Source organism: Sapajus apella, unplaced genomic scaffold (assembly GCF_009761245.1).
Source record: "Sapajus apella isolate SASKATOON/1434 unplaced genomic scaffold, GSC_monkey_1.0 scaffold43, whole genome shotgun sequence".
Classification (NCBI taxonomy): Eukaryota; Metazoa; Chordata; class Mammalia; order Primates; family Cebidae; genus Sapajus; species Sapajus apella.
Genome location: NW_022436983.1, coordinates 15,126,707 through 15,192,746, shown reverse-complemented (window position 1 = coordinate 15,192,746; position 66,040 = coordinate 15,126,707). Strand labels below are relative to the sequence as shown.

Sequence of the window (66,040 nt, the reverse complement as noted above, 5' to 3'; positions counted from 1 at the left end):
TATGGCCCCAAGCACTGTTTTCCTTTTTTAAAAATAAGCTTCTGAGGGTGGGCGCAGTGGCTCATGCCTGTAATCCCAGCACTTTGGGAGGCTGAGGCAGGTGGATCACAAGGTCAGGAGTTTGAGACCAGCCTGGCCAACACAGTGAAACCATGTCTCTACTAAAAAATACAAAAATTAGCCGGGTGTGGTGGTGCACGCCCAGGTGTGAAACCTGTAAAACTCTGTCTAAGAAAAAATAAAATAAGTTTCTTAGGTAACATTACACAAAACCCTTTTTGAAAATTTCAAAAAGGTTCTGTCACCAAGGTGTACACTGGTCCCTAAAATAGCTAATCAAAGTTCTATCTGGGGATCTTTTAGAAATTAGATTGATTCTCAGGTTCCATTGCATACCTACAGATTCAGAATATCAGAAGAATTTTTCTCTTTAGCCTTCCCATCTAATTGTTGACCAACCAGGAACCTGAACTGCATTTGACACCTCAACAATAACTAGGTATGCAATTATTTTACAGATGAAGAGGCCAGGAAAGCAGAAGCTACCTGTCAAAGGGCACATATTCATCACAACAAAAAGATGCTTGTTCAAAATGCAGCACCCTAGTCTCCACCCCTCAAGATTTGGAGTAAATCCTATAGGGTCCAAGAATTCTGATAACAAAGACAAGTGGTCTGCAGTTCACACCGAGAAACGCACTGCTCTGTGGGATGCCTCAGAGGAAACAGAACAGTCATGATCTTGTACTCTATCATATAAGAAAATGCTATACTTACCTTTGTCTTAAAATCTGTCACTTCTCCTTCAGAAAAGGAATGCATGGTGAACCCCAAATCCAACGAGCATTTCTTTGCTTTTGGGGAAATCACCTATGAGACTACGACATTGTATTAAAATCAGGGCTTTCCTCCCATCTTGACCCACTAATCAGCAGTGTGATTTTAAACCTCCCACTGTACTCCTTTATTAGACATACTTCGTTTTTCCACAACGTAGGGCTTTAATGACTCACTGGATATGCCTCGAAGAGGCAAGTGCCTAACTTCACAAAAGTTTAACCATTCGGTCACAAACCAGTTCTTTTTTTTTTTTTTGAGACGGAATTTCACTCTTGTTACCCAGGCTGGAGTGCAATGGCACGATCTCGGCTCACTGCAACCTCCTCCTCCTGGGTTCAGGCAATTCTCCTGCCTCAACCTCCTCAGTAGCTGGGATTACAGGCACGCGCCACCATGCCCAGCTAATGTTTTTGTATTTTTAGTAGAGACGGGGTTTCACCGTGTTGACCAGGATGGTCTCGATCTCTTGACCTCGTGATCCACCCGCCTCGGCCTCCCAAAGTGCTGGGATTACAGGCTTGAGCCACCGTGCCCGGCCACAAACCAGTTCTAATGCACAAATTACCTGAGGGCAGCAAAACAAGTACAGAGAGATTCTAGGAAAAACTTAAGTAGAGCTGCAAGAAGGCAGTACTCGGCTTTGAGAAGGGACTTAAGAACATGGATTTCAGGCCGGGCGTGGTGCCTCATGCCTGTAATCCCAGCACTTTGGGAGGCCAAGGTGGGCGGATCACCTGAGGTCAGGAGTTCGAGACCAGCCTGGCCAACATGGTACAACTCCCCCACTACTAAAAATATAAAAATTAGCTATGTGTGGTGGCTCACATCTGTAGTCCCAGCTACTCGGGAGGTCGAGGCACGAGAATTGTCTGAAACCAGGAGGCAGAGGCTGCAGTAAGGGGAGATCATGCCACTGCACTCCAGCCTGGGTGACAGAGTAAGACCCGGTCTCAATAATAAATAATAATATATATATATATATATATTTAAGAGGTAAAACTGGACCTAACACAGCACTGTAAGCACCACAAAAGGAGAAGACAGGAATGCAGGTTTCACACCCAGCTCTGCTACCATACAGCTGTGTGGTTGACAGGAAAGTCATCTAAATGTCCTCAACTCTCCTTACCATTTGCAAGATGTAGAGATTTAAACTAGCTAGTCTCAATTCTGTGACTGTGGTATGTGAACAAAAAAGGATTACAATATTGTTCCCCACCCAGTTCTCCATCTTAGCCTATTTTTAATCCCACTATCTAAATAAATACAAGGTAGAATAACAATTATCTCAATACCACATTGCATATGAACTGTCCAAGCTGTGCACTGAACAAGTGCAACACATCTAAGGCAGCACTATTTGCCTCACAAAGTAGATCTGTGTATTTCCTGTAAGTTCTAGCAGGTAGCAACCAAATGCCTTGTTCTCTAGAAAACAAAATCACTAAATTATTACAAGTCGTTCATAAAGTATCTTTGGAAGGGCCTTTTTAATCTGCACAAAGGCTGTGTGTGGCCTGGGCAGTGGCTCAGATAACCATCAGGGGTTCCAACTGACCACCCGCATAGCAGCACATGCACACAGAATACAGTGGACAGAGCACCCTATGCACCACTCAGACCAAAGTCCTTTCCCCTGCCTGCTTACATCTGCACTGCTTGAGACTATCATTCTCCAATGTCTTTAGTGCCAGGTTAGGGAACAGGTTTTTGATGAATAATGACAAATGAATGTGTGTCATGAATATGCACACACAGATAAAACCTTTACTCTCTTGAGAGCAATGCAAAGTGGAAAGAGATGACAGGGTTAGTCAAGAGGAAGCAGCTAGCAAAATTTTAAGGGAAAGAAAATTCCAGGTGGAAGTCAGAAGACATCTATTTTACTCTCTGTATATACTCAGTGCCTTAATTGCTTTAAAAATTCTATTTGTTGAATTTTCTAATTGACTCTAAGAATGAATGAACAGCCAGACGTGACTCACACCTGTAACTCCAGCACTTTGGGAGGCCAAGTTAGAGACCAGTCTGGCCAACATGGCGAAACCCCATCTCTACTAAAAATACAAAAAATTAGCCAGGCGTGGTGGCGCATGTCTGTAATCCCAGCTACTCAGGAGTCTGAGGCAGGAGATCACTTGAACCTGGGAGGGAGAGGTTGCAGTGAGCCAAGATTGCACCAATGCACTCCAGGCTGGGCAACAGGGGCAAAACTCCGTCTCAAAAAGAATACAAAAATTAGCCAGGCGTGGTGATGAGCACGTGTAATCCTAGCTCTAGCTACTCTGGAGGCTGAGGCAGGAGAATTGCTTGAACCCGAGACGGGGAGGTTGTGCTGAGCCAAGATCTCGCCATTGCACTCAGCCTGGGCGACAAGAACAAGACTCTGTCTCAAAACAAAAAGGAAAGAATGAATAGCACTGACTTGGGATCGGCTATATGGCATCTCTGGGCTATGGAATACGAGAGAATATAAATGCACTTTCCCTTGCCCCTCTTTGGCCTACCATGAGAAAGTCCACACTCAGACAGCCACTGCTCTCTGGAACTAGGCTCCAGAATGAGAAACATAGAGCCCACCTGAGCCCAATCTGAAGGCTAGAGACCAGTTCAGCTGATCCATGAGTGAGAAAAATGAATGCTTGTTTTAATAAGCTATATTGGCATGGTTTAATGCACCATTATTCTGGCAAGTGAATAAAATGCGAATTTTTTTAAGGTGAAGGCACTTTGAAAAAAGACTTGAAGTAGTATTTAAAAGTATTCAAGCAGCCGGGAAAGAAAATGTGATTGGGCCATATAATTAAATCACCATGATCTTTAGTTGGGTGGATACAAAGTAAGACTTACAGAAAACGAATGTGCCATAAAGCCACTTCCCTCCAATAATCATTCAGAGATGCCCTAACCATCAGCCCTTCCTGAGAGAGAATGGAGTTGCTGCTTCCTGGGGAAATGTTTTCCCTTCCCCCACAGTTATATAACCAATTTCTAAATTTGTACGCAGAATAGACTAAGTTTCAATCCTTCTCAAGCAGGGCCCTTGTATTCCAAGTTTCTTAGCACCCAGCACCAAAATAACCACTAATTAACCTCAAAAATGGAAGAAGAAAAGGAAAATAGTCCAAACCTAACAATGAAATAAAAGAAGTACCACTATTTTCTCCATTCTATGAAGGTAACAATTATGACAGCACAAATTTTTTGACAACTTGCAGTTCAAAAGGAAGAAAAAGTACTTTTACATTAAATGTACGTAAAAGTTAAGAGGTATCCTGATTGTAATATTAAAATGTGAGGAAAATACACCTCAGACTGAAGGAAATATTACAATTGTTCTTTCAAACCACAATCCTTTTCTTCCCCCTTAAAATATGCTCCCCTTCTAGCATGAAGTCCAGCTTGAAGAACATAACTTTAACAAACTATAAAAACCTATTTCTAAGATGTTCAGTAAAACACTATAAATCCCAATGATACATTAACACTGTATTAAATACTGTAAATTCTGACACAAACTAACCGTGTAAAGACTATTTTCAATAACCCTTTCCAACCTCTAAACCATACTCCCTGGAGAATATTACTCACCTACTAAGCCATGACTATAAACACGCTTGTTAAGTCAAATAGAAAACAATATTTAAATGGAAAACGTTAGCTGCATCCATTTGCTAACCAAGTTTTTCTGACATGCAGAAATCAATTTGAAAACATTTTTAAAAAACATTAGCTTCCATCAATCCCGTTGCCATCCTTGTTCTTCTGATACATAGATAATTCACTGACACAACCATATCACCTGCTTTATTTCACTTATTCATAAAATAATATACCCATCAAATGACTATTTCTAGAGCCATCTCATATGTCAAACATTGCTTTAGGACAAAGACATAGCAATAGTCAAGGACCCATATGCCCCTGACTACACTAAGGATACATATGTCTCTGCTTTCCAGGACATCACATGATCCAGGTTATCTCTCCCTAATATGGCCAAAAAGGAATAAATAAGATGCATTTCTTGGTTAGAACTGTTAAAGCTTACATCTGCCTCTTCCTAACCCCTTCTCAACCAACCCAGCTTAATTCTAGCACAGTATGCAAATCATGCCAGACATGACTCCATGCAGAGAACTATCAAAATGAGGCCACAGTGTATCAACCTTAACTGATTTTAAGGGTTCTTAGTTTCTAAGATTCTCATACAGATCAGTAAAATGTCCTAAAGGTAAATAAACATTTCTAGCCAGCTAAAGGAAACGTACCCCACATTCAGATTCACAGCATGGTATCTGTATTCTGATAGAAGTAATTTGAGATAACCACCTATGTGCAGTGGTTCCCAAACTTGGCTACATTTTAGAAATACCTGGAAGACGTAAAAATCACACTGTTCACGTGCACTCCAGTTAGCAGCCAAGTCTGAGAACCACTAATGCAGAAAACTTGGGGGGAAACTAGCTGCTTTCCAATGATCTACGGATTAAAGGTACACTGACATTTCCTTCCTGCACAAGAAGTGAGCTTCCTGAACATTGCTTCACTAAGAATTATTATGGACCTACTTGGTATTTAAGGGAAGGAGTTCCTGCCCTGCCTACCAAACTTAGGGGAGAAAGCACAAACCTGAATATACAGAGGGCCAAATATTATCTCAAACTGAATGCCAGAAAATAAAAATAACAAAGCTTTAAAATTTTATCCCAATATTTGTTAAAAATTGATGTTATCAAGAGTCAAGTTCCCACTCCTCAATATCTGAAAAGTAAGAGACGGAGGGAAAATAACAACCCTCAGGCTGGCTTGTGAAGGGTTTTTGTTTGTTTAATACATCTGAAAAGAATGCATATACAAAGAATTGAGACATGAGAAAGCATTGGTTCAACACTAATGAATCTACAAGAATAAGGATTGGGAAGGTGGGAAAGATTACCTCAACATTTTTAAAAACTGAAAACTGCAACCAAAATAAGCTGATAAAATCCCTATTAACACTTATGAAGAGTCTTCATAAGACTCTTTCCATGATTTTATTAAGCTAGAGAGCCTTACTTGGCTGCTCTAGGGTTCCTCATATGTAAAACAGAAATAAGGGGATTCCCCTGACTGGTCCCCATGTTGTTAAGTGTTCTCCCCACCCCCACCCTACCCCCAGCTTCTTAATGAAGCAGGCCTCCATCCTCCAAACTTGAGAGGATGTGAATCATTCCACAGATGTCTGTCTTCTAGCACCACCCCTCGTATTTCCTCTACATACCAGGTCTTCAGCTGCATTCTAGGAACACCATATACTACTGAGTTGCAAATCTATGCTAAGCATATAAGACAATGACTGACAGGGAAAAAAATTTTTTTAATTACAAACTCAATTCATTTGGTGTATTTCAAAGGTGCAATACTTTTCTTCATTTATCAGTGAAAGAAGTTAGAAACTAACTTCCCCAAAAAATCAGCAAATGGCAAACAAATGTCCTTGAAAGTCACAGTCACATATAGTGCATCCTAGAAAAGAGGAGGGGCAAGACAGGCTCCACCCACTTTCATGAGTTTCATCAAATACTGGATCTACTCAAGGGTGGAGAGAAAAGGCAACTTTCAAAAAGGAGTATGTTATTAAATGAGGCATTTACTACACTCCTTCCTAAGAGCACCAGATGGGGAACATGTTTTCTAAACTAGATCTAGGAAGTGGAATGTGGAATCAATCTGTCCTCCTCCCCTTAAGGGCTAACCACTGGTTAATGAATTAAAAAAACAAGACTAAAAAACAAACCCCACACACACTCCCCCCAAAAAAAGAGGAGGGAAAAAAAAAAAAAAAAACACTAAGATGTCCCAGATTACTCTCCAGAGTGGAACCAGGGAGCAGCTTCAACAATTCCAATTAGTCTGTTACAGAGTCATCCACAAGCATGCCTTGCTTTAAAAAAAATTTTTTTAAAACAACGAAACAAAAACTAGTACTAATCACTTTTCTGACAATATACAATTACTCAAAATTAACTAGTACTGGGAGGGGAAGGGGGGTCCATACCTATGGGCCTTGTCTCACACGAGTGCATGTGGGTAGGTGCAGGGCATTTGTCATTATTGCAAAAACGAATTTTAATTTTTAATCTTTAGTTTGATTTAAACATTGCTTTTAGTATGATGCTGACACCAGCTGTGCAGAAAGGGCTCTGAAGAGATGTTCATAGCAGCACACACCTGCGGCTCTTCTTCGGTTCTGGAGGCTCCAGGGCAGCCAATATTGCTTCGTCAAATACATTCTTTAGGCCTTTCTGAAAAGGGGTAGAAAGAAAAAATGGGCGGTCTGATTTTCAGTATAATAGAGTTCAAATTTAAAACATTCAAACCCCCAAGAGGTGGCAAAGAAATAAACATTAAAAACAACCCTGAATCTCAACACAATAATCTCACTTCACCAAGATTTGTCCAGGGCACTGGAAGGATTCAGCAATTCAGGATCAGAGGAGCAGATATTCACGAAAGAGACAGTGGTCCTTTGAGAAAGCTTTGTGCAGACCAATGTATGTCACAAGAAGCAAACAAGCACATGGGTCATTTGCTCATTCAATATGAGTTTTGTAATGCGCTGCTAAAACATTTTACATAAAAACAAGGGAAGCAGCTCTGCATTCAAATGAAACAGCTGGATGTGAAACAGGACTGAGAGGATGGGCACGGGAAGGTGGCATCCTTTTTCTACGGAAGGCACAGGCAAAGAGAGAGAGGGTGATTATGGTAGCTGCAAAGATAGTCACTTTGAACTCCCTTTATCCCACCAATTAGACAGAGCCAAGGAGATTCAAGGGAGCAGAAATGTGGATACTTGATACAGATGTAACATTAGAGCCAGTCAGTGCAACAGGAATAAAGCTTCATCAGGCATTTATACAAACAGTTGTATATTTTAATTTCAAAATTTGAAGGTAACCACAATTGTATATTTCCCTCACAACAAAATCAGAAGCAGGAAAATATAAAGGTGGCAGCTTTACATCTCAACATTAACAAACTGTAAGTCAACTGTTTAAATGGATGCTATTCTTAAAAGATAACGCAACAAATGAACTTATAAAGCAGTAGCAGATACATCAATATCTTCCCCACCCCAGACTGACAAAAACTCCACTACAGCACAGACAGCCAAAGCAACAGCAACACAAAGTTTCACTGCACAAAGAAAAACTAGAAAAGAATCCTCCCTTCCCCATTACACTCAACTAGGTCACCCCTTTCCCATAGTTTGTCATGCAATTACAATTAACAATTGATCATAAGAGTCAAATGGTGTTTGTGTTACTTTCTCCACCTAGAACTAAGATCTAGAAGTGTTAAAACTCTTGTTATTTTCTCCAAGAGGACATTCTTAATACCAGACCAAGTTTCCTTTTTCAATAGTAATCCAAACCAAAAAGCTCTGAGCATCAGGCAACTCAAGCAGCAGAAAGTTAAAAAAGTCCAACTTGACTACTGATCACAAAAAATTTCTATAAGATATTGCATTCTTGATCGAAACTAATACAGAGATTGCTCTAAGGTGGTGAGTAAAAAGACGCAGAGGCTTTCAAACAGGATGGTTTTATTCCTTTGTTTTTAAACGATCTTTCTACAGTGGTGGGACAGGAAGCAGCAGCAAAGAAGGGAAGGAGAAAACAGTTTAGAATATACAGCACTTCCTTTTGGGTTGAGTTTCCGGAGGCTCGAGGGCAGCTAGGATAGCCTCATCAAACACATTCTTCAGACCTCTCTACAAGACAGAGGGGAGGAGAGAGAATAGCAGCCAGGTTAGAGGATTAGAAAGACTAGCAGGTACAACAGCAGTCCGGATTAAATGAGCTGAATTCACAGAAGCAGTGTGCCTTAAGAAAAATGCCAGAATGCAAGATCTTAAGCCCATAATTGGGAGAGTAGGTAATTGACCAAAAACTTCACCTCAAGCAAGGTTAACTGAGCAGGAAAGCACTTTTTATTAAAATGCAGTACGCTGACTTCTAACACATTTTGGAGATAAATCTATTACAATTTCAGGCTTATGTGAATTCAGCCCCTGAATAACTGAAGGACACAAATAGCAGACTAACAGGCATGCTATGTGTTTCTAGGTTCAATGACATATCTGAGTGCGATTAATCAGGATTTCATAGTAAACTGGTTTCTCAGAACAAAAAGCTTTGGACGTTTAAAAAGAGTGTTAATTGTGCAATAGTACGAACTAGAAGGAGTTTAAAGAACGGACTCTAGAAACAGCATACACTTCAGTTATTCAGCAATGTTATTAGAGCAAGTAACCACCACCCAAGTCATAAGAAAACAAAGAATGGGGTCCTAGAATGAGTTTTAGCAAGCAATCCAGTGCTTTAAGATGTCTGCATGGGTATCAGAGCATAAAGCATGGAGTGAAAACAAAGAATATTCTCAGATCTTAAGTGGATTAAGTTACAGAAATACACTTACACCTCAGCCAGAAACTCCAACATGACAGTGTGACTCAGCAGTGGTGGTACTTAGGACCCAGGTCTATAGACTCACCTAAACTCACCTAAATCTGAAGCCACAAGTTTACCACTCAAGGTTGTTTCACATGTTCTTTAGTTTGATCAGTTTGATCCCAAGTAAATATGTCCTAAAAGTCCCAGAACACAGCTCTAATTTTAAGTGCCAACCCCAGACTACCCCAAGTGTTCCCACCTCTACCCTGCCCCCATTCATGACATTCCACAGGACTGGTACCCATACATCACATTAGATACAAAATAAATGAGAAACAGCAATAAATCCTTTAAAAGAAACAAAGAGGTTAAAAAGCTTTCTTCTTTCTACATCATTTACAAAGTAGAAACGCTACATAAAAGTTAAAATTCCTCTGCAATCCTTTCTACACATCTAGGAACAAGTCTCATTCCTAGTCAAATATAAAAGGAAGGAGGGAGTACAGAAAGGAAAACATACTTTATAAGTAAAAAAAAGAGGAGGAGAACCACTAGAAACTGGAGTGTATCCCTTAACAAGAAGGAATTCCTTTCTCTATAATCTTTGCTTGACCATTATCTGTTTACATTAAGACTTTAGTTTTAGAGGAATCAACAAACAGAATCTGTAATCCTAAAAGTTCTAGCTCCCAAACACGACAGACCCCATTTTATAACTTCTCCTCTTTTGACTTTTCCATACTTCAAACTCTCCTAAGAAAAATATACTTGCTGAGACCTTTTAAACTTCATATTCGCTACGAAGTGACTTACTACATACATCTGTTGACACTAAAAATCTTACATTAAAAGCATCCAATTATCTAAAGCTTTACTAGTGACCTAAAAGTGGATCCACAGGGCCTATGTCTTTCCCTCAAAGGAACCCCCATCTAGAGAACAGAAGTATGCATCAGAAGCACACAGAATTAATGTTTAACACGGACACAAGTGTTTCACACATGACATTCTGTACCTCTATATACACACACAAGCATACTCTTCTAGGAATGTTATTAAAACAAAGAAAGCAGCACCAGGCATTTTTTTAAACTCTCAAAATAGTACTGTGTGTGAGAAGATGTAAAATCTTCTCAACTTTTAAATAGCTGCTTTTATAACAGCACTAAACTGCCCCAAAAACTAGGATTAGAAGATTATGTTTAAAGCATCTGGCATTAGGCCCTTGACGTTATCCTGAGGGATATCCCAGTTAAGCAACCAAGTTTTACTGTAAATATCCAACCAAGTACTAAATTGAAGCTTATTAAATTATACTAGGCCCTATAAACTAAATACCTAGTGTATATGTAATAAGTAACCATACATGTATGCCATTTACCCTAGTATACATGGAGTTAAGAATCCAATAATGTTTTTAAAAAAAAACAATAAAAATGAACAATTACCTGAAAAAGGAAGCATAATGTAATGAGTTTAATACAGAAACCTCCACCCTTCAATCTTGTCCTATTTTAATTAGGCATGTTTGCTCACTGTTCCAACTTCAAAGCACCATTACCGGTACTGAACGTAAGAATTTTGTGCTTATTATTTCCATAATTTTTTCCTTTGTCCCCAGAACAGTACTCAAAGGATAGAACCGACGATATCATGAAGGTGAAAAAGTTTAAACCATACACATCAGTTACAAGTCCCATTCTAAACACCCTAACACTGCTCCCTATCCTCAAAATCTGAGTTTCCCATCAAACTACTAAAAGAGTTCCAATTAAATCACTCAAAAAAGGCCAGAATGAAAGAGAGGTCCACATGAGGAAGGAATACTTCCAAAAACATAGGAATAGAGACACTATTATAAAGCACGTTTGAGAACTGTGGCAGAAATAGCCATGGCTGCCTTCTTTGACATGAAAGTCTCAATCATTATGACTAATTCCCTAACCTGATTGAATTACCCAAGAAACAGTATAATATCAATTGTCAGAATTGGCAAGAAAAGATGAGACATATTTAGAGGAAAATTTAAGTGCCTAGGAAAAAAAAATCATTCACATCCTCTCTTGCAAATTTGTGCTTATCTGAACCTTTCCCGTAAGGTTTTCGACGAATCATTCAGTACAACATGAGAGCTTACCAACACAAGCAGTTTAGAAACTATATAATTATTCTCCAAAATACTCAGAGGCCTCTAACAAAAGAGTATACAATATGACACTGCTCATATTCTTGCTGGGCATCTTTGGGCACTGCTGATCACTGTTAGAAACAACTCCTGTATCCTAATGCTCTAATAAATGACAAGACTGTAAATACGCATGGGGTTTCATGCCATCCTTACCTGTGTGAGTGCAGAACACTCCACATACTTGACAGCCTTCAGGTCACGGGCCAGCTTTTCAGCAGTCTCTGGAGTGATAGGCTTCTGTTTGTTCTTGGCAAGTTTCTCAATAGTAGAGGGGTCATCTCTGAGATCAATTTGGGTCCCAACAAGCAAGAAAGGAGTCTTTGGACAGTGGTGAGTTATCTCAGGCACCCACTAAAAAAAGGTATTTTAAAATACACCTTTGTTAATCCACAAACCTCTAATGCTATTTATTACAGGTCAGTAGAAATTCTGGGATGACCTTCTTAGGCCAAGAATATCTGATCAGCTCACCTTTTCTTTCACATTTTCAAATGAAGATGGAGAAACCACTGAAAAACAGACTAGAAATACATCTGTTTGTGGATAACTCAGCGGTCGTAATCTGTCATAATCCTCTTGCCCTAGAAAAATGAAAAATATTGGACTGAATTCAGCAACTGAATCTTGATGTCCTCAAAGCATTAAAAGCATCCTGTCATTACTCAAAAAGCAGCTTACTTATCTAATAAAATACATAGCTCTGTAATACAATATGTGGGCAATATTCTCAACAAGCTAATTCTACATACTCTAAGCACTCAGAACAGCAACGAATTTACTATTGTTATTTGCTTTTATTACTAGTTTGAGGTGTTCAATCTTTGTGTCCATTAGAAACCCAATAATAAATGTAATAATAAACTCTTGCTACAGAAATGGTTAAAAATCAATCCTTGTAATCCCCGCACTTTGGGAGGCCAAGGAAAGTAGATCACCTGAGGTCAGGAGTTTGAGACCCGCCTGGCCAACATGGTGAAACCTACTAAAAATACAAAAATTAGCCAGGCATGGTGGCACACCTCTATAATCCCACCAACTTGGGAGGCTGAGGCAGGAGAATTGCGTGAACCCAGAAGGCAGAGTTTGCAGTGAGCCAAGATCATGTCACTGTACTCCAGCCGAGACAGAGCAAAACTCCATCTCAAAAAAAATCCTTGCCAGATATGGTAAAGAAACAATCACAGTGAAATCATCTAAGGAAAGAAAAACCTCAGTGAAACCCAGATGACAAAATCCACTGCCCATCATGACTACAAACACAGGTTCACATATTTAGTTAATGTATGCATGTAAGACCAGTATCTGAAACTGATAAAGCCTCAGAAAAACTTTTGGCAAGAATTAACGTATACTCAAAATAATAAAAATACTTAGAATTAACTTAATCAGAGGCAAAAGACTTGGACAAAAAAAATTTCAAAACTGCTGAAATAAATTAAAGAAGACATAAATAAATGGAAACATATCCCACGTTCATGAATTGGAAGGCTTAATACTGTTGACATGTCAATATTATCCAAAGCAACCTACAGATTCAATGCAATCCCCACCAAAATCCCAAGGGATCCTAAACAGCCAAAATAATCATGAGAAAGAAGAAAAAGCTGAAGGACTCCCACTTCCTGATTTCAAGACTTACTACAAGACTATGATAGTCAAAACACTGTGGTATTGGCATAGACACACATATAAGACAATAGAATAGACTAGAGAACCCAGAAATAAACCCCTACATATATGGTCAAATAATATTTTTTTTTTTGAAGACAGAGTCTTATTCTATCACCTTGGCTGGAGTGCAATGGCACAATCTCGGCTCACTGCAACCTGTCTTCCAAGTTCAAAAGATTCTGTTGCCTCAGCCTCCCGAGTAGCTGGGACTGCAGGCACATACCACCACGCCAGGCTAGTTTTCGTATTTTTAGTAGAGATGGGGTTTCACCATGTTGGCCAGGCTGGTCTTGAACTTCTGACCTCAGGTGATCTGCCCACCACATCCTTCCAAAGTGCTAGGATTTCAGATGTGAGCTACCACACCCAGCCTAGGTCAAATACTTTTTGATAAGAGTGCCAAGATCATTTAGTGGTAAAAGGATTCTTCAATAAATGGTGATGAGAAAATGAGATATCCACATGCAAAAGACAATGTTGGAACCTTACCTAATACCATATACAAAAATTAACTCAAAATAGATAAAAGGCTTAAATGTTAGACATAAAACTTTAAAACTCCCAAAAAACATAGGGCAAAAGACTCACAGTTGGACTTGGCAATTAATGTCTTCGGATATCACACCAGCCAAAAAATAAACTTCATGAAATTTTTTAAATTTTCTACATCAAAGATAGTCATCAACAGAATAAAACGGCAACCCACAAAACAGGAAAAAATATTTGCAAATCATGTATGTGGTAAGAAATTAATACCCAGAATCTACAGAGGACTCCTAAAACCAAAAAAAAAACACCCAATTTAAAAATGAGCAAAGAACTTGACTGAATAGACCTTTCTCCAAAGAATATAAACAAATGTCCATAAATGCTCAACATCACTAATCATTTAAGGCAATGCAAATGAAAACCACAATTAGATACCACCTCACACTAATTAGGATGGCTACAACTAAAAAACAAAACAAAACAAAAAAACACAAAATTAGTGTTAAAGAGAATGTGACTACATCAAGCCTCAGCATACTATTGGTGGGACTATAAAATGGGACAGCCACTGTGGAAAACATTATGGAGGTTCCTAAAAAAAAATTGAAAACAGAATTACCACATGATCCAACAATTTCACTTATGGGTATAGACCCCAAAAGAACTGAAAGCAGAGCCTCAACAAGATATTTTTATACTCATGTTGATATTCAATATTATTCAAAATAGCTAAAACGTGGAAGCAATTCATAGCACCAGTATTAAAACTAGAACAAACATCCATCAACTTGTTAATGGATAAACAAAATTGTGATATAGTCACAGAACAGAATACCACTCAGCAATCAAAAGAAACATCTACCAATACAAACAACACGGACGAGTACATTACACTAAGTAAAAAGTGGCAAACACAAATGACTACATATTGTTTGGTTCCACTTATATGAAACCCTAGAAAAGCAAAACGGTAGAAACAAAAAAAGCAGATCTGTGGTTGCCTGGAACCAGGTCAAGGGACAGGGCTGACTGCAAAAGGAAACCCAGAAATAAACCGTTACATATATCGCCAAATAATTTTTGATAAGGGTCCCAAGACCATTCAGTGGTAAAAGGGCTCACCACAAAAAATTTGAGGGGTAATAAAAATGTTGTGCATTTTATTATGGTGGAGGATCAGCAAAATGCATCACACTGAACACTTAAAAAAATTTTTTTGAAGACAAAGTCTTGCTCTGTCACTCAGGCGAGAGAGCAGCGGCAGGATCTCGGCTCACTGCAATCTCCCGGCAATTCTCCTGTCTCAGCAGCCCGAGTAGCTGGGACGTACAGGTACACACCACCACACTCAGCTAATTTTTGTATTTCAGTAGAGATGGGGTTTCACCATATTGGCCAGGCTGGTCTCAAACTCCTGACCTCAGGTAATCTGCCCATCTCAGCCTCCCAAAGTGCTGCAATCACATGCATGAGCCACCATGCCCAGCCTTAAAATGATTTTTATTGTACTACACATCAATAAAGCTTTAAAAAGTACTCACCAGAAAATGTAAAGGCTTACCAAAAATAAACTGAAATCTGAAAATACTAATTTTCAACCACAAGTAGCCATAAATTATCTTTTCTCTGTGCCCTTGGACATAAATGAACACAGAAAAAAATCCCTTATTTACCATGAGATCATGGGTCACTGCTTTTTCTATTTTCCAAGTTTACTATACCATTACTTTCCTAATTTTTAATGTATTAAAATTTTCTCTAAACTTTATCGTCTCTCCATTTCATATTCTCAATCAAATCCAAATAGTTCCTCATGGTACACAGTATAACACATTCCATGAGAGCAGCATGTTAGCTTGTAGACAGTAACAGAATAACTCAAAGCAGAAAGTTTAGAATTCCTACATTTTAAAGATATTCTAAAGGATACCTTTCTGAGATTTTCCTCTGGCTAGCCGAGTTGATAATAAGACGGCACATAGAGAAAAGTCAGAAATTAAGATGTGCAGCCACTCTTAGAAACAAGAAATTAGGTTCATTTAAGGAAGAAAGTAATTTGTTCTTACGATTTGGATAGTTGACAAATGTCAATACTGTGAGGTAGATACTGGTTCACTCTCAAAATATTTTCAGATACAGTATAAAATAAATAAGCTATCTATCATAAGAAACTAAACATGCTATTAGACACATGAATAGGCCTTCAAAATATCAGAGAGTTATAATAATAAATACTGTATATGGCTTACAATCTTATAACGTTAGGCATATTTAGGAAACTCTAGGCTTTAAAAAGGAGCAGGCAGGGATGACAGGAGAGAATCAGCAATCGTGATTCCTATGAATTCATTCCCTTAGTCCCTCCCCAACCACTAATACAGTTACCAATTCTGTGCAAGGTGCACACACAGGATTTTAGTTCAATTCCGAGCTTGTGCAGTGCACTCTGCTCTCACTCTACTTCATCTACTACACTGTTCACCCAGGGTACTCCAAACTCCGATTTGTCAATACAGGTCTTGAAACTGCTCCTTGGCCAAGCATCACCAATCATTATGTTCAATCCTGCTAACTAATAAAAGGCAAGCACTTTGCTCATGTGCTAGTTTCTCAAAATGTCCACAAGAAAGAGACAACTAGCAATTGTTAAAGATCAAAACAGTATAAAAGGCATTAAGTTTTTACCTGCAGTATCAAAAAGTCCAAGAGTATATGGTTCTCCACCAATCATAACTGTGACTGCATAGTTGTCAAAAACCTAAAAACAAAAAAATACAACATTGTCAGTGTGCCAGAAGAGAGTTAAAATGGGACAGGACAACTCCTAAGCTAAGGCAGTGTTTCCTTGCTAAGATTTAATTGTCCCTTAGTCCATCCATCATCCTTATATAACCAATCTGGCCAACCATGTCTCTGCGCAAGCTGAACGGTTCTTGGAAAAAGACAAAGGATGTGTTCTGAGATTTCTGCTCTACCTCAGCAGCCTGGATAAAGAGCCAAAGGGCCGGGCGCGATGGCTCCTGCCTGTAATCCCAGCACTTTGGGAGGCCGAGGTAGGTGGATCACAAGGTCAAGAGATCAAGACCATCCTGGCCAACATGGTGAAACCCCATCTCCACCAAAAAATACAAAAAAATTAGTGGGGCGTGGTGGTACACGCCTGTAGTTCCAGCTACTCGGGAGGCTGAGACAGGAGAATTGCTTGAACCTGGGAGGCAGAGGTTGCAGTGAGCCAATTTCGCACCACTGCACTCCAGCCTGGCGCCTGGTGACGGAGTGAGACTCTGTCTCAAAAAAAAAAAAAAAAAAAAAAAAAAAAAAAAAAGCCAAAGAAGGTTTAGAGGTGTCACGGGAGCAGAGTCCTCTAGCTACACAAAATGAACCTGTTCAAGTTTGAAACTTTTGAGACAGTGGTCTACCTCAACACTCAATCTGATTCCTAAGAAATTATTTCTTCACAGACCATTTCCTTTTCATCTAGAATTAAAATCTCCTAGATACATGACCTTTCTTCCTTTCAGAGTCCTAGAAAAGGTAAGCCTTGTTACAAGCAAGTCCATCTGAAAGAAATAGTGGTACCCTCAAAGTACCCAAATAAACTGTCTAAGATAAGGCTGGCAGATTATTTCCTGTGAATTTCTTTCCTTTTTTTTTTTTTTTTTGACACCGATGGGGGGGGGGGGGGGCCGGTGACAGACTCTCCTCTTGTCACCCAGGCTGGAGTACAATGGCATGGTCTCAGCTCACCGCAACCTCCGCCGCCCGGGTTCAAACGATTCTCCTGCCTCAGGCTCCCAAGCAGCTGGGAGTACAGGAGCATGCCACCACACCCAGCTAATTTTTGTATTTTTAGTAGAGACAGGGTTTCACTATGTTGGCCAGGCAGGTCTCTTAACTCCTAACCTCGTGATCCATCTGCCTCGGCCTACCAAAGTCCTGGGATTACAAACATGAACCACAGTGCCCAGCCTGCTGGGAATTTATGAGTAAAATTCTGTTATTGAGCACAAACTGCATGACCTTCTTTAAGATGCTTAATATGTAAATAGACCATGAAACCCTTATCACATTCAGTAAAGTATATGTTAATATTGGTGGTACTAAGCTATTTGTGAAAATAGGAGGTTTAACGATAATTGGGAAAAGACCCAACACAAATTCTGGATTCTTCTGAATTAATTTACAATTGAAAAGCAATGCCTTTAGCCATGCGAGGGGGTTCCCAGCGCTCTGGGAGGCCGAGACAGGCAGAAGAACACCTGAGGTCAGGAGTTTGAGACCAGCCTGACCAATGTGGAGAAACCCCGGCTCTACTAAAAATAGAAAATTAACTGTGGGAGGCTGAGGAGGGTAGATCTCCAGGTCAGGAGTTCGAGACCAGCCTGGCCAACATGGTGAAACGCTGTCTCTACTAACAATACAAAAAATAGCTGGGCATGGTGACAGACACCTGTAATCCCAGCTACTTGGGAGGCTGAGGCAGGAGAATCATTTGAACTCAGGAGGCAGAGGTTGCAGTGAGCTGAAATTGTGCCATTGCACTCCAGCCTGGGCAACAGGGAGAGGCTCCGTCTCAAAAAATATATATATACACAAAATTAGCCAGTCTTGATGGCAAATGCCTGTAATCCCAGCTACTCTGGAGGCTGAGGCAGAAGAATTGCTTAAACCTGGGAGGTAAAGGTTGCAGTGAGCCAAGATCACACCATTGTACTCCAGCCTGGGCAACAGGAGGGAAACTCTGTCTCAAAAAAAAAAAGGAAAAAAAAAGAAAGAAAGAAAAGCAGTGCTTTCATACACAACTGTAATCTGTCAATTTAAATTAAAAAATTTAAAAATTAAATGACATATAAAATTTTTAAAAAGCAAAGAAAAGCTTTCCAACTAGAAGAATACCATTATTTTAAGACCAGGCCTACTAAACCTTTTAGCTACCTACTCTAATTTTCTGATTCATGTTTTAATAGATTGTTCAAGAGCCAGAGAAGCAAGGGTATGAGAGAGATGACAGTTAAAGGAAAGTCTGTTCTTAAAAACAAGAACAACGAAAGGGAATGAATGTGGTTAAGCTCGCAAACCAAACAGGTTATAAATCACACTTAAACGACTCAAAAACAGCCCTCTGTTACTGGCTTGCTCACATCCAAAACTGGACTAAGAATCAGAAAAGCTGGCTTCAATTCCAAACTCTACTTACGTTAGTGTTTAATTACTTAGACTTCTAAGTCTCATCCCTAAATTGGGCCAGAATACCCTCATCCATAAGAGGTCAATAAGACTATGTACTGTCCCTTCCAGCTCTAACTTTCTATTACTCTAGAAATGGCAAGCCCCAATTTATAGATGGGAACAAAAATGCATTTCACACCAAATCCATTTCCATACTAACTTAAACAGGTACCATGAGAGCATTATTTGTGCCTCATGGTCCATTTATTTACCTAAAGCAGCTCATTCCAAATTTTATTCTACTACTACTCTTCCTCTCGCCCTATCCTTTTTCCAGAGATCTACACACAAACATACATATAAAACACCCACAAGCCCACTTTAAATACAACACTAGAAGATCGAAGTCATAAAAGACTCAGAAATTATGTTTACAAGTAAGTAACTTCAATGGAGGCTGAAACAGAAAATTTTGGTAGCTGTCCTCACTCTGAAACAAGATTCGTGTACCTCTACAAGTCCCCTGTAAGTCCACTGAACCTGAAAACATCTTCCATTTATGCTGTCTCCAAATGGGCCAATTCAAAAAATAAATGTGATTTTAGTGTTTCATAATACCTTCAAATTCTCCCCCCTTCAAAAAAAAAAAAAAAAAACTTTACTCATTTTTGAGACAGGGTCTCACTACCTTTCACAAATGAGTAAAACTCTAGCTCTCTCTCTCACTTCAATATTTTTATTACTCCCATCTTTCTTCTACCATTCCAAAAAGTTGATTAAAAAAACAATTATGGAGCCAGGCACAGTGGTTCACCCATGTAATCCCAACACTTTGAGAGGCCAAGGCAGGTGGATCATTTGAGGTCAGGAGTTGGAGACCAGCCTGGCCAACATGGTGAAACCCAGTCTCAACTAAAAATATAAAAATTAGTCAGGCGTGGTGGCCGGCACCTGTAATCCCAGCTATTCAGGAGGCCGAGGCAGGAGAATCACTTGAACCCGGGAGGCAGACGTTGCAGTGAGCCAAGATTGCGCCAATGCACTCCAGCCTGGGCAACAGAGAGAGACTCCATCTCAAAAAACAAACAAACAAACAAACAAACAAACAAACAGCTGTGGTGGGTGACTCCCAAAGGTTTCTGCTGGTGTTCTCATAACATAATGGTCTTCTCGTCTCTGCCTCTAAGACCCAGTTTGGAACTCCCATTACTGCTAAGAGAATAGCTCTGCAAGAAAAGCGGAGACACACACTACTTTCTCTGAAGTTACAGGACCCAAATGGTATCCCAGGAGACCTCCAAGCATTGAATCAATAATTGGCCAAAATATAAAAAAAAAAAAAAAAAAAAAGGTCACCTCATTCCAAGATGTGGGGCATACTTCACCAAATTGAGACCACCACTCGTTAGAATCTTGTCTACCGGAGTTTTGCCTCCCAGCACTTCTTGCAAACCCTTGTGTCACCCCTTCTGACTTTCCACTGATTTTTCAGCTGTTTAATTTTAAAGTGTATATAATTTACCCATGAGAAGTCAAGATCTTTAAAAACAGGAAACAAAGGCAGACAACAGAAAAAATTCAGTACACATAGAGAAAGCGTTTCCAAAAGGATAACAAATTTTAACACATTTTACTAATAGAAGGAAGCCTTTATACTTACAGTCGGTACATATTCTGATGGAAATTTGTTTGTTGTGTAGGATATCAGGAGACATGTTTTACCAACAGCACCATCGCCCACAACAACACACTTAATTGTCTGCATTGCTGAAATAGTTTTGTATCCACTATAAATATTTCAAATCTGATGTTAACCTGCAAAAAGATTAAAGACATTTGTTTATTTATACTTATATATGTATTTTTTTTCCCTCAGCAACAGGTTAACAGGCGCTCAGAGCAAGAAAAGAACACAATTATTATGGCTACAAGAACCCAGTGAGGAAAATATTGACTTGCTAATAGTTACAATAACAAATAAAGTCCATTTCTAAGTTTCTGATCCATGGCTGTTTCAACTTCTTAAGTGTTATTTTTAAAAGGTCTAAAGTGGTGTGATAAGCAGCATATTCCTTTTTATAAAGAGAGAAGGCTGGGTATGGTGGCTCACATCTGTAATCCCAGCACTCTGGGAGGCCAAGGCGGGTGGATCATGAGGTCAAGAAATCATCCTGGCCACCTCGTCTCCACTAAAATTACAAAAATTAGCTGGGTGTGGTGGCGCATGCCTGTAGTCCCAAATACTCAGGAGGCTGGGGGGGAGAATCACTTGAACCCAGGAGGCGGAGGTTTCAATGAGCCAAGATCAGGCCACTGCACTCCAGCCTGGTGACAGAGCAAGATGCCGTTTCAAAAAAAAAAAAAGAGAGGAGGCTATATCAGAGAAAATTCCAAGTAGCGTGCTAAATATTATTTTGTGAAGGCTGTTCTTCGGTTACATGTGCACACACACATATACATATGCACGCATGTGAACTAGACTGCAATACAAAGGCCATTGCTTTACAGAATGATTCATTATCCAGCCTTAGGGCTATAGTTACTCAGGATCTAACCAACAAGCAGCAGAGCACCACACGATCACACAGTAATTACATGAGTAACATGAGGAACTGAACAAAGATCAGGGTGATTACTGGTCTTAGCAGCTGTTTCAGCACCAGAATGCCTAGTCCAAAACTTATATTTTTATAATGAAAATGTCAGATTGCTCTAAATCATAGTGACTTAAAAACAGATACTATAGCTTCTTACTAGAGTCCTCCATTTTAAGAAGCTATCAATTACAAGTACCAAAGAGTCATTAATTTGAGATGCTTTTTTTCACATTTAAACATCTCTAAAGTCAGAATATATCTTTATTGAGTCTCTTAGAGTCATTATTATCAGCCATTTTCCCCCACATTCTGACTTCTATGAAATTGGAATGTTAGATTCAATGAAATACTCTAATAGTTTTCTGAAAGAATAAAAAGAAACACCACCCAAGATATACCTAGGTTTTAAGATAAAGTCCTATTTAAATTATAATCCTAAGGGATTATAGTTAAACATAAAAATACAGAACCACCTCACTCTTAGTCAAATGCCACATGCTTCTATAGCACCATTCGCGACACTTCATCAAAACAATTTATAAATGCCTATTAACATCTCTGTAAATGAATGTATACTACCTCACGTACCACTATACTTCTAGCACTGAGCACTTCTAGACCAGTGCACTGTGAGCTGCTGAATGGATGCAAAATTCATGAAACAAAAAGAATATGAAACTATGTTAGTATAAGTAACCTACAAGAAATATACACTCTCCCTTTCCTCATCAAAATTATCTGCAGTATATTTATCTTTTTTTTTTTTTCTTTTGAGACAGGGTTTTACTCCCATCACCCAGGATGGAGTGCAGTGACACAACCTCGGCTCACTGCAACCTCCACCTCCCAGACTCAAGCAATCCTCCCACCTTGGCCTCCCAAGTAGCTGGAACCACAGGCACATGCCACCATGCCTGGCTTTTTTTTTTTTTTTTTTTTTTTTTTTTAAAAAAAAAAGACTGGGTCTCACTGTTACCCAGGCTGGTCCTGAACTTCTGGGCTCAAGCAATCCACTCACCTCGGCCTCCCAAAGTGCTGGGTTTACATGCATGAGCCACCGCAACCAGCCATATTTATCTTTCTTTATTCAATTTCCTTTTTCCTTCTCTTTTTATGTGCTAGAGAAGCACCCAAACTAATACAGCATTAAAAGTTAAGGACCCCTAAGCTAGATCAATTACTGGTTCAATCTAAAAGCATTGTCAAATAATAATAGTAAGCAGAAAATACTTATATAGCATTATACTAAGTGCCATGTACTGTTCAAACCATATTACACATATTCACACATTTCATCCTCCCAAAAAGCCTATGAAGTATGTACTATATCATTCCTATTTTACAGGTAAGAAGAGGCTCAGCAAGTAACTAAGCCAAGGTTATTCAGCCAGTAAGGGTAGAATTATAATTTAAACCCAAGCAGTCTGACTCTCAAGTCCCTACATTTTTTTTTTTTTTTTTTTTTTTTTTTGGAGAGTCTCACTCTACGGCCCAGGCTGGAGTGCAGTGGACATGATCTCAGCTCCACTGCAACCTCTGCTTCCTGGGTCCAAGCAATTCTCCTGCCTCAGTCTCCTGAGTAGCTGAGATTACAGGCACATGCCACCACACCTGGCTAATTTTTTTTATTTTTAGTAGAAACAAAGTTTCACCATGTTGGCCAGGCTGGTCTTGAACTCCTGACCTCAAGTAATCCAACCGCCTGGGCCTCCCAAAGTGCTAGGATTACAGGCGTGAGCCACTGTGCCCAGCCTCAAGTCCCTGCTCTTAATAAACATTACATTACACTATACTGTCTGAGAAGTGACATTAATAAAAAACAAATGTAATCAGTGCTAGTGGGGTGACAAGTATATATCCACAATAGTTACCAGCAATACAAACAGGAAGGCAAAAATAAAGAAGAGGAAGCAAAAAACAGGTGCTAAGCTCACTTCCTGTTTTTCACCCTGCATATAACTACTGAATTTTATTGGGAAAAGGGAGGCAAGAAGAAAGAGCAAGATAGAGTTTGCGCTTCCCCTTTCTATTTATCCACAAGTCTTCTACTTCTTAGACTTCCTGACCTGACTGTTAGCAATTTGTTACAAACTGGTTGGTTGTGAGTCCCGTTAAGAGCCTAGGTTTTGGAATCAGAGTGGCTTTAACCACACTCTAGCTATGTCACCTCTGTGTAGTTTGGTTTCCCTGTCTGTAAAATGAAAACAGTATTACTTTTCTCATAAGGTAAACTGACTAAGATAATACATGTAAAGAACTTGCAACAGTGCTTGGCATACAGTACATGCTTAGTAAATGTTAATTATTAGTCTTAAGTAAGAGTACCTTTAAGTCAATATAAGAAATTTTAAGGCCGGGCGTGGTGGCTCAAGCCTGTAATCCCAGCACTTTGGGAGGCCGAGGCGGGCGGATCACGAGGTCAAGAGGTCGAGACCATCCTGGTCAACATGGTGAATCACTTCTCTACTAAAAATACAAAAAATTAGCTGGGCATGGTGGCGCGTGCCTGTAATCCCAGCTACTCAGTAGGCTGAGGCAGGAGAATTGCCTAAACCCAGGAGGCGGAGGTTGCAGTGAGCCGAGATCGAGCCATTGCACTCCAGCATGGGTAACAAGAGCGAAACTCCATCTCAAAAAAAAAAAGAAATTTTAAAACAGCAACAATTCCAAACTTCTTAGAAACTCCTAACAGTTTTTATTTCCATGATAATTATAGTACAATCAGCCCTCCATATCCACAGATGTAGAACCCACAGATATAGATGGCTAACTGTACTATGCCATTTTATATAAGAAACTTGAGGGAGAGATCCAAGATGGCTGATCACTAGCAGCTTGGGATTGTAGCTCCCAGTGAAAGCGCAGAGAACGAGAGGACGCCACACTTTCAGATCAATTTTTGTTGCTCACACACCAGGAGATTCCCAGCGGAGGAGCCCCACGGGTCGCCAGCACGACTCTTGAGGCCGGTGAGGCGGTTGTTGGTGCAGTGTCAGAAAAGCATCATTAGCCTTAAAGCCGCTGTTTCGGCCAGCGCAGTGGGTTGCTCAGATTCTAGTGCCGGGAATCAACAAGTTGGACGTCCATTGAGAAACCCAACTATAAAGACGGTAATTATAAAGACCACAGATGGATAAATCTATAACGAAGGGAAGAAACCAGCCTAAAAAGGCTGAGAATACCCAAAATCAGAACGCCTCTCCCTCTACAGGGGATCACAGTTCCTCATCAGCAACGGAACCAGGCCTGATGGAGAAAGACTGTGTTCCATTAGCAGAAGCAGGCTTTAAAAAGTGGATGATAAGAAACTTCTGGGAACTAAAAGAACTTGTTCTAACCCAATGCAAAGAAACTAAGAACTTTGAAAAAAGGTTTGATGAAATGTTAACAATAACACACAATTTAGAGAGGAATATAAGTGAATTAATGGAGCTGAAAAACACAACACGAGAACTTTGCGAACTATGCACAAGTTTTAACAGCCGAACTGATCAAGCAGAAGAAAAGATATCAGGTCGAAGACCAACTTAATGAAATAAAACAAAAAGACAAGATTAGAGAAAAAAGGATAAAAAAGAACGAGAAAAGTCTCCAAGAAATGTGGGATTATGTGAAAAGACCTAATCTACGTTTGATGAGTGTACCTGAATGTGACGAAGAGAATCAATCCAAGCTGGAAAATACGCTTCAGGATATTATTCAGGAAAACTTTCCCAACCTAGCAAGGCAGGACGATATTCAACTCCAGGTAATACAGAGAACACCACAAAGATATTCCTCAAGAAGACCAACCTCAAGGCACATTTGCCAGATTCACCAGGGTTGAAATGAAAGAGAAAATACTGAGGGCAGCCAGAGAGAAAGGTCAGGTTACCCATAAAGGGAAGCCTATCAGAGTCACAGCAGATCTCTCAGCAGAAACCCTACAAGCCAGAAGAGAGTGGGGGCCAATATTCAACATCCTTAAAGAAAAGAACTTCCAACCCAGAATTTTACATCCAGCCAAACTAAGCTTCATAAGCGAAGGAAAAATAAAATCTTTTGTGAAGAAGCAAGCACTCAGAGATTTCATCACCACCAGGCCTGCTTTACAAGAGCTTCTGAAAGAACCACTACAAATAGAAAGGAACAACCAGTAGCAGCCTTTCTAAAAAACATGTCAAAAAATAAAGAACATCAACATAATTAAGAACTTGCATCAACTAATGGGCAAAACAGCCAGCTAACATTAAATGGCAATATCAAACTCACATATATTGTTATTAATTCTAAATTTAAGTCGACTAGATCCCCCAATCCAAAGACACAGACAGGCAAAAAAAGCCAAGACCCATTGGTATGTTACATCCAGATCCATCTCACATGCAAGGATACACAAAGACTCAAAACAAAGGGATGGAGAAAAATTTACCAACCAAATGGAGAGCAAAGATAAATAAAGAGAAAGCAGGAGTTGCAATTTTTGCTGATAAAATAGACTTTAAAACAACAAAGATCAAAAGAAGCAAAGAAGAATATTACATAATGATAAAAGGATCAATGTAACAAGAAGAGCTAAAGATCCTAAATATATATGCACCCAATACAGGAATACCCAGGTATATAAGGCTTATAGAGAGACTTGGACTCCCACACAATAATAGTGGGAGACTTCAACATCAGTATTAGACAGATCAATGAGACAGAAAGTTAACATCGATATCCAGGACTTGAACTCAGATCCGGAACAAGTAGACTTAATTAACATTTATAGAACTCTCCACTTTAAATACACAAAATATACACTCTTATCAGTACCACATCACACCTATTTATAGGTTTAAATGAAATATTGGTTGGCTGCTTGTTATTTTCTTCCCTCATTTTTTTTTTAATGTCTCTATTATTAAACACAATCACAGGCATGCCCATTTTTAGACTGCATTTTAGCCCAGGCAATAAAGCAACACCCCTGTTCTCTCTCCCTCTTCCTCTTCCTTCCTCTCCTTCATTCTTTTTTTCTTTTTTATTCTTTTTCTTTCTTTCTTCCTCTAAAAAAAGAAAAAAAAAGAAACTTGAGCATTCAAGGATTGTATCCTTGGAGAGTTCTGGAACCAATCTATGATATCAAGGGACAATTATACTAATTCTTCTCAGTACAAATATAATCCAATTTAGAGTTACCATTACAAAGATGGTCACTTCAGAGTCAAGTTCTAATTAAGACTATTCTGCAAAGCATCTGGCATGTATTAATAATTGTTTTATGTATTAAATAAAAACTATTTTGGAGGCTACTGTTGTGGACTAATCTCCTGCACTGGGCCCCCAGAGGCTAGACTAAAAATCAAAATGGAGTCATCCATGTTAAAGTTTCACATCACTAAACTTAAATTTAGTTATCTGACCTTCTGAGAAACAGGAGAGATGACAGCCAGTTTTCTAAACAGGCCACTTTCAATCTTCAATTGGAATGATAATGAAATTCCCTTTGCTTTAATCCTTACACAAAAAAAGCAGCTTGAAGTAACCTGGTATTAACTAATCAGTTATTTTTCTATTGTTCTATCTTCTCCCTGTCCCTGCCTTATAAGAAAGGTAGCTCTGAAACAACTAACAGGCTCTTTATTCTTTGCTTCCCCTCTTCTCAGCTCTTCTCTGTCTATAAAGCCAACCTCTTCTGCTCAGCTCCTTCAAACACTTACTGTTTTGTGGAATGAAGCAATGCCTAATTTTAAAATTGCAATAAAGCCAAGTGAGATTTAAATTTGTTGTAGTTTAGCCCTTCAACACCGTGGCTCACCTGTAATCCTTGCACTTTGTGATGCCAAAGTAGAAGGATCACCTGAGCTCAGGAGTTCAAGACCAGCCTGGGCAACATAGTAAGACATGGCCTCTATTTTGCTTTTTTTTTTAATGTCAACAGATATTCCACAGATTGGGGTGGGTAAAGGGAGCAACCAGGGGAGAGACTTTAAGTTTTGCAATATATATAGGCCAGATATGTTCACATACCCTATGTTAATTTCCTGTTGAAATAATATCAAATCACTATGGCAGCAAAGAGGCCACACAGAAACAATTCCCACTCTGCTGACCAGAAAAGTTATTTTGCGCCAGGGGCAGTGGCTTACGTCTGTATTCTCAGCATTCTGGGAGGCCGAGGCAAGCGGATCACAAGGTTAGGAGATTGAGACCATTCTAGCCAATAAGTGAAACCCTGTCACTACTAAAAATACAAAAAATTAGCTGGGTGTGGTGGCAGGTGCCTGCAGTCTCAGCTCCTTGGGAGGCTACAACAGAAGAATCACTTGAACCCAGGAGGCAAAGGTTGGAGTGAGCCAAGACTGCACCACCACACTCCAGCCTGGTGACAGGGCGAGGCTGTCAAAAAAAAAAAAAGGAAAGAAAGAAAAGTTATTTTGCACCAATAACCAAATGCTACCCCCCTTTTTAAAGTGAAGTTGATTTGTACCACAACTTAGAATTGGGGCTGGGCAACTTACAACATTAAAAAATGATTCTACAGGGTCAGGCATGGTAGCTGAAGCCTGTAATCCCAGCACTTTGGGAGGCCAAGGTGGAGGACTGCTTGAGCCCAGGAGTTTGGGACTAGCCTGGGCAACACAGTGAGATCCCATCTCTACAAAGAAATAAAATATTAGCTGGGTGAAGTGGCACACACTTGTAGTCCCAGCTGTCAGGGAGGCTGCGGTGGGAAGACTGCTTGAGTCCAAGGCTGCAGTTAGCTACGATTATGTCACTGAACTCCAGCCTGGGTGACAGAGAAAGACCCTGTCTCAAATTTTGTTCTTAAATTATTCTGCCATCATAAGGAAATAAAACTGTGAAATACGGTGTATCTTCCTTCTTCACTTCCTGGTATCTACCCCGCCAATACATGCATAGTCTACGTTTTTTTTGTTTTGTTTTGTTTTGTTTTTTTGAGATGGAGTCTCACTCTGTCACCCAGGCTGGGGTGCAACGGCATGATTTCAGCTCACTAAAACCTCCGCCTCCCAGGTTCAAGTGAGTCTCCCATCTCAGCCTCCCAAATAGCTGAGACTACAGGTACGTGCCACCATGCCTGACTAATTTTGTATTTTTTAGTAGAGACAGGTTTTCGCCATGTTGGCCAGGCTGGTCTCGAAATCCTGACCTCAGGTGATCTACCCGCCTTGGCCTCCCAAAGTGCTGAGACTACAGGCATGAGCCATGGCACCCAGCCTCTTCTACGTTAACACTATGGGAATCCAAATATCCTTTGAGAATCTCAGAGCTAAAGCACCTGAAATTTTGTGAAGTCCATGCGCTATAGATTTTAAAAAGCTATGGAACCCTCTCTATGGTATCATTATGATTGGCTGGCTGCCATCTTAACTCCACCAGACAATCCCTGAGCAAAGGATCTGGACGGAGGAAAGGGAGGCTCCCAGCTACAAATGTCCTATTTTCCCGTGCCCCATGGTTCATTCTAGGAACAAACATACAGTAATCTTAAGATGTGAGATTAAATATTTGCTAATAAATTTTACAAAAAAATTATATTCTCAATCAGATTACACTCCTTATAAAACTATGTCAAGTATTAATGGTAACTGTGAACAAAAAGGCAAGTCAAATTTTTGGTAATACGCTGTGGCAGTATTTGGACTCTGTCCTCAGTTCCTAGCAGAGAGCTCCTAAAAACCCTAGGAATTTCCTAAGTGATGAGTGTCTTTTGTTATTCATAACAAATTCACACCTGAATTTATGTTAATAAATTGACAGTGCGGAGGTGGAAGGGGTCCTAGGAAGACTCAGGATGGGGCTAGTCACCAGAAAGACAAAGTGATTAGAGGGATGTAACTTTCAGCCCCATGCACCCACCTCCAGAGAGGGGAGGGGGGCTGGAAACTGAGCTCTATGAAAACTCCAAAACAGGAGATTTGGAGAGCTTCTACGTCTGTAAACATTTCAAGATGAGGGAAAAGCAGGTCCTGGGAAGGCAACACTCGAAGGCCTCCCCAACCCATAACCATGCCCTATATATCTCTTCCATTTGGCTGTTCATGAGTTGTACCCTTTTATAACAAAAGCGTAAAGGTAAGTAAAATGTTTTCCTGGGTTCTGTGAGTTGTTCTAGCTAATAATCAAAGCTAAGAAGGGTCAGGGGGCTCCCAAAATTTGTAGTCTACTAGGGAGAGGTGTAGGTAGCCTAGGCAGTGCATTTGTAGCTGCTGGCTATGAGGGCAGTCTTGCAAGACTGAGCCCTTAAGCTCTGGGGTGGGGTGTCAAAATTAAACTGTTAGTAACAGAACCGAATTTTCGAATTCTCTTTTTCTGACACCACATTCACTCTAATCCAAAACACACTAAAAGTAAAGCTGTCTTCATGTGGAATACATTTGCCCCTGAAGTAACCCTGAAGTATAATTTTCATACTTAAATACAAGAAAGCAGCAGCACTACAGGAATCAAGAGAAGAATGACCCAATTTCACAAATCTTCCTTACCAATTCAACAGAAGGACTAGTCTAGATGTGGGATTAAACAGAAGATCAAAACTACTTGTCTCTCCTGTCAAATACAGCCACTTTGGAAAATGTAGCTTATATAATCTTCTGCTGTAAGTTATAGTTGCATATCTAATGTACAATTTTTTTAAACATCTGCCCATGCATGTGATTTTTAGGCAACCAAAAGTACTCAAACCACAGCAACGTATTCCATGCATTCACATGTATGCAGGTGTGCTAACAAACTGTCTTGTTTGCTTCTATATCACAGAAAATATGTAACAAAAAGCATACAGCTGGCCTTGTATATTCAGCTAAGAATACTGCTTAGAAAATCCTACCCTGAGACAGGGCACAGTGGCTCATACCTATAATCCCAGCACTTTGAGAGGCGAAGGCACGTGGATTACTTGAGGCTAGGAGTTCAAGACCAACCTAGGCAACATGGCAAAACCACATCTCTACCAAAAATACAAAAATTAGCTGGGCATGGTGGCATGTGCCTGTGGTCCCAGCTACTTGAGAGGCTGGGGTAGGAGGATCACCTTAGCCCAGGAGATAGAGGTTGCAAAGTAAGACAAGACTGTGCCATTGCACTCCAGCTGGGCAACACAGCAAGATGCTTCCTAAAAACAACAAAAAAAAAGTCCTACCCAGGCTGGGTGTGGGGGCTTATGCTTATGATCCCAACACTTTGGGAGGTCAGGGCAGAAGGACTGATTGAGCCCAGGAGGTCAAGACCAGCTTAGGCAACATGGCAAAACCCCATCTCTACAAAAAATACAAAATAGTGGTGGCATATGCCTGTAGTCCCAGTTACTGGGGAGGCTGAGGTGAGAGATCATTTGAGCCAGAAAGGTCAAGGCTAATCACACCACTGCACTCCAGCCTGAGTTAACAGAATAAGACCCTGTATCGGTCAGGAGCAGTGGCTCATGCCTGTAATCCTAGCATGTTGGGAGGCTGAGGCAGGCGGATCACTTGAGGTCAGGAGTTTGAGACCAACCTGGCCAACATGGTGAAACTAGGTCTCTACCAAAAATACAAAAATTAGCTGGGTGTGATTGCACTCACCTGTAGTCCCAGCTATTTGGGAGGGTGAGGCAGGAGAAATGCTTGAACCCGGGAAGCAGAGGTTGCAGTAAGCTGTGATCATGTCACCACGCACCAGCCTGGGCAACAGAGTGGGAAAAAAAAAAAAAAAAAAAAAAAAGTAATAGAGTGGAGATTACAATAACTTTTCCTCAAAATATTCAAGACTTGATGTACTCGTTCATTCAACAAGTCTTTTTTTTTTTTTTTTTTTTTGTATTTTTAGTAGAGACAGGGTTTCACCATGTTGACCAGGATGGTCTCGATCTCTTGACCTTGTGATTCACCCACCTCGGCCTCCCAAAGTGCTGGGATTACAGGCTTGAGCCACCGCGCCCGGCCTCAACAAGTCTTTAGTAAGCACCTACTATGTGCCAAGTTTTGTCCTATACACAGACATACCCCACAATTCACGTAACAAAGTTCACACCCTCTTGGAGCAACAATTCCAAAGGGGTACACAGACAATAAACAAGCATCACACCCTACATATTCCTCCTTTATAACACTACCAACTGGCATCCTCATATGTAACTTTCCCATTCTAGTCTCTTAACTAAGAAACCAGCAGGTGGCCAGAACACAGCATGAGCTGAAGCCAGCATGGCAGCTGAGCACAAGACCAATTGTCCAAGAACCTACTGCGCATGAAGTTAATGCAAAGAGGACTGGACTCAGAAACTAAGAAATAACTAGAAAAGAAATACAATAAAATTAGTTAAGAGCACTGGTACTCATATTTGCCAGAGCTTAAAAAAAGTAAAGAATCGCCGGGCGTGGTGGCTCACGCTTGTAATCCAAGCACTTTGGAGGCCAAGGCGGGCGGATCACCTGAGGTCGGAAGTTCAAGACCAGCTTGACCAACATGGTGAAACCCGTCTTTAAAAAAAAAAAAAAAAAAAAAAAAAAGTAAAGAATCTCATAATAGAAGAGCAGAGCCTCTTGTTACGTTAAGATCATCTCTATGGAAGGAATGTCATTCATCAGATTTACTCCTGAGGTTGAGAAATTAATGCTCATACGAAGAACAAAGCAGAAATTGAAGATGAAGCAGTGGAACTTTCATGTGTCAGATGAAAGGCTAGAAAATGAGACCTTGGTGGGGACAATCGGAAAAAAAAGTTTGCCAAAGGGGAAATCAAGCCAATTATGAAGACAATGAAAATGGAGACCTGCTACTAATTAAAGCAAAGAAAATGTTCTTAAAGGCCCATGTTCAAAATAGATGCCTTAAGAGATGGCTCAGAGATGCCTTGTGAAAGTTAGCAGCACGTTTTGTAACTAGTCCTCATGGTGCCTCTATAGTGAATACTGTTAGTTTATTTGTAAAGAGATGTATAATTTTGGAAATATGCTGTTTGGAAACAGATGGGTAATGGATGTTATACATCCTCTGCTAAATGGCATTCAGTGGATTTTTAGCACTTGATCTTCAAATATACAGGCTTGTTTCCTAAAGATTTTTTTTGTTGCCGGGCGCGGTGGCTCAAGCCTGTAATCCCAGCACTTTGGGAGGCCGAGGCGGGTGGATCACGAGGTCAAGAGATCGAGACCATCCTGGTCAACATGGTGAAACCCCGTCTCTACTAAAAATACAAAAAATTAGCTGGGCAAGGTGGCACGTGCCTGTAATCCCAGCTACTCAGGAGGCTGAGGCAGGAGAATTGCCTAAACCCAGGAGGCGGAGGTTGCGGTGAGCCGAGATCGCGCCATTGCACTCCAGCCTGGGTAACAAGAGCGAAACTCCGTCTCAAAAAAAAAAAAAAAAAAAAAAGATTTTTTTTGTTTCTGAGACAGGGTCTCACTCTGTCACCTAGGCCAGAGAGGAGTGGCTCAATCACAGCTCACTGCACCTTTAACCTTCCTGGGCTCAAGGGATGCTCCCATCTCAGCCTTCTGAGTACAGTAGCTGGGACTACAGGTGCGCATCACCACGCCCAGCTAATTTTTCTGTACTTTGTAGAGACAGGATTTCGCCATGTTGCCCAAGTTGGTCTCAAACTGCTGGGCTCAGGCAATCCACCTGCCTCAGCCTCCCAAAGTACTAGGATTACAGGCATGAGTCACCACACCCAGGCCCTAGAGATTTTCTTACCTCAGATTTCTAAAATATAGTTATCTAGTCATATACCTTAATTTGACATAGATTAATACCAAAATTGCCCTTATGCTTATATTTTACATTAAATTATTAACCATGTCAAGCCAATTCATGTCCAGGATGGAGTGCAACGGCGCAATCTCTGTTCACTGCAACCTCCGCCTCCCAGGTTCAAGTGATTCTCCTGCCTCAGTCTCCCGAGTAGCTGGGGTTATAGGCATGTGCCACCGGCTAATTTTTATATTTTTCATATAGACGGGGTTTCACCATGTCGGTCAGGCTGCTCTCAAACTCCCGACCTCAGGTAATCCGCCTGCCTCAGCCTCCAAAAGTGCCGGGATTATAGGCATGAGCCACCTCACCAGGCCATCCCTTCAGGTCTTTACCAACAATACTCCTGTCCCTGCTCTTTAAAGCTTTTGGCTTCTCACTCTCCAGAATCTCAGCTCAAATCATCATCTCCTCAGAAAGTCCTCCCTTGACCACATTACCCAGGGCAACAGTGCCCTTCTTCTTATCATATTACCTTATGTCCTTTATTGTAAGGTCATAATCTATAATTATCTATTATATGGCAGTAGAGACAGATATTTAAAAATAAGGAAATCTCCGTAAAGGCAGTAACTGCTGTATGCCCAAAAAATAGCTCAATACCAGTCACAGTACTCACTCACCAAATAAATAAATCACAGGAGTACTTAATCATGTTATTTTTAGTCACACATGCTTATGTTTATTCTAATAGATTTTTTTTTCCTTTGGAGACAGGGTCTCACTCCATGCTAGAGCGCAGTGACACAATTTTAGCTTACTGCAACCTCTGCCTCCCACACTCAAGCAATTCTCTCGCCTCAGCCTCCCAAGTAGCTACAAGCATGCACCACCTCGCTCAGCCCCCTCTAATAGATTTTAAGTTCTCTGGGGGAACGACTAGGCTTATACTTCTTTATTCCAGCTCCCCATGTAGCCAATACAATACTGAATACATTAAGGGCAGGAACAAATAAAATTATTAAATATCTTTTAAAACTTTGTTGACTTAAGTAGTAATATGAAAAAAACGGCCGGCGTGGTGGCTCAAGCCTGTAATCCAAGCACTTTGGAGGCCAAGGTGGGCGGATCATCTGAGGTCGGGAGTTCAAGACTAGCCTGACCAACATGGTGAAACCCTGTCTTTAAAAAAAAAAGAAAAAAAACGGCTGGGCGCAGTGGCCTGTAATCCCAGCACTTTGGGAGACCAAGGCCGGTGAATCACTTGAGGTCAGGAATTCAAGACAAGCCTGGCCAACCTGATGAAACCCTGTCTCTGCTAAAAAAAAAATACAAAAAATTAGCCAGGTGTGGTGACACGTACCTGTAATACCAGCTACTGGGGAGGCTGAGGCTTGAGAATCACTTGAACCCAGGAGGAGACTGCAGTGAGGTAAGATCATCTCACTGCACTCCAGTGTGAGTGACAGAGTGAGATTCTGACTCAAAAAAAAAAAAAGAAAATGAGATTTTTAAAGACAAGCAAATATAGGTTCTAATCTTAGCTCCACCTCAATGTGTATGATCCTGACAAGTTACTTCACTTCTATGCCTTAACATTCTCATCTACAAATTAACCTCTAATTCACAAAACCACTGTAAAGAGAAATGAGGTAATGCATATAAAGCAACTAGTTTAGTATACCACCTAATAGAGAGTAAATATACCTAATATGGCATCTTATTCTTATGCAAAATCCAAACTTGCAGAAACAGCCCTAAAGATCAGAACAGTTAAGTAAAAGCATCTAAATACTATGAATAAGAGGGAACTCAGAAAAATCCTTGCTTCTACTAGACAGGGTTATTTGCTAATTTGATCAATCCTTTCAGAAATCCCTTCACTCCAATCTCAAAGAGCAATTTAGTAAGTATCACATTTGTAGCCAAGAGATTCAAAATATCACAGAAAGAGCTGTAAACCACCTCTATTTTAAGAGACAAAAGAACCTAATCACATAATAATTATTTCTCAAGTCTCTAACATGCCCAAGGAAACTACAGAGTCGCAGTAAACAGCATGTGTTTTCAATCAGGCATCCCTAAAGCTCAAATTCCCATTCTTGTGTGATTTTGGGCAAGCTACTTAATTAAGTCTTCCTTCTTTGGTAAACAGAGACAACAATATCACCATCAGAGGTTGTCTGTCACTCTGCAAAGAGTGACTTAACACTCAACTATGAACTCTTACTATCACCGTGAAATAATTCAAATAAGCAGGCAACTTAGAATCTTCTCCAGGCAATCTTCTATAGCAGACTGTGTTCTAAACTCCAACAAGGTGAAAGCCAATCATACATCCCTGAAAACAAAATAAGAGCACTGACAAGTGCTGGGCCATGGTGGCTTACCCATGGAATCCAAGCACTTTGGGAGGCTGAGGCGGGCAGATCACCTGAGGTCAGGGGTTTGAGACCAGCCTGGGCAACATGGCGAAACCCTGTCTTGACCAAAAATACAAAAAAAAATACAAAAATTAGCCGGGCATGATGGGGCACTCTCCCAGCTACATGGGAGGCCGAGATAGGAGAACTGCTTGAACCCAGGAGACGGAGGTTGCAGTTAGCCAAGATCAAATCATTGCATCCAGCTTGGGTGACAGAGCAAGACCCCGTCTCAAAAAAAAAAAAAAAAAAAAAAAAGCAATCACAGAGTATTTGATTAGAAGAAAGATTACAGTAAGATTTTTCCCTCAAAATATTAGGAATACCCAAGATTTTGTTTTTGTTTGTTTGTTTTTTTAATGCCCTACACATATATTCCCACTTCAGGTAATTTATCCAGAAAGAAGAAAATACTTTATCAAGAAACAATGGGATGCTATACCACCAAAACAGTTAATGTAACAGAAAAACAATTAATAATATACCACAGGATGAAATGCTATACATATTAAAAATGATTGTCAAGGCCTGGCACAGTGGCCCTTGCCTATAATCTGAGATCTTTGGGAGGCCAAGGCAGAAAGGTCATATGAGGTCAGCATTTCTAGACCAGCCTGGCCAACATGGTGAAACCCCATCTCTACTAAAAATACAAAAATTAGACAGTGTGGTGGCTCACACCTGTAATCCCAGCTACTCGGGAGGCTGAGGCACAAGAATCACTTGAACCCGGGAGTGGGAGGATGTAGCAGAGGTGTGATGGCATCACTACACCATTGCCTGGGAGACAAGGCGAGACTGTCTCAAAAAAAGAACGTTGTGAAGACTACCAACAAGGTAACGCAATTTTATTAAAAGCAGGTAACTGTTAAATCTTTTTTTTGTTCTAAAGGGGGGAAGCGAAAAGGAAATTTAACAGTAGTTGTGCTGGTATGTATGCACTTAAAGAACAAGATCCCAAGCACCTAACAGACCCTCTCTAATTAGGTCACAAGTTAGGACCTAAAAAAATCTGTTAAAATAGGCTTTTGTAGGTCAGGTACAGTGGCTCAAACCTGTAACCCTAGCACTTTGGGAGGCCAAGGTGGGCGGATCACAAGGTCAAGAGATCGAGACCAACCTGGCCAACATAGTGAAACCCCATCTCTACTAAAATACAAAAATTAGTTCAGGGTGGTGACATTCGCCTATAGTCCCAGCTATGCGGGAGGCTGAGGCAGGAGAATTGCTCCAACCCAGGAGGCAGAGGTTGCAGTGAGCCAAGATCACGCCATGCACCCCAGCCTGGCGCCTGGTGACAAACCAAAACTCTTTCCCAAAAAAAAAAAAAAAAAAAAAAAAGACTTTTTTCTTTTCCAAGAACCAACTCTACTAATTTATTACAAAAGTTATCTAGGCAAGATATGTAAGTGCCTATTACAGCATTACACTGGTAAAAGAAATCTTGCCCCCGGGTGCGGTGGCACGTGCATGTAGTCCCAGCTACTCAGGAGGCTGAGGTGGGAGGATCACTTGACCCCAGGAGTTCTGGGCTGTAGTACGCTATGCCAACCGGGTGTCCGCACTAAGTCCAGCATCAATATGGTGACCTCCCGGGAGCAGGGGACCACCAGGTTGCCTAAGGAGGGGTGAACTGGCCCAGGTCGGAAACGGAGCAAGTGAAAACTCCCATGCTGATCAGTAGTGGGATCACGCCTATGAATAACCACTGCACTCCAGCCTGGGCAACATAGCGAGACCCCTTCTCTTTTTAAAAAAAAAAAAAAAAAAGAAAGAAAAGAAAGAAAGAAATCTTGCTTTCAAAGACCTTTAAAACATTCCAAAAATGTACTAAATGCTTACTCTGTGCCAAATACTATGCTAGAAAGTTCATCATACATCACCTGGTATACTTTACTGGTTATAAGTAGAAGAGGGTAAGGACTGTAGTAGTCTCAGATTGCTACAACTTTACACTATAAACTACAAGTGCCAAAGATTTTCAAAAAGTAAACATGGGAGAGTAATCTAGAATAATGTGAGAATAAATCTCTAGTTAGATGGGAGTATCAGGAGAAAAGGCACCAGCAAGCATGCAAAATGGAAGAAACAAAAACAAAAACTATGAGTCCAAGTCATGTAGACTCTAAAAGCTAAGCAGAACAGTTTTAATTCAGAAAGCTGTCATTTCTTCCATATCCATGAATAGTATCTTAGGAATATCAATATTGTACTTGTATTCCAAGGTGGACTGCCAAAGGCAACCAGATGATTAAGGAACTCAGCTAATAAAGTACTGTAATAATCTAAGATTGAAATAGAGGATCTGCCCTAGGGTAGTAGCATAAAAATAGACAATAGGTCATCAGATTGGAGGTGGAAGGTTTAAGGAGAAAGTTATAAAGGAGTTTTTAGTTTGAAAAACTAGACAATAGGTTTGTACCACAGACAAATGGAGAAGTCCGGAAAAATTTTTTTTTTTTTTTTTTTTTTTTTTAAACAGAGCCACAGTTTCACTATGCTGACCAGGCTAGTCTCAAACTCCTGGCCTCAAGCAATCCTCCCACCTAAGCCTCCCAAAGTGCTGGGATCACAGGCATGCGCCACCACACCCAACCAGAAAAAAACTCTTAAGATCAGGCACTTATGTTCTTATACATGCACCAAAAAAAAAAAAAAAAAAAGAAAAATCTTTTCAGAATCAGTACGTACAGAGTAGTTTGGTCCTAAGTCTACAAGAATGAAATCTTATGCCAGCCTGTATCTGAAATCCTAAACCACCATACATTTCCAGCATACAGTAAGTCACTACATTACCTAGGCAGCAAACGTGACAAATTGAAAACCTTTCTTTGAAAGGTTATGAGGTGAGGTGCCAACTACAAAACAAGCTATGATTATTTAAACTTTCTGTGTTCTATGTGTTGAGGTAGAGGTACCTACATTCAGATTCTCAGACAATTTGTCTTATAAACCACAAGCCATTTTTTAAATGGGTAAAACAGCTGAGCACAGAGGCTCACACCTGTAATCCCAGCACTTTGGGAGGCCAAGGCAAGTATCACTTGAGGCCAAGAGTTCAAGACCAGCCTGGCCAACACGGTGAAGCCTCATCTCTACTAAAAATATAAAAGTTAGCTGGATATAGTGGCACAACCCTGTAGTCCCAGCTACTCGGGAGGCTGAGGCAGGAGAATTGCTTGAACCCAGAAGGTGGAGGCTGCAGTAAGCCAAGGTCACGCCACTGCACTCCTGACTAGGCAACAGAGCAAGACTTCATTCTCAAAAAAAAAAAAAAGGCGGGGTATTCCATGGGAGTGATGGTAAGGATGAAACTCCATCAAACAAGTTTAAGAAACATCGAGTTAGGCTGGGCGCTGCGGCTCATGCCTGTAATCCCAGCACTTTGGGAGGCCGAGCCAGGTATATCACTTGAGGTCAGGAGTTCAAGACCAGCCTGGCCAACATGGTGAAACCCTGTCTCTACTAAAAATACAAAAATCAGCGGGGCGTGGTGGCAGGCACCTGTAATCCCAGCTACTTGGGAGGCTGAGACAGAAGACTTGCTTGAACCCACGAGGCAGAGGTTTCAGTGAACCAGATAGCGCCACTACACTCCAGACTGGGCAACAGAGCAACATTCTGTCCCAAAAAAAAAAAATCAAATTAAACTGATTGACAGTCTACTTCTCTAATCCTTCAAAATAAACTTACATAAGATGAAGACATAACAAAGTGTTTCCAAGATGAAGACATAACAAAGTGTTTCTAACTTCTTTTTTTCTGAGATGAAGTTTTGCTCTTGTTGCCCAGACAGGAGTGCAGTGGCGCGATTCGGCTCACTGCAACCTCCACCTCCCAGACTCAAGCGATTTTCCTGCCTCAGCCTCCCCAGTAGCTGGGATTATAGGCACCCACCAACACACCCAGCTAATTTTTTTGTATTTTTAGTAGAGATGGGGTTTCACTGTGTTGGCTAGGCTGGTCTCTCTCCTGACTTCAGGTGACCCACCTGCCTCGGCCTCTCAAAGTGCTGGAATTAACAAGCACAAGCCACTGTGCCCAGCTGGATTTCTAAGCTATATGACACCCAAGCCCGTGGAAACATCTTTCAGATATTCTGAAACACACTAAGCCACACAGGCATTACTCTAAAAACTAAAATTATCCCATACCCTCATCTTATATTAACTTATAAACTATTAAAATGATCTAACATTCCCTCTGGCCCTCTGATGAACAGAGCAAATAAATAGCATGAACAAAATAGCAAAATAAAAATCATTTAAGTCGTAGCACTAATATTCAAAGAACTAACCATTCAAGTTATCTGGTAAACGAAATTTTACATTTTAAAATCTCATTGCTTATTTTAAAATCTTATTGTTAATCTTAAACCCTGTAATAAATTTTTTTGGCAAATAAGTGATATGAATATATTAATTCATTGATCTAAACCTGAGTTCTTCTCCAATAGCATTCGGCTAATGAAACAAATACTAGCAGCTAAAATTGTAATGAAAATCCCTGAAACCAGAGATAAGTGTTATTTAAAAAACTTTATTCTTCACTTCCTACTCCTCGTCTGCTTTTAAGCAGATTTAAAAACAAAGTAAAAATACTACAAAAGCTCCTAAACTGTCTTTCATCAGCAAAGCAAATGAATCATAGCGGAAATCTTGCTTATGCTTTCTTCTACTAAATTTGTCTTTTCTCATACTCCTTAACACTAATTAACACAATATTCTTTTTTCCACCTCCATCTCCCTCTGGTTTCATCATCTGTTCCTCATTTGATCTGTTCTCAGACAGCTCTCCTCTTTCCACAAGGAGTAACAAAATGCGATAATCTTTTTTTTTCTGACTCTCTTCCTATCTTCTTTTGTATAAACTTTTTGAGATAGAGTCTCAGCTATCGCACAGGCTTAAGAACCAGTGGCGCAATCTCGGCTCACCAGAGCCTCTGCCTTCTGGGTTCAAGCAATTTCGTGCCTCAGTCTCCCAAATAACTGGTATTATAAGTGCATGCCACCACAGCTGGCTAATTTTTGCATTTTTAGTAGAGACAGTTTCATCATGTTCACCAGGCTAGTCTTGAACTCCAAACCTCAGGTGATCCACCTGCCTTGCCCTCCCAAAGTGCTCGGATTACAGGCATGAGCCACTGCACCCAGCCCTGGTAATAATCTTTCAATTGGAAAGGATGTAGATGGCTTCAGATGGCCACTTAAGACACAGAGAATGGACACAGGTAATAAACACTGGTGTTCCTGAGACACTGATCCCCCAACTCTGAGGGATGGTTCTGGTGAATTTCTCCTACACCAAACAGTTAAAGAAGGAAAAAAGAAACATTAGCAAAATAAATTCAATCTGAATCCTTGAAAAATAGTAATAGGCCAGGCACAGTGGCTCACGCCTGTAATCCCAGCATTTTAAGAGGCTAGGTGGGCGGATTACCTGAGATCAGGAGTCTGAGACCAGCCTAGCCAACATGGTGAAATCCTGTCTCTACTAAAGATACAAAAATTAGGGCCAGGTGCAGTGGCTCACGCCTGTAATCCCAGCACTCTGGGAGGGAGAGGCAGGTGGATCACGAGGTCAGGAGTTCAAGACCAGACTGGCCAACATGATAAAACCCCATCTCTACTAAAAAATACAAAAATTAGCTGAGCATGGTGGCTCGTGCCTATAATCCCAGCTATTTGGGAGGCTGAGGTAGGAGAATTAATTGCTTGAACCAGGACCCAGGAGGCAGAGGTTGCAGTGAGCCAAGATCACGCCACTGCACTCCAGCCTGGGCTAGAGAGAGAAACTCCATCACAAAAAATAAAATAAGTTTGTGTGTATACACACACACACACACACACACACACACACACACACACACTCTGGCCGGACATAGTGGTACACACCTATAATCCCAGCTATTCAGGAGACTGAGGCAGGAAAATTGCTTGAGCCTGGGAGGTGGAGGTTGCAGTGAGCCAAGATCACCGGGCAACAGAGCAAGACTCCGTCTCAAAAAAAAAAAAAAAAACAGCTATAATTTTTTCAGGAGGGTAGCTGAGAAAGATGATTTCTGTTAACATTTTCCCTTGAAATTGGAAATATGATTTTAGCAAAGAAAGCAGAAAACATTTTTTACATTCAACCAGCTAAATGCCAAGTGTGTATTTCACCTAAGATTTCATAATGAATATGAATTATCCTAATCATATGCTTAGACCATTGCTCTTCAATTGAAACAATTAGTTTTCAATAAAATGTCACTCAAATTCAAATGTATAATTCAGGCCCGGTTCAGTGGCTCACAACTGTAATCCCACAGCTCTGGGAGGCCAAGGTGGGAGGATCACTTGAGGCCAGGAGTTCAAGAGCAGCCTGGGCAACATAAGGAGGCCCCATTTCTACAAAAGAAAAAATATTTACAATTAGCCAAGCATGGTGGCCTGTGCCTGTAATCTCAGCTAATTGGGAGGCTGAGGTTGGAGGATCCCTTGAGCCCAGTAGTTCAAGGTTACAGTGAGCTATAATCACACCACACACTGCAGACTGGGTGACAGGGCAAGACTCTATCTCTAAAAAATAAAAATAAATTTAAAGATACATAATTCATACTCTAAGCAATAATAATATTATTTCAGGCCGGTGTGGTGGCTCACGCCTGTAATCCCAGCACTTTGGGAGGCCAAGGCGAGAGAATCACCTGAGGACAGGAGTTTGAGACCAGCCCGACCAACATGGAGAAACCCCATCACTACTAAAAATACAAAATTAGCCAGGTGTGGTGGCGTATGCCTGTAATCCCAGCTACTCGGGAGGCTGAGGCAGAAGAATCACTTGAACCCGGGAGGCAGAGGTTGCGGTGAGCCGAGATCATGCCATTGCACTTCAGCTTTGGCAACAAGAGTAAAACTCCATCTCAAAAAAGAAAGAGAGATTATTTCATTATTAACAGTGGGCAATGACACTTTCATAACTAAACAAGGCCGGGCACGGTGGCTCATGCCTGTAATCCCAGCATTTTGGGAGGCTGAGGCAGGCGGATTACCTGAAGTTGGGAGTTTGAGACCAGCCTAACAGACATGGAGAAACCCCATCTCTACTTAAAATACAAAATTAGCCAGGCATGGTGGCACATGCCTATAATCCCAGCTACTCAGGAATCATTTGAACCCAGGAGGCAAAGGTTGTCATGAACAGAAATCCTGACATTGCACTCCAGCCTGTGCAACAAGAGTGAAACTCTGTTTCAAAAAAAAAAAAACAAAAAACTTTAAACAACAAATTAGTTCCTGATAATGAGCAGACATTAGGCAATTCTACATAACAGGCAGGAAACTACAATTCCTTTGAAAACTAAATAGGCTTCAGATTCATTTTCAGATTATGATCCTTGCAATAATTCTGGTACACTGCCTAAAATAAACCAGGCTATGCTTCTGTTGGAAAATAAAATGAAATAAAGCATTCACGTTGTTTCTGAAATCTGAGACATGACTCTAGCAGTCCTGAAGAGGATACTTCAAACATCAATATGCATAAAAATCATGTGGGGATCTCATAAAAATACAGATTCTGAGTCAGTAGGACTGGAATGGATCCTGATAGTTCTAACGCGCTCCCATCTGATACTTATGCTGCTGGATTCATAGTGTACAGCATACCTGAGGCCCTACCCCTTGTTTCTACGACAATGGTAAAGATAATGGATAAAAATGTAAAGGAGGCAGCAATACCCACTTCATCTAGAAATGTTTTGGGATTCTTGAGAATAGCCTGGGAGAAGGATGGTTATTAAAATGTTCATGTTTAAGGGAAACACAGCTTCTCAAAGACGGTGCGGAAGGGTCCTCAGAGTTTTGCTAAGGGCAAAAACCCAAAGAGCACTCACTAGGTGCCAGTGAATAGTCCTAAACACATCACATATATTAACTAATTCAATCTTCCTAACAACCCTGCAACACTGTGAGGTAAGCACTATTGCTACCCTAATTTTAGAGGAAGTAAACCTGAGTCATAAAGACGTTACTTACACTGCACATAGCTAATAAGTGGCAGAACCAGGATCTGAGCACAGGCAGTCTGGTTCCAGGGTCTATGATTTTAATCACTATAGCAGCAATACATCAAACAAGAACACACAGCAGAAATGAAAAGGATACAAGGTTAAAGTGTAAAGCTTTACAGAACAAGAGTAAGTAACAGAGCCTAGACAGAGCACCAATGCTTAGTGAATACCATGACTTAACAATACAATTTTCTGTTCTGTTAGAAACTGTTCTGGACTTTAACATAATGGCTAATGCCAAATCTTTGATTTTAAAAATATTTTTCTAAAATTACAAGGAGAAAAAGCAAAAAAAAAAAGGAAAAAAATAAAATAAAATTACAAGGAGAGACACCACATTGGTGGCAAAAAGCCTAGTTTCACTTCATGGAATAAGCAGTTTGAGACCAATGTCCCAAAAGAGCTCTGACATTCAGGACTTAAAATAGCAGCAGCAGCAGAGGTAGGTGAAATGGCAAGTAGTAAAAACATTTTTGGACTGAAGGGATGAGAAACTAAAAGTAGAAACCAGTAAGACACAAAGCATAACGTGACCAGGAATCTGATACGGTAGTGAATAAGTGGCAAAAATAAGCTATTTGCAAACAAAGAAATAGAGAAAGTTAAGGAAACAAACATTTAGCGAATAATTTTCAGGAGAATAAGAGAACTAGTCATCACAGAGTTCCTAAGTGATGGTAAATTGTCCAGACAGTGCAGCTGCAGAAGATACTGAACTAAACAGATAGAAAAAGTCAAGCAAGAGTAGATTAGTAATCACTACTTCAATGAGCCCAAATAAAGATACGGCTGACCAAGCACAAAAGCTGTCTCAGGAAACACAGCACAAAAGCCCATGGAATATGCAGAAACAGAAAATGTTAACCCTCAGACATCATCAAATTCATTCATTTAAAAAATACTTCTTAAAACCTACTATATGTTTGACAGTATTCTAGGCATTAGCAATGGGGTGACCATGCCAGGTCAATGCCCTGCCCTCATGGAACTTACAACCTAATGAAGAAATGTATGTGGAAGAGAACACTGAAGGAGGCATTATTATAGAACCCCTTTAATACAGAGGAATATGTTTAGGGAAAATATGTTAACACAATATTTAACCCCATTCTCCCCTTCAAAGGAAGCCCTGCAACCTAAGGTGCTCATTAAGTGTTTCTCATCCTCTCAAAAAAAAAAGACAAACTAAAATAGAGAAGTGCATTTAAAACATATCTATAAATAAAAGTACAACTTGTCTTTTACTTCCAAGAAAGCCTGTCCACAGCACAGCAGCTCATGTCTATAGCCCAGCACTTTCAGAGGCCAACAGGAGCAGACAGCTTGAGTCCAGACATTCCAGACCAGCCTGGTAATATGACAAAACCCTAACTCTACAAAAAAAAAAAAAAACACAAAAATTAGTCAGGCCTGGTTGCATGCAGCAGAAGTCCCAGCTACTGCAGGGGCTGAGGTGGAAGGATCAGTTGAGCCTGGGAGGCCAAGGTTGCAGTGAGCTGTGATCACACCATTGTACTCCAGCCTGGACGACAGAGTAAACCCTATCTCAAAAAAAAAAAAAAAAAAAAAAAAACCTCAACCAATTTTTAATTTAGGTCCCCATACTACTCTAGGCTATAACATCTGCCTTAGACTCCCAAAAAAATTAAGTTTAATAAGAACAGGTGTTGGTTGTAACCTGAAAACATTTTAAGGGCAAACAGAGGATGTAATACCTTTTGGGTCTTGAAGACATTACTGAAAACAAGCTCATTTAATATTTAGTTGATTATCAGTCTCTTATCTCCATCTCAGTATAACAACTACACATTCAAACCAAGGTTATTTTCTAAAACGAAAGACACAAATTGGTATTATTTAAAATTCTAAAACATAGCAAGCTCAAGAAAATAAGGCAGTAGATGCCTTCCAATTTTATATTCCTAAAATATCACATCAAGGCTAACAAATGTATTTCAGAAGATTCAAGTTCCACACCTATCTCATGGTCTGTAATGCCTACACACTACAGAAAGCTGCCTTGAACCAACACTCCTTTTGTTTAACAATCTGTTCTCTCTATAGAAATGAGAAACAGTGGGAAAGCACTTGTTTCGACATGAACTATCTTTACAACAATGCATTACACAATTGGATCTCATTTGCTTTACAGTGTTAACATTTTTCTGTGTTTAAAATTTAGGATGTAAACACTTATGGGAACAAAAATTGTGATCTCTGCTTGACCCCAGGAGTTCGAGACCAGCCTGGGCAAGATGGCAAAACCTGGTCTGTAAACACACACACACACACACACACACACACACACACACACACACACACACTAGCCAGGCGTGGTGGCACATGCCTGTAGTACCAGCTACTCAGAAGGCTGAGGTGGAGGATCACTTGAGCACGAGAGGCTGAGGCTGAGGTGGGCTGCACTCTAGCCTGGGAGTGCAATATCAATTATACTTAGTAACGTCTTTGAGACATTTTCTCAAAAAAAAAAAAATTGTGATCTCAAAAGTATGAAAACATTAAGTTTTTTGCTTAAAAATCCAAGTCTCGTTTTTAGTAACAAAACTAGTGTCTAGCATAGACCAGGCGGTAACTGATCCTCTTTTCAACACACCTGCGCCACAAAAAGTGCACTTGAATCAACTTGGGGAGGTTCTCGGCATGCAGTAAGTCATAGAGGAGAAGTCAAACAGTCTGGGAAAGTCATGTTGGACCGAAAAAGTGTTCCCACAAATAAAAGCACTTCATTCTAGTATAGTCAAAGGGACCTCAATTTAAAGTTAATGCCCACACAAGGGGCTATGGACGGTGTTGTCTTGTACTTTATTCCCTGACACAAGCTAATCCTGGGATTTTAAACCTTCCTGGCTTTTAGGTGCATTGAAGGCGACGATGAACACAGTAACAAGGTTTCAAAACATCATCTGAATACGATGCGTTGGGAAGCAGGCAGAATAAGCCAAAGGGTGACCGACTAAAGCTGCAAAATACGGTCTGGATTTCTAAGTCCCTGACTTGTAGGAGTTAAGTCTCACTCCTTATACTGCGATGACGTAATCTTCCACACTGCATCTCTCTTAGACTTAAAGGGGAGGAAAAACAAACGAACAAAGAAAATTTCCCCCCAATAAGAGGAATTAAGCAAGCAGCAGAACGACGGTTTCGGGAGGTGGTTAGGTAACTCCCCGAAAAGGAAGCTTCAGCTGAATCGGCAGGGAGCGGGCTGAAGAAGTGGACGGAAATGCTAGGAACTCGACCTCAGGCAGGAACAGAGCAGCCCGGGGCTCGGGGCCACCCGGCCCGGACGACGCGACCCCAGCGGAGGGGAGCGCCGACAGGCACCGCCGCGGGCAGCCCGCGACCCGCCCTCCCGCCGCCGCCCCGCCGCGGCCGCAAAGCCGCTCCCCTCCCCCCGTGCCGCAAAATGTCCGCGGCTGCGCCTGGCGAAGCAGGAAGTCGGGCCGGAGCGCAAGGCACAGAACCCAGCCTGCGAGTCCCGGGGACCCGCGCCCGGCCTGCCCCAGGCGCCCGCGAGTCGCTGCGAGGCCCCCGGCACCCGGGCCCCTGCCGCCCTGAGGAGCCCGCGGGGCCGGGCTGGGGGGAGGGGAGCCCAGGCGCCCGGGATGGGTGTGACCCCTTCCTTCCGCCCCTGCCGGTGACAGTCCGATCCCGCTCGCGCCCCGAGCCCCGGCCGCGCGCCCCTCCAGGGGTGGGAGCCCCCCAGCTCCCCGGCCGCGACCCCCGCCCCGGGTCCCCACAGAACGCGGACTTGCGCCCGCCCGGAGGACGCAGCTTGAGCCGGGCACTCCCCCGCGACCCGCGCTCCCAGGCCCCCCGAGATTTCGCAGACGGGGTGTCCCCGAGGACTGGGAAAGGACAGGGACGGCGGGGACGGAAGGGTGGGGGAACCGCTCCCGCTCCCGCGGGGAGCCTCAGGCCCCGCACTCACCTCAGCTTCTCCACCGGGGCGTTGGCAGCACTGCGCGGGGTCTCCTCGGCTGCCGGACAGGGGCACGCACCTGACGTCAGCGCGCAGGAGACGCACAGTTGGGTGCCCGCGGAAGTGGGAGGAACAGCGAAGGGGAGGAGGCTGGGGCGGGTCAAGGCGGTGCCTGGACTGCCCTGGCTCCGCCCGCCTGTCGAGCACGCGCGGGTCGGCGCCGCTGAAGTTCCGGGCTATGCTCCGCATCTTTTCCCAATGATTGTGTTTGTAATAATACTGGTAATGGTAGTTTGCAAAGAGCTTCCACTACCAGTTCTTTCTTGTTTGTTTTTCTGAGACACAGTCTCACTCTGTTGCCCAGGCTGGAGTGCAATGGCTCGATTTCAGCCCACTACAACCTCCACCTCTTGGGTTCAAGCGTCCTCCTACCTCAGCCTCCCAAGTAGCTAAGATCACTGGCACCTGCCACCACGCCAGGCTAATTTTTTTATTTTTAGCAGAGACGGAGTTTTGTCCTTTTGCCCAGGCTGGTCCCAAACTCCTGACCTCAAGCTAGTGATCCACCTGCCTCGGCCTCCCCGAGTGCTAGGATTACAGGCGTGAGCCGCCGCACCCGGCCCACTACCAGTTATTTTGATCCCTGCAACCTTGTGAAGCAAGATATTATCCTCCTATTTTGCAGAGAAGACGGAGGCTTCTCTGAAAGGGCTGGTGACTTGCCCCAGATCAGAGGGATGGATAGCCTTTCATTCCCCCTGGCCTGTATTCAGTCCGCCGTGACGTGAGACCTGAATACGGCTCTTCTTATCTCTACCTACACCCCAGTGTCCCTTGCTGTAGCCACATTGGTCACATGAGTTACAATCTTCCCCCCAACCACAGTCCTTGATTTTGTTTGTTTTAGACAGTCTTGCTCTGTCATCCAGGCTGAAGTGCAGTGGCATGATCTCAGCTCACTGCAGCCCCGACCTCCCGGCAATTCTCCCACCTCAGCCTCCTGAGTAGCTGGGACCACAGGCACATGCCACTGTGCCTGGCTAATTTTTTATTTCTTTGTAGAGACAAGGTTTTGCTGGGTTGCCCAGGCCGGTCTCGAACTCCTGGATGCAAGTTATCAGCCTGCCTCAGCCTCCCAAAGTGCTGGGTTTACAAAGTGTGAGCCATTACAAGGTGTGCGCCAAGGCCTTGAACTTTCTTTGCTCTGCCTCCCTCCTCTTCCCCTGACTTTTGGTTGTCTCTCTCAACCCTCAAATATCACTGCTTTCTCCAATCATCCTATCTTCACAGTATCTATTATTTGTTTTCTCTGCTAGTCTGAAAGCTTCAGGAAAGTAGAGAACTTCCCTTTCTTATTCTTGAGATGTTTCCCTATGTTAGAGAAAAATAGCTTAAATAGCTTGTCTTAATAACAGCTCATTTATTGATTACTGCCACAGCTATTTGGCCAAAAAAGACACTTAATTCCAGTGTATTTGACTTAATAGTCATACTTTCTTTTGGATTTTTTCATTACACAAGAGTAAGAACTACATCTTTTAGCGTTTACTGCCAGTATGGCTATAGCTTTGCAGGTAGTAGTAGCTAATTTAATACTCACAGCCTCCCTATGAGTTAAGAATTGTTACCCTCACTTTATAGTTGCATGAACTGAAGTTCAGAGGTGTTAAGATTTGCCCAAAGCCACCATGCCAAGCAGTGGCAGAGCTGAGACCTGCACTCAGGAGGTTGGACCTAGTTGACTATGACAGTATCACACTACAAAGCAGGTTTATTATAAAGAAATCAGAAGATAAACTTCAGGCAGGTACAGTGGCTCACACCTGTAATCCCAGCACTTTGGGAGGCCAAAGCAAATGGATCACCTGTCAGGAGTTCAAGACCATCCTGACCAACATAGTGAAACCCTGTCTCTACTTAAAAAAAAAAAAAAAAGCTGGGTGTGGTAGTGGACACATGTAATCCCACCTACCTGGGAGGCTAAAGGAGAATTGCTTGAACCCAGGAAGCATAGGCTGCAGTGAGCCGAGATCACATCATTGCACTCCAGCCTGGACAACAAGAGTGAAACTCTGTCTCAAAAAAAAAAAAAAAAAGGCCGGGCACAGTGGCTCACACCTGTAATCCCAGCACTTTGGGATGCCGAGGCAGGTGGATCACCTGAGGTCAGGAGTTTGAGACCAGCCTGCCAGCCTGACTAATATGATGAAACCTCGTTTCTACTAAAAATACAAAAATTAGCCAGGCATGGTGGCATGCACCTATAATCCCAGCTACTCAGGAGGCTGAGACAGGAGAATCGCTTGAACCCAGAAGACAGAGGTTGCAGTGAGCCAAGATCATGCCATTGCACTTCAGCCTGGGCAACAAGAGTGAAACTCCATCTCAGTGAAAAAAAAAAGAAGTTAAGCTTCAGCTGTAGTCCTACATCTAATGATACCAACTGCTAACATTTTGTTGTACACCTTCCCAGACTTTTTTCTATATACATATGTTTATTAGACAAAAATAAGATTGTAATCACCTTTTCTATCTCAAAACTACATTGTGAGGCTAGGCACAGTGGCTCACACCTGAAATCCCAGCACTTTGAGAGGTCAAGGTGGGCGGATCACTTGAGCCCAGAAGCTCAAGACCAGTCTAGGCAACATAGCCAGACCCCCCACACCAATCTCTACAAAACATACAAAACAAAAAACAAAAAAACTATACTGTGAACATCTTTCCATGTCAAATAAAGCATCATTTGTAAAGGCTGCACTTTATTCTCTGGGCATTACAATATTTACCCAGATACCTACTGTTGGAACGTGGGTTGTTTTGGACTATTGTAAACTTATTACTATTATAAAAATGCACAAGCTTCATTTTCTAAAGTTGAGGGGAAAATGGTTGTTACTTCCCTTCACAAGGCCAGCTGGCAGTGCTCTTTCCTTCATCCTGCCTCACAGTCCCATGAATGTCCCCAGACAATGTCTGCCCTTTCCAGCAGCAGCAATATCTTGATAGGGTGTCACCCAACCGCTCAGCTTTTCCTGCCTTTATTCTGAGGACAAGGACTTACTTAGCACTGTGTCTTTTATGTTGTCAGGTTTTTTGTCAGAAGAACCCTCCCAGACCTTTTCACAGCCCCAAACAACAGTGGCAATGGGGTTACTATTACGTGACCCCGATCTACCATGTCCTTCACTGCCGGCCCAGCCCCCAGCCTCCTAGTACCTCTCCCGCTGCCCACTGCCTCACTTCTACAGCTGCCTCCTGTTAACAGGAAGGCCAGCCTGTGGGGCTCCAGCTCCCCTTCCCCTGTGGCTGCCATTCCAGTGTCTATTTTTCCTTCTGGTAACAGTGCTTCCACTTCTTCTGGAGCAGTCCCTGCTTCAACTTTCAATCCATGTGGCTCTAGAGGAGATGACACCATCTTCAGTTGCAGGGATGGACACACGGCACAGGCTTGGCCAATCACAGCATTATAGAGAGCCCTGTTGCCACACCATTTCAGTAATGGGCATATGACTCAATGGATTTAATTCTGAAACTTTGGTTAGAACTCTTCATTGAATCTATTTGCTGAGGGTAGGATGTAATCATGGCACTGCTGGCAGCCAGCTTCCCACTGCGAGTAGAGAAGCTACCTGAGAATGAGACCAAGACAGAGGGGGAAACAGAACTGGGAGATGGAGACATGAAACCAAGTCCCAGTGGCATTGCATGAGCCATTGGATCCAGTCTTGCTTCAGTCTTCAGTCACATTAGCAATAAATTCCCTCTACTGCCAGAACCAGGTTGAGTAGGTTTCTGTCACTTATATAACTGCCAAACTCTTGATGAATCACTCTGCCACCCCTGCCCTTCTTGTCTGTCCATGAGGTACTTGTCCCTACCCTCTAGGTAATGACTACCAAATCTATACCTCTTCCAACCCCTATTCCCACCCCATTTTCAAATTTCCAGCTATTCAGCACCATCAAAATTGTCTTCCAGGCTGAGCGTGGTGGCTCATGCCTATAATCCCAGCACTTTGGGAGGCCAAGGTGGTGGATCACAAGGTCAGGAGTTCGAGACCAGCCTGGCCAAGATGGTAAAACCCCGTCTCTACTAAAAATACAAAAATTAGCCAGGCATGGTGGAGCATGCCTGTAATCCCAGCTACTCAGAAGGCTGAGGCAGAAGAATCACTTGAACCCAGGGGGCAGAGGTTGCAGTGAGCAGAGATCGTGCCACTGCACTCCAACCTGGGTGACAGAGGGAGACTCCATCACAAAAAAGAAAAAAAAATCGTCTTCTAGCTCCCACCTACTCCGGGGTCTAAGCACCTATGTCCGCTCTTGGCCCCTATAGCCTTATATATCCAGGAGTTCCCAACCTTTTCTGCATCACAGATCCTATACCCACAAAATTCATATCTAATTTCTAGAGACTCACTTCAAGCTCTCTGCTTTAAGCCGGACAAAGTGACTTATGCCTGTAATCCTAACACTTTGGGAAGCTGAAGCAGGAGGATCACTTGAGCCCAGGAGTTTGAGACCAGCCTGGGCAACATATTGAGACCTCATCTCTACAAGAAATATAAAAATTAATGATGTGGGCCGGGCGCGGTGGCTCAAGCCTGTAATCCCAGCACTTTGGGAGGCCGAGGCGGGTGGATGACGAGGTCAAGAGACCGAGACCATCCTGGTCAACATGGTGAAACCCCGTCTCTACTAAAACTACAAAAAAAATTAGCTGGGCATGGTGGCGCGTGCCTGTAATCCCAGCTACTCAGGAGGCTGAGGCAGGAGAATTGCCTGAACCCGGGAGGCAGAGGTTGCGGTGAGCCGAGATCGCGCCATTGCACTCCAGCCTGGGTAACAAGAGCGAAACTCCGTCTCAAAAAAAAAAAAAAAAAATTAATGATGTGGTGGTGAGCACCCATAGTCCCACCTACTTGTGGGGGCTGAGGTGGGAGGGTCACTTGAACCCGGAGGGGTGAGGCTGCAGTAAGCCATGATCATGCCACTGCACTCCAGCCCGGGTGACAAAACAAGACCCTGTCTCAAAAAAATAAATAAAAAGAATCTCTGCTTTAATTCATTTTACAAAGCATAGCATTTATCATAGCTCTGATTAGGTCACTCCCTCACTCAGAAACCTTCAGTGTTTTCTCCTTTGTCTTCAGAATAAAATTTAAGACTTTTTTTTTTTTTTTTTTTTTTTGAGACAGAGCTTCATTTTTATTGCCCAGGCTGGAGTGCAATGGCACAATCTCAGCTCACCGCAACCTCCACCTCCCAAGTTCAAGCAATTCTCCTGCTTCAGCCTCCCAAGTAGCTGGGGTTACAGACATGCGCCACCACACCCGGCTAATTTTGTATTTTTGATAGACACAGGGTTTCTCTGTTGGTCAGGCTAGTCTCGAATTCCCAATCTCAAGTGGTCCATCTGCCTCAGCCTCCCAAAGTGCTGGGATTACAGGCATGAGCCACCACACCTGGCCAAAATTTAAGACCTGTAGCCAGATATTCTGTGTCCTTTATGATCTTTGCCTTTCCAAAGTTATTGCCCTTTCCTTTTGTGTTAGTCAGAGTTCTCTAGAGAAACAAAACCAACATAATGATAACATGTATTATTTATATATTACATATAAAACCATTCTGGCCGTGCGCAGAGGCTCACGCCTGTAATCCCAGCACTTTGGGAGGCCGAGGCAGGTGGATCACTTAAGGTCAGGAGTTCAAGACCAACCTGGCCAACATGGTGAAACCCTGTCTCTACTAAAAATACAAAAAATTAGCTGGGCATGGTGGCGCGTGCCTGTAATCCCAGCTACTCAGGAGGCTGAGGTGGGAGAATTGCCTAAACCCAGGAGGCGGAAGTTGCGGTGAGCCAAGATCATATCATTGCACTCCAGCCTGGGTAACAAGAGCGAAACTCCGTCTCAAAAAAAAAAAAATACAAAAAGTAGCTAAGTGTGGTGGTGTGTGCCTGTAATCCCAGCTACTTGGGAGGCTGAGGCAGGAGAATCGCTTGAACCAGGGAGGTGGAGGTTGCAGTGAGCCGAGATCATACCACTGCACTCCAGCCTGAGCGACAGAGCAAGACTCCATCTCAAAAAATAATAATAATAAAAATAAATAAAACCATTCTATAGGCCAGGCACAGTGGCTCATGCCTGTAATCCTAGCACCATGGGAGGCCCAGGCGGGTGGATTGCCTGAGCTCAGGAGTTTGAAACCACCATGGGCAACATGGTGAAACCCTGTCTCTATCGAAAATACAAAAAAATTAGCCAGGCATGGCAGCATGCACCTGTAGTCCCAGCTGCTTGGAAGGCTGAGGCAGGAGAATTGCTTGAACCTAGGAGGCGGAGGTTGCAGTGAGCCGAGATCGCACCACTGCACTCCAACTTGGGTGACAGTGTGAGACTCAGTCTCAAAAAAAAAAAAAAAACCATTCTATATATGATATATATTCTAGAGGGAGAATGGTTATATACATATAGAATGGTCCATATATAATATACATTATTATATATTACAATATATAATATATATATAGAGAGAGATTTATTATAAGGAGTCGGCTCACTCACATGACCATAGAGGACAAGTCCCAAGATGTGCAGGGTGAGTTGGTGAGCTGGAGACCCAGGAGAGCCGATGGTGTAGCCCCAGTCCAAGCCTGAAGGCCTGAGAACCAGGAGAGCTGATGTTTCAGACCCAGTCCAAAGGCCAGCCGGCTCAAGACTGAGGAAGAGCCAAGGTTTCTCTCTGAGGTCTGAAGGCAAGAAAACTCCTCACTTAGTCAAGGGAGGGTCAGCCTTTTGCTTTTACGTAGGCCTTCAACTGACTGGATGAGAGGGCAATTTGTTTTACTTGGTCCCCTGATTCAGTTCTTAACCTCATCCAGAAACAAGTTTGCAGAAACACCCAAAATAATGTTTGGCCAAATACCTGGGCACCCCATGGCCCAGTCAAGTTGACATATAAAATTAATCATCACACCTTCCACTACACACCTGTGCTGCAGCTAGACTGTATAATATTTAGTACCATGCAGGCAGAAGCCATGACGTCTCACCTCTCTGCCACTGCTCATGCTGATCCCCTTCCCTAAAACACCTTTCCTGTTTATCCATCCTGTGTGTCAACTCCCACTCTCCTTCCCACCATGAACCGTACATCTTGCCAACACTGACCTTGTGTCCTTTCCCTACCCAACTCCACTCTTCTCTCCTTCAAGGACTAGCCTAGGCCTCAGTTTTGAAATCTCCCTTGAAAACCCCAGGCAACCAATCAGTCTTACATCACTTTGTATTTAAAGCCTCTCATATTGGAATTATTTGTATCTATCTACGCTAACTAAACTATCGGGCCACGAACAGGCAGAGATCCTATTCATTTTTGTATTCTTTTACCTAATTTCCTGGCACACTGCCATCCCTCAAAAATGTTTGATAAATGAATGAACACAACACCACCTCTTCCGCAAAGGCAGCTCTGCTTCCCGCTGCCAAAAGGGATTACTGCCTCTTCTAAACTGCCAGGACACTTATCAGAGCCCCTCTCCAGGCCCTCCAGCTGGGCTATCATGTTTACCCACGCTTTTTCCACCCTACTGCAAACTCTGAGGGGCAGGCTTGGTTTTGGATGCATTGCTGTGCCCCTCACAGTCCTCTTCCAATGCCTGGAACACTTTGGCTGAATGAGAGAAGCCTCATACTGTATTCTCTGCCAAACACAAAAGACTGCAAATCCACCACCATCTCCCCAAGGGCCTGCCAAGATTTACTAAAGAAGAAGATCTACATTAAAGAGGCTCTCCTCCGAGGTCTTCAAGCTTGGCATTTATGTGAGAAAATTCTAATTTAAGACTTTCTGTGTGATTCATAGGCGAAAACTACAAAGAAAACCAAGGAACTGATTACCATAAAAATTCAGCTGGTGGCTGCCTCTAAAAAGGGTTAGAATCTGGAAGGGCTCAGGGACAGTGTTGGCAAGGTTCTATTTCATGACCTGGGTGATTACCTGGATGTTTGCCTTATCATTATTTATTGTATGGTACATATTTTATTTGCTTTTCTATGTGTAATAGTTCATTAAAAAATAAAAGTTAGGCTGGACACCGTGGCTCATGCCTGTAATCCCAGCATTCTGGAAGGCCAAGGGCAGGTGGATCACCTGAGGTCAGGAGTTCAAGACCAGCCTGGCCAACATGGTGAAACCCTATCTCTACTAAAAATACAAGAATTAGCCGGGCCTGGTGATGACTGCCTGTAATCCCAGCTACTTGGGAGGCTGAGGCAGGAGAATGGCTTGAACCCAGGAGGCAGAGGTTGCAGTGAGCCAAGATTGTGCCATTGCCCTCCAGCCTGGGTGACAGAGCAAGGCTCCATCTCAAAATAAATAAATAAATATTAAAACATAAAAGTTAGGACTGGGCGCAGTGGCTCACACCTGTAATCCTAACACTTTGGGAGGCCAAGGCAGGCAGATCACTTGAAGTCAGGAGTCCGAGACCAGCCTGGCCAACATGGTGAAATCCTGTCTCTACTAAAAATACAAAAATTAGCTGGGCATGGTGGCACATCCCTGTAATCCCAGCTACTTGGGAGGCTGAGGCAGGAGAATCACTTGAACCCAGGAGGTGGAGGTTGCAGTGAGCCAAGATCATGCCACCTTACTCCAGCCTGGGCAACAGAGCAAGACTCTGTCTCAAAAAAAAAAAAAAAAAACCTTAAAGCCTAGGCAACATAGCAAAACCCCTGTCTCTACAAAAAAAATACAAAAATTAGCTGGGCATGGCGGTATGCATCTATAGTGCCAACTACTCAGGAGGCTGAAGTGGGAGGATCACTTGAGCCAGGAGGTAAAGGCTGCAGTGAACCAAGATAACACCACTGCACTCCAGTCTGGGCAACAGAGCGAGACTCAAAAAAATAAATAAATAAACAATTAATTAAAGTTAAAATAGATTAAAGTATCTCTGTGGTTGCCAAAAGGTTGACACTGTTGTATAATTCATATCACTGAGACTACAGCCCACCCCTCCATCCTGATTCCCCTGGCTGGTCATAGCCCAGGCCTCACCAGGAGCCCCCCCACTCTACTGCCAGGTCTCCAGCTGTGTTCCTGGGTTACCTGCTGCACCACAAGGGGTTACATCTGCTGGGGCTGCTTCCACTAAGGGACCTGCTCCCTCTGCAGCTCTTCCAGCTATTCAGCCTCCCTCTTCCACTTATGCCCACATCATTATGCTTGTCCAGGGACCTGGACCCTTCCGGGAGGCAGAGAAAGGGGAGGAACTGACCAAACCCGTTTCCTGCTTGCCTTTTCTCTAACTGGCCCAGGCTTGCCTCCTTCATCTTGCTTACACAACTCTGGCGAAGATAATATGGATCACTGAACAAGGGTGGATGAGAAAGGATAGGGGAAAGAGAAAAGTCTAGAAATAACTGAGCAACTCTGTCCCCATCCTATGGGCCTTTGTCCATCTCTCCAATCTCATCACTCACTGGGCTCCAGCCACGCCGCCCTGGGTGCTGTTCCTCTGACATACAGCTTAATCTGCCTAGCTCAGAGCCTCTGCTCTTACCGTTCCCCCTTGTTATCTGAACAAACCTGCTTCTTTCCATGCCACAAGAATTTACCCCAATACCACCTCTTCAAGAAGACCGCCTCCCTCTCAGCTTAAGTAGCACCCCCACCCACTACCACACATTGCTTTTCTTCCCTCATAGTGCTTATCCCTGTCTGAAATGGTCTCAATTCTTTATTTTTCTTATTATCGTTCTCTTCTCATTAAAGCCAAGTAAAGACCAGTAAATCCAAGGGCTTGCTCCATCACTGTATCCTCAGTGCTAGAATATAGTGCATACTCAGTAGAAATCTGCTAACGAAATACAGTAAGACACAATCCCTACTCAAGGAATTAAGGACTCCCAGTAGGACAAACAATAATTAAAACGAGGCTGGGTGGGTGTGCTGGCTCACGCCTGTAATCCCGGCACTTTGAGAGGCCGAGGCAGGCAGATCACCTGAGGTCAGGAGTTTGAGACCAGCCTGGCCAACACAGTGAAACCCCATCTCTACTAAAAGTACAAAAAAAAGTAGCCGGGCCTGGTGCCATGCACCTGTAGTCCCAGCTACTCAGGAGGCTGAGGCAGGAGAAATGTTTGAACCTGGGAAGCAGAGGTTGCAGTGAGCCGAGATAGTGCCACTGAACTCCAGCCTGGGTGACAGAGCAAGACTCTAACTCAAAATAATAGTAATTAAAACAAACATTATGACAGGGTATTATAAGGTGTAGAGGAATTAGAAAAGCAGAGTGTTCACAATAGTTCTAGCTAACATTTGTTAAGTACTTCCTATACTCCAGGCACTGCCCTACGTATTTAGTATGTTATTATCTCACTTGAAATTCACAACAGCTCTGAGCTATATAACTTATTCAGCAAAAGTCAGGCATGGAGAGGTTAGTAATGTTTGCCCAAAGACATACAGCTGGTAGGTAGAAGGGCTGGGATTCAAACGCAGAGCTGATCACAGAAGTTTTCCTAAAGGAGCAAGGTCTGATCTGTGTCTGGAGGAGCTGCCCAGACTGGCTGGGCCAGGATAGGGCCTGCTGTGTCCTGACAGAAAGAACAGGCATGTTCAGGTACACAGGCATGGAAAAGCAGGATGCTCAGGGGATGGATGATCTCACAGACATAGTGTTCAACACGAGAAGACAGACACTAAATGACTCCATTTGGTTCAGAAACAGATAACACTAAGGCAATAATCTTTCAGGAGGTTAATAATTGGAGAGAGCATGAGGAAGGCTTCTGAGGTGCTCATAATATTCTGTATTTCGACCTGGAAGTTAGTAATAGGGGTATGCCTACTTTGTACAAATTCATTAAGTCATACAATTAAGATTTGTGCACTTTATAGAATGTCTATATATTTTTTTTTAATTATATATTTCTTTTTTACTTTATTTTTTTGGAGACAGATTCTCATTCTGTCACCCAGGCTAGAGTGCAGTGGCGTGATCTCAACTCATTGCAACCACTGCCTCCCAGGTTTAAGCGATTCTCCTGTCTCAGCCTCCCAAGTGAGCCATCTCAGCTCACTGCAACCTCTGCTTCCTGGGTTCAAGGGAAGCTGGGGTTACAGGCATCCACCACCATGCCTGGGTAACTTTTGTACTTAATAGAGGCAGGGTTTCATCACGTTGGCCAGGTTGGTCTCGAACTCCTGACCTCAGGTGATCCACACCCCCCCCCAGCCTCCCAAAGTGCTGGGATTACAGTTGTGAGCCACAGTGCCTGGCCTTTATTTATATATTTACTTTCCTTTGAGACTGAGTCTCATTCTGTCACCCAGGCTGGAGTGCAGTGGCGCAATCTCAGCTCACTGAAGCCTCAACCTCCTGGACTGAGGGAATCCACCCACCTCGCCCTCCTGAGTAAGCTGGAATTACAGGTGTGCACCACCATACCTGGCTAATTTTGTTATTTTTTGTAGAATGGAATCTTGCTATGTTCCCCCAAGCTAGTCTCAAACTCCTGGGCTCAAGTGATCCTCTTGCCTGAGCCTCTCAAACTGTTGGGATTACAGGCATGAGTCACCGTGCCTGGCCAAGACCAGAATTTGATGTATAGAAATTTGATAAGAGAAGATGGAGCTGCCTGAAGAGACAGGCTCAAAAGAACAAGATCAAGGGACAGCTGAGAAAGGGTCATTAACTGAATCTTCCCCTAATTAAGCAGATTCAGGTTCAGATACAACAGCATTTACTGAGTGTTTCCGGACCTGGAGTGCTCTGCTAGGGTGACCCTGCCGGAGAATAAGCCAGGATCAAGACAGGTGTAGGAGCTGAAGCTCAGAAAGGGGTCATGGCTTGTCTGACATCACACATCTAAGTGGTAGAAGTTATTGTTGCTAGAAACCGTCCATTCGTGTTTCTAAGACAGGGCTCAAAACACTAAGTATTGGCCTCAATTGGAGGCGGAGTTTTGGCTCAGAGGAAGTGAAGGGGAGGCCCTGGCTGCTCTGGCGGTGTTGGTGGCTTCCTGCCAAGGAGACCACACCCAGCTTCAAAATCACCATTCTGGGTAGTCGAGTTGTTGCTAGGCACCCAAAGAGGCCCCTGAGCTTTGCAGAGCCAACCAAGGGCAGTTAACCTCATCTCACTGCAAGGTCAGAGGCAGAACAGAGAAGGGAAGTCTTCCCTTATTAGTTTTAGTTTTTGTTTTGTTCTTACCTCCATTCCTACTCCTTCCACAGGAATTCGTCTCACTTCTTGTTCCCTCCACAACATAGCACCTAGTGACTACTGATATTTGCTTTCGCTAGAAGGAAATACCGTAAGAAGGAGCAACCCTGGCAGGGCACGGTGGCTCACGCCTGTAATCCCAGCATTTTGGGAGACCAAGGCAGGTGGATCACAAGGTCAAGAGATCAAGACCATCTGGCCAACACAGTGAAACCCTATCTCTTCTAAAAATAACAAAAATTAGCTGGGTATTGTGGCGTGTACCTGTAGTCCCAGCTACTTCAGAGGCTGAGGCAGAATTGCTTGAACCTGAGGTTGCTGTAAGCCAAGACAGAGCCATTGCACTCCAGCCTGGCGACAGAGTGAGACTCCATCTCAAAAACAAGGAGCAACCATGTCTCCCACAAAAGTCAAAGTGCTCCTTGAGGCTCATCCATGCATAGGCCCTGTGTTCAAAGCAAAGCACATAGAGAGTCTCCCTCTTCGTGGAGCTCAGAATCTGCCTGGGGACACAAACAAGAAGCTGCACTGCAGTGTGATGCTTAGAATGGGGCGTGGCATAGAAAGTCTATTTGCTGCATAGCAAGTACCAAGACCTAAGGCTAAGGGGTTGTAGGAGCTCACAGGAAGGCTTCAAGTGCTAGTTCAAGGCAGAAATCAAAGAAGGGTTCATGAAGGTGACCATGTCTATCTGCGTCATAAAGAGGAGATTTGGGAGGCTGAGGTAGGCAGATCACTTGAGCCTAGGGGTCTGAGACCAGCCTGGACAATATGGTGAAACTCCTTTTCTACTAAAAATACAAAAAATTAGGCCAGGCGAGGTGGCTCATGCCTATAATCCCAGCACTTCGGGAAGCCGAGGCAGGCAGATCATGAAGTCAGGAGATCAAGACCATTCTGGCCAACATGGTGAAACCTCATCTCTACTAAAAATACAAAAAATTAGCCAGGCATGGTGGCATGTACCTGTAATCCCAGCTACTCGGGAGGCTGAGGCAGGAGAATTGCTTGAACCCAGGAGGCAGAGGTTATGGTGAGCCGAGATCATGCCATTGCACTACAGCCTGGGCAACAAGAGTGAAACTCTGTCTCAAAATAAAAAAATAAAAATAAAATAAATTACCCAGGAATGCTACTCAGGAGGCTGAGGTGGGAGGATCACGTGAGCCTGGGAAGTTGAGGTCACTGCACTTGGGCTTGAGTACAGCAATGAGACCCTGTCTCAAAAAAAAAAAAAAAAAAAAAAGAATAAACAGGAGGAGGCTGACAAAGATTCAGGGAGGGGCATTCCAGGCCAAGGGAAAATGTCCAATTGTCCAATACATGCGTGGCAGTGGGTGGAAAGAGAATGCTTAGCAAAACAGTCAAGTCATTGTCAAGTGCATCGTACTGAGACGTCGAGGGAAACTGACCACACATGATGCTCCTGGGAGGGCCAGTTGCACTTTACCACCACAGTCGACTCCTTGTGGCCCCCACACCCAATGGAGCTGCCTCTTCTGTGGCAGCCAGGGCCTGGCACCCACTCACTTCTTAGGGAGTAGCTGCCCAACAGATGACATGTTTTTCCATGGCACAAGCCAGTTGCTAGGACTCTCATATTACCTTGTGGTCCTAACACTGGTTTTTACCACCAGCCATCTCGCAGGAACATTTTTCAATAACTAGATGAAATCATTATCTTTTGAAACTTGCAGTCAAAATAACCACAAACGGAAAACAAACATCTTAGAAATACAATATGGAAATATTTCTACATTGCCTTTCTCCTTCCCCAAAACTCATGGACAGAGTCTTTAGGGTTCTTTAGAATTGAGGTCTAGATTCATTCAAGAAACAATGACAGACACAGGTGGTAACTGTGGATAGTGCTGACTAGCTGCTTAGAGAAAGCACAATTCCTCTACTCCCGAATCCTCAGAGTCCTCAAAGCACTGGAGCTGCTCTGTTCTTTGACCTTTAAGTAGTGTGACCTTGAGGCAAGGGCATGAGGCTAGGGCCAGAAGAAAGAGAGATGAAGGATAGCTTCTCCACTTACTGGGTTTCTTTGGGGCAAGGAATGTCATCTGTAAATCCACTTCCATAACAAAGAACTGCTACCAGGGGGTTGTTGGGAAACAATGCTGAATCAGAATGTGAAAGTTGAGCTCTGGCTCCCTCACTTCCCTCTCTAAACCTCGCTTGTGCTTCAGGGGTTTGCATCCATACCTAAATCTTCCACCTTACACTTCTACTGGAAAGTAAAAGGCTTAGTACAGCCATATAGAGGGCTACCTGGCAGCTGTCAAAAAATATATATTTTTTGAGACAGTCTTGCTTTGTCGCCCAGGCTGGAGTGCAGTGGTGCGACCTTGGCTCACTGCAACCTCCACCTCCTGGGTTCAAGCAATTCTCTTGCCTCTCCCAAGTAGCTGGGACTACAGGCACGTGCCACACCTGGTTGTTTTGATTTTTAGTAGAGACGGGGTTTCACTGTGTTAGCCAGGATGGCCTCGATCTCCTGACCTCGTGATCCACCCGCCTTGGCCTCCCAAAGTGTTGGGATTATAGGCATGAGCCCCCGCACCCAACCCCAAAAAATTTTTTTTCCTTTCTTTTTTTGAAGACACGGTCTCACTGTTGCCCAGGCTAGAGGGTGGAGCCAGCTGCATGGCTGCTCTGAGGCTCCCCATGAGTCCATGCAGTCTTCTTCCTCACTGGTGCAGTCAGTGAGGTTTTCTACCCCACAGCAAAGGGATCCTTAACTATAAATTCACTGTGTGCAGCGAAGAGGACAGAATCTGATGCACTGATTGTTTCTTATTCAAACCATGACTTAATCCCTATCTCAGGAATTAACTATCTTTATTTTCTGGTTAAATTGTTTTTTTAAAAAAAAGGGGGAAGAAAGGGGAAAGTTGCAGGGGGCAACAGCAATAGAGATTATACTGTGCTGACATGGAGACTAAATTCTAGTCAGACTGAAGACCCTATAAAGGGCCGACTGATGGTTTAAAGGACAATAGCAATAGAGATTACACTGTGCTGACACGGAGACTAAATTCTAGTCAGAGTGAAGACCCATACAAAGGGCTGATGGTTTAAAGGAAGTAACTACATGGCGTCTAATCAAGACATATATGGATTATGTCTCATTAGCCTTAATAATGTAAGAAAGCAATTCTCAACAAAACTGGAATCCACAGTTGTCAAGTATGCTCTCTCAGGCATGGGTAGGTAAAAGTCTGGAGAAATGGGTTCTCTCCACGCCCAGTGACAAAGCAAGATGGTCCCGGGTTTGACGTCAAGAGCAGGTCCCATTGCCAGACGGTGTCTGCAGCTCACAGCGGAGTTTAGCGGTAGAATCGAGCAGAGAATTTGGGCGATACAGGCACAGTCAGAGGTGGTTACTTGACTTTATCTCCAGACCCTGGTACTTGCATATCGGATTTGCCTTATGCACCAGTTCTCTCTGTAGCCTGGCCAGCTCCTCCTTTTTCTGCTCTGGCCAACGTGGTGAAACCCCATCTCTACTAAAAATACAAAAATTAGCGACACAGGTCTGTCATCCCAGCTACTTGGGGGAGGCTGAGGCAGAAGAATGGCTTGAACCTGGGAGGCAGAGGTTGCAGTGAGCCGAGATTGTGCCACTGCACTCCAGCCTGGGTGACAGAGAGGCTCCATCTCAAAAAAAAAAAAAACAAACAAGAAAACCTAATACTTCCTAAAAATAACGTATTTTTTTTTTCAAGTCAAATCTAATAAGCTAGATGACGAAGTTAGCTTTTATTCACAAATGTAGTTAAACATGAGGGGTGTTTTGTAGAAACTCAAATTTCTACAAATATTAGCGGTGCATTTTGGTAACACTAGCACAATAAATAAGTTATTTAATACATAACAATTTTAAGATAAAACATACCTCAAATGAATGTATGATCTCGGCCCACTGCAACTTCCACTTCCCAGGTTCAAGGGATTCTCGGGCTCAGCCACCTGAGTAGCTGGGATTACAGGCATCCAAAACCATACCCGGCTAATCTTTGTATTTTCAGGAGATGGGATTTCACCGTTATGGCCAGGCTGGTCTCAAATTCCTGGCCTCAAGTGATCTGCCTGCCTTGACCTCCCAAAGTCCTGGGATTACAGGCGTGAGCCACCACACTCAGCCAATTTTTAAAATACAGTATATCTCTGCATGTTAATAGCAAAAGTTCTCTAAAACTTACTAATGAAAAATATGTACTAAACATGCGTAATATATTTTTTATGTAAGTTCTAAAGGAATATATATGTGTATCTGTGCGCGCACACATACACACACACACACACACACACACACACACACACACAATTTGTATTTTATGGAAGGATACGTAAGAAACTGTTAATAACATCACTGGGCACAGTGGCTCACGCCTGTAATCCTAGCACTTTGGGAGGCCGAGGTGGGTGGATCACCTGAGGTCAGGAGTTCAAGACTAGCCTGGCCATCAAGGTGAAACCCCACCTTAAAAAAAAAAAGAAACTGTTAATAACAAGAAGTGGGGCTTTACTTTTTCCTTTTATATCCTTCTATTCTCCTGGACTTTTCTGTCCATATGCAAATATATATTTGTATATATAGTACATGTAAATATATATAAATTTATATAAAAACATATAAACTTATAAATATTTAAATATAGATATAAATATGTAAAACTATATAGATATATATGGTTTTTTTTTTCCTGAGACAGGGTCTCATTCTGTCACCTGAGTTGGAGTGCAATGGCACAATCACAACTCACTGCAGCCTTGACCTGCTGGGCTCAAAGGATCCTTCCAACAGCCTCCTGAGAAGCTGGGACTACAGGCATGCACGACCACACCCTGCTAATTTTTAAATTTTTTGTGGAGACAGGTCTTGCTATGTTGCCCAGGCTGGTCTTGTACTGCTGGCCTCAAGCGATCCTCCCATCCTGGCCTCCCAAATCGCTGGGATTACAGGCATGGCCTCTACTGACATTTTTTAAGGGTAAAAGAAATATTTGCTGGCCAGGCCTGGTGGCTCACACCTGTAATCCCAGCTAAGAATGAGACCCAAGCTCTTAAAAAAAAAAAAAGTCCATAGGAATTACCTGGGCAGTGAGATTATGAACCTTTTTATTTTCATGCTTTTTACCAAGTGAATCTAAGAAACAGTATTTTAAGGCCGGGCGCGGTGGCTCAAGCCTGTAATCCCAGCACTTTGGGAGGCCGAGGCGGGTGGATCACGAGGTCAAGAGATCGAGACCATCCTAGTCAACATGGTGAAACCCCGTCTCTACTAAAAATACAAAAAATCAGCTGGGCATGGTGGCGCGTGCCTGTAATCCCAGCTACTCAGGAGGCTGAGGCAGAAGAATTGCCTGAACCCAGGAGGCGGAGGTTGCGGTGAGCTGAAATCACGCCATTGCACTCCAGCCTGGGTAACAAGAGCGAGACTCCGTCTCAAAAAAAAAAAAAAAAAAAAAAAAAAAAAAAAAGAAACAGTATTTTAAATTGTAATATAGAGATTTTTTAAAAAGAAGAAGAAAAAACACTGTGCATACAGGAGATTATCAAGAAATGTTAAATTAACATTTCTATACTTGAGGGGTAAGGGCCCAAGTCTTGGACAAACGTCTAAGGCTCAGATCCTAGCTCCACACTTACTGGCCATATTGCTTAACTGCTGCACCTCAGACTTCTCGTCTATAAAGAAGATTTACTATTTACCTCCCATGATTGTTAGGACTCAATGAATCATAGATGCATCAGTGCAGACTTTGGCACACAGTAAACCATTCCAACTAAATGTTCTAAAGGTTGATGATTGGGAGAATTCACTCTTGTTGCCCAGGCTGGAGTGCAGTGGCGCCATCTCAGATCACTGCAACCTCCACCTCCTGGGTTCAAGCGATTCTTCTGCCTCAGCCTCCCGAATAGCTGGGATTACAGGCACGTGCCACCACGCCTGGCTAATTTTGTGTTTTTAGTAGAAATGGGGTTTCTCCATGTTGGTCAGGCTGGTCTCGAACTCTGAACCTCAGGTGATCTGCCCACCTCAGCTTCCCAAAGTGCTGGGATTACAGGTGAGCCACCACGCCAAGACAAGAGCTTCTTAAGGTTTGCTGGAGTAGGTGGCATTACTCAAGCACATAATAGGATTTTGTTGTTTTTTTTTTCAGATAGAGTCTTGCTCTGTCACCTAAATAGGAGTGCAGTGGCATGATCTTGGCTCACTGTAACCTCCGCCTCCCAGGTTCATGCGATTCTCATGCCTCTGCCTCCTGAGTAGCTGGGACTACAGGCGTGCGCCACGACGCCTGGCTCATTTTTGTATTTT

The 66,040-nt window shown here is 42.5% G+C and overlaps 1 protein-coding gene across 3 annotated transcripts; it reads right to left on the bottom strand.

The window, feature by feature from the left end:
- Positions 1–5,649: 5,649 nt before the first annotated feature.
- On the bottom strand, positions 5,650–47,611 carry CDC42 (cell division cycle 42). Of its 3 annotated transcripts, none has more exons than XM_032300723.1 (6): positions 47,482–47,609; positions 20,459–20,613; positions 16,315–16,387; positions 11,941–12,050; positions 11,623–11,820; positions 5,650–7,127 (listed from the first exon to the last, which is right to left on the bottom strand). In XM_032300723.1, exons 2-6 carry the CDS (start codon positions 20,561–20,563, stop codon positions 7,038–7,040), a joined length of 576 nt encoding a protein of 191 aa, XP_032156614.1. In that variant the 5' UTR covers positions 20,564–20,613; positions 47,482–47,609; the 3' UTR covers positions 5,650–7,037. The 3 variants fall into 3 exon arrangements, with proteins under 3 accessions (XP_032156614.1, XP_032156615.1, XP_032156616.1); XM_032300724.1 differs by lacking the exon at positions 47,482–47,609 and adding an exon at positions 30,947–30,965; XM_032300725.1 differs by lacking the exon at positions 5,650–7,127 and adding an exon at positions 7,742–8,599 and having other exon boundaries at positions 47,482–47,611.
- Between the last annotated feature and the right edge of the window lie 18,429 nt (positions 47,612–66,040).

Excerpts from the sequence above, each read along its gene's own strand:
- CDC42 (XM_032300725.1), bottom strand. The coding sequence starts at position 20,563 with ATGCAGACAATTAAGTGTGTTGTTGTGGGCGATGGTGCTGTTGGTAAA. Across the intron at positions 12,051-16,314 it reads TGGACTTTTTGATACTGCAG|GGCAAGAGGATTATGACAGA; the intron begins GTAAAAACTTAA and ends TCATTTTTCTAG. Across the intron at positions 8,600-11,622 it reads AGTGTTCTGCACTCACACAG|AGAGGTCTGAAGAATGTGTT; the intron begins GTAAGGATGGCA and ends TCTGTCTTGTAG.